Source organism: Dermacentor andersoni, chromosome 9 (genome assembly GCF_023375885.2).
Source record: "Dermacentor andersoni chromosome 9, qqDerAnde1_hic_scaffold, whole genome shotgun sequence".
Classification (NCBI taxonomy): domain Eukaryota; kingdom Metazoa; phylum Arthropoda; class Arachnida; order Ixodida; family Ixodidae; genus Dermacentor; species Dermacentor andersoni.
This window is the reverse complement of record NC_092822.1, coordinates 19,400,952-19,472,543: the sequence shown is the minus strand read 5'-3', so window position 1 is coordinate 19,472,543 and position 71,592 is coordinate 19,400,952. Positions and strand designations below refer to the sequence as shown.

Here is a 71,592-nt window from a genome sequence, read left to right as displayed (position 1 = left end):
TGCAAAGGTTGTGGAATACGTCCAGAAATTAGCGATAACAGTCTATACAGCGACTTAGGCCTTGTGCGGTCCTTTTCTCTCTTTTTTTTTTTTTCAGAAAATAAGTGTGCAAGAAAAGGACTGCGAATGTTTCTCCTTTTTTTTTTTTGTAAATGCACGTGACAACGAGTTCCAGCACCAGCAATAATAAGTGCTCTCAGACATAAACGTCGTCATCAGTGCACTGTGTGTATTACGAACCAGCAAACGTGGGCCGCGGTCTCGTAACCGTTCGCAAGGCGAACCGTTACAAGACGGTGGCCTCAGCAAAGTGAAGCGAACAATGCGTACATTGAGTCACACATACAACGTACAGAACAGTATACGTTTCAATAAACAAACAAGCCCAAAACAACAGTACGAACCACGTAATTGATGACAAGGCGCTCCTGATAACAATGCGATGAACGCAGCGCTCCTCGCATACGTTTCCCGGTAAATATTACTGTTCCGCACGGCGACGGCCGCCTACGACGTGGGGAGTAACATCTCTAGCTTTTAGTGTGCACTGTAACCAGCCAAGTAACTGATTTCAATGTTGTTGCAGCACCGCTATGGGCGGCGGCGTGATGTCAAAATTAGCATTACTCTAAATTACCATTACTGCCGTTGCTCTCAAGGAGCAGGACATAGCGCACCCTACCCTCAGCCGTTGCAGTGGTGGTTTTCAACAGCTTCGTTGGACATCCAGTTTCGTAGGGCCGAGATGGCAAATCAGTCTTTATCTTTTTTTTTTTCTAACGGACGCGGACACGACAAATGCCGACCACCGAGAGGATAACAGCTTCGCTGTACTAATATAACGAACGTTTAATAAAGGAAAGCACCGTATATAAGGAACTGTATATGACTATGTATGGCGCAGCACAAGGGTTCCGTTTGCCACGTCAGGTCATACTTGAACCTCTACATCGCTACCATCGACACTGTATCAGGTTTCATATACGTTCATATATGACCATATTTAGAACAGATACGCGGGCCACATATGGCCCGTATTTGAATTTTCTTTAAGGGGGGCTGCAGCGTCGAGAACTCACCAACAGAGCCCCTTCTTCTCTCTGTCCGACTTGTGCTTGTGGTCGACGCCGAACGCATGCTCCAGGGCGCTGAACTCCGACTTCTTTTTGCCGCAGGCGCCGCTAGAGTCCGCCAGCTTCTGAAAGCAGCTCAAGTACTTGATGAGGCCTGCGAACATCGTGGCAAGAATAAGGAATGTCGGCACTCCTCCAGGAAACTGTGTCCTCTGATCTTTAGGTAATGGACCGACCGACCGAATACATTAAAAAAAAGTTAAGTGGCGATTTGGCGGTACATGCGAGAGATAGGCGTGAGCATTACGTCCACGAGCCATGATTTAAACCGGGTTCAGCACATTGCAAAGTGTCGTTCAGGAGATCACTCGACATACATATCCTGCAATATCCCAGTGGTCCGATGAAGACTGCCGTCGGTCATATATATATATATATATATATATATATATATATATATATATATTTATATATATATTGCAAATGACCTATTCACACACTGTAAACGAAAATAAACCCACCTTGGAGTTCTTAACAGGTGATGTGCCCTAAAACCTCAACATCCTTGAATATTTACTCTGATGTATGGGGGCAATACAACGCCATTCCCTCGTTTCACTCCGTTGGCTATAGCTAGGGGAGGATTAAGGCGACATGACGCGATTTTACTCCGCTTCAAAATCTTGTTCTCCTGTGAAAACTCCGCACAGAGAGTTTTAGAAAACTCCCCCCGCCGAAACAGGTTGGTCACATGGCGGTTCCCATGAGCCTGTGCGTCGTGCCAGCGACCAGCCACGTTCGGCGGAGCCGGCAGTGCTCATGGCTGACGGTTTGTTTACATCGGTGATCGAGGTAGCATTCCGTGACAGCTTTACGACGATTTGTTTCACGTATTTCCTTCCAGAAAGTGTTATAGGCGTGCGTGAAGCTAACTATATCTCAGTTTCAAGTACGTTAGCTGCAGCCGCTTTGCTGACAACGATAAATGGAAGATGAACGTTTTCAAGTGCAGAAAAAGGTTTAGGTGTACCTCGAAGCTGTTCATTGACTCGTGATGTCGGCTCAGGTTCCTGACTGTGCTTTTGTGCTTCGCGACAGTGGCTTGTGTTCTTCAGTACGTAAAATGCGACATTTTTGTTCTTGTGAGTGCTGACAACATCCGGCCTAATAATGTTTGAAAGGACCGCGTAGCAATGGCGACAGCAGCCACTGTTCGAGCGACGACGTCCGTACTAGTCGCACATGAATGGCATATTCAAAGTTCGTTCCGTGCTGTGTTGCCAGTGAGAAAGACCGCAGTGCAAGCAACTGTTTTTATGTATGTGTGTACGGATATCCTCGCCCAGGAAAAACGGTAGGACTTAAGTATGCGTACTGTAAATGAAGCTTCTTACTGAGCGATGTGAATGGAATTGTTAACGCGAACTTCTGTTTTGTTCACGTCGTTGCTTCCGATAGTGCATTAACGTTATGCTCTATCTTAGACCACTGATTTAGAAGCATGCCCGCTGGCTCCGAGTGTGAGGATTCACTCGACTGATCAGCGATGTAGCTCCTTTTCACAACCGAGAAACATTGCTTGGACGCTGAGCAAGTAGTGCGGTATAAAAAATGTATGACTACGCACTTCTCGATCTTGCGTCAGCTGCTGCGGCTCATGCTCACACGTAATAAATTCTTGCTACGCTACCACTATTTCGCATTAATTTTGCCATGAAGCACACGCACTTCCATTTTTCTTGCTTACTGTAACTAACGCACTATTTTTTGATCGCGAACGCGGGCAGTGAGCGAAGTCGCTTCAGCACTCACAGCATGACATGCTAATTTTGAAAAATTATGTCATTAACTTTTTTTCTCACTATTCTGAATTAAGTTTTGTGTTAAGGTTTTCTGTTACTTTCAGAGAGGCAGGTCGCGTATGAGCGAGCGTGAGTCGTAATTCTGAAAACAGTACAGCTACTCACTAGGCGGCTTCGAGGCACACAGTATCATGGACTATACATACCGGCAGCGTTGCTTCTTGTGTGTCGCGTGTACGTTGGACGTTTTTCAAGGTTCTGCATTGAGCGCCTCTCAAACGTTTATCTATGTCATTATATATGTGGTTCCATTGACTTGTTTCGTTGAATGTGACGCGGTCTTGTGTGTATATCTAGAAATTTGACCAGCAGCCTCTGCATGTAAAAATCTTCGCGCAAACTGACGCGATGCCTCTTTTTATTTTCCGTTGCAGCTCGAAAAAAGTGCGCCCAGTGCAAAGTAAATAAATAAATAAATAAATAAAAAAGAACTCCCATGGTTCCAAGCAAAAATTCCGCTCGCACGGAGTAAAAGTTCTACTCCGATCATACGGAGCCTAATAAACTCCCAACCGGGGGGTCGCTGGAGGACAAGCGTTATACTCCCCCCTGGGAGTTATTTCCGTTTACAGTGCATATCAGTGGTATATTTGGGTGTCACGTATAAGACGTCAAATTTGTCTGCTTTAGATGCACTATCAGAGGCAATTGACAGATTTGCGATATCGTTTTCATTGCTGGGTTAGAGGGTTGTAAACTTTCTATATGTACTAAAATATTGACGGCCTAAATAAAGGGTCATCTTCCAGCAGTCACTAGATGTTAACTTTTTATTTTTATTGCAACAGGCAACTTTGGTGCAGTGGATGCGGAGAAAAACGATATCTCGTTTACCATGTACTTAGGTAGGAGCCCCCGAGCTAAAGCTTCCTCTCCTCTTACTGTCTCATTAAGCACAGCTGCCTTGCGTCAGCCCTCTCCATCCTACGTCTCCAAATTTACTATTTTCATCACACTGCCTAAGCCTCTGAAGTCCCTGACTGCGTTTGTTCTCTGTTCCAGCCCTTCGCCAGCTATTCGTACACGCCGTACAAGATACGTAATCATATAAAACCAAGCTAACCATCCAGGATGTCCTCGCGCATTTCTTTTTCTTTCTAAAGCTATATAGTTCCTCAACACAATCCGGAGCTTAAAACAATCAAGCACGGTGAGAATGTGTTGCTTCTCTCAGCTACTGTCTTTGTTAATAAACGCGACGAATGACGCCTGAAGCCGTCATTTAAAGGCTTGTCCATCCCTCTCCTTTTACAGTGTATACTGCTGTGACAAACCAAACAAACCACTTGTTCTTTTCTCTACGCATTACGTGATATGCCCTACTGCACACATTTATCTCAATGAAAACACCGTTTCTCCCCTCTCTCGTGTTTGTTTCCTATTCCACACTGCCTTCTTGCTGAACATTTCCCGCTTCTTTTTTTTCTTCGTCGTTCGCTGCGCGATTATTAGTTTCTTCTCCAGTTTCTGTGTTGACATCAAGCCATTTAGCTGACTGTTACAGCAGTCAGCTAAATTATGAAACATGGCTACACGGCTATCTGCTGCAGTGACTGCATTTTCTTTGGGGCTAGCTAGCTCGACATACGCTGCTCAACGGAAAGCTGCGGGCGTCAGCTCCATCACGCGCAAGGCTTTCTACTTCAGACGGAGCTGAAAGGGCAAAAAAGAAAGTCATGCACCCCGGAGCAGAACGAAGCTACAAACGAAAGCCATTTGTGTTTCGCAGAAAGAAGGCGTCGTCGCCGTTGGATTGGATTGGATTGGAACAAACTTTATTTGTGCCTGCAGTTGGGTGCTCGCGCGCCCCGACGAGGGCCTACGTCATCTACGAGATTGCCGTTAAGAAGAATTTGTTACGCACAATTTGTTGGTGGGCTATTGGTTCGACACGTTGAAGCAGCGTCGTGTAGAAGGAAAGTGACACAAGTACGCAAAACGAACGCTGCGAGCATTTGGCAGCTCTAACAAGAAAGAACAAAACGATTTTCAACTGCAAAGCATTCTTCCTGAAAAATCTGTCTGGGTTTCTCTTGTATATCGTCGGGTGAACGACTGTGTTTCCGTTTCATTAACTTTTCTAGGAACGGTTTGGCGATTCAGTTGAAGATGATTGAGATACTAAAGGAGCAAGATTACAACTACCAATAAAGTTACTACTAAGAACAGTAACAATAACAATAGAAAGACAAATTAAGTCCACATGAACAATTGTACCCATTGGTGCAAAGTTCCTGGGCCTTTGTATAGTCCGGAAGTGTTCTTACTGGGGGCTACTTTCTTGTGTCTTGCACTAAAGAAAATGATAACTTTCCGTGACTCTCAAAATGATATGTTTAATAAGCCCTCAAACTTACGACAGTTTCCGAAATTAGCCGAAAATCGCATGGGGAGACGCGGTGAACTCTCTCCTGCAATGCTAAGTTGCGTAATTGTACCTGATTTTGTTGGGAAACTTCAATGTCTTCAGCACAGTCGTTTGTTCAAATTAATTTCCTATGTTGACGGAAACTTTTGTAACCCACACCTGAGCCTTAATTAAAGCAGCCAATAAAATGTACCTTGTTATGAATTCAAAACTGTGCAAATCGGCCAAATGACTGCACTTTTCTGTGCTTCATGTGTGCCTGAACATCGGCATCGAGCCAGCTTCTTTATTCACGTTCACGTTTTGTCGCTTTAATGGAAAACCATCAAGAGCTCACGGCTTTGGTGGGCGAATTTTTTTCACCCTCTTGAGGGTTTTTTTCGTTATTTTTCTTTTTTCTTTTTCCAAATGGCTGCAGACAGGCGAATAGCGATTCGGCGTTTCATTTGACCAATATCATTTGTCCAAAAAAGCAAACACAGGAGAAACTATATCAAAGGAATGTTGACACCTACGAAAGTCGTAGAAACTCATATCGCGCGCTTCTTGCGCGTAATACAATGATCCACAGCAGGTATGGAGGTTGGGGAACAATTTTAAAGCATCTTAATTTGATAAACTGAAGTTGGTTTCAAAACGTCGCACATAGCATCATCGACATCATTGTGACGTAATTACACAGCAAAATACGCTGATGTTGCACATAAAAAGTATTAACGAAAGGGCCGCAAGCGCGTATTCTGACAGTTCTGGTGTGCGGAGCCGTAGCGCAAGCTACGCAAAAGTATCCACCTTCTGGTTACCGAAACCGAAACTGGCTCGTAGAAGCACGTATTATAGATAATCGTTCGGGGCGCTCCCACGCTTGCCAGTGTTATTTCCAGGATTTAGAGGGTTTGTACTACCTTCATGAAATGCGAAACAGAGAAAAAAAGAAAAGGCTGTCAAGAACGGTACATCCTGGCGTGCGTGATCACTGGCACCATGCATATTATATCCTATACGCCAGTTTATAGGAACGAATGTGTTTTAATTGGCGAAATGCTGTTTGTTGCCGAACCCGCGACCTTGGCGGCCGTGGTGCTCTGGCACCGTTCCCCGCATCGTAGTTACAAGGTCGTGCCAATGAAACAAAATGTTGTGAGCTAGCGCCGAGTGTGTTCTGGCACTTCTTCGCTTGTGCCCGTCCGTAACGCGCAACGTTTATTTATTGCTCCATGAGAAAGTAGCATGCAGGCAAATGCAGCGTTTGTTTTCGCAAGAACCACTGACGCACTGTACGCTATAAAGTGCTAACGTTCTTTAACCACTTCCGTTTCCAGTACTGCAACAATGACAATTATGTCATTCGTTGATTGGATGCAGTGACACCACGTTACTATCGCAGGCGATCGCGGGAAATACGACAATCCGATCACGAACGGTGACGTGAAGGCCGACTCAACACATGGGCGTGGCCTACAACGATGCAGCGCCAAAAAAAAAAAAAAAAAAAACGTAAAGGGACCTGGATGTGCTTGGTACTTACCACTGGAATCAGCTGCTGCGTCACGTGGGGCACACACCAACAACATGGCGGCGACCATAACGAGCGTCACAGCAGATACAACCATCGGTTTCGTAGCCATGGCTTCGCAACACGGGCAGGCGCTCGCACACGAGGACGACGACAGGAGACCGAGCACCACGGCCGCGAACGCCTAGAAATAGAATGCGTCCCGCAAACCTACACCGCTTGCCGCACCGGCTGGCAGACGACACACGCAGGCCCGGTGTCGGTAATGGCGGCGGCGGTGGGCAGCAACTTGCGGCGCGGAGCCCGAATGCCTGCACGTTTCACTGGGCGTTGACGCTCTTGGATTCCGTTTCGCAAGCACTGGAGTGGATTACCCGAGCGTCCTTGCTTGACTGGTCGGCGGTGACGCTTCTAACGACGGCTCGCTCGCGTGCTGCTGCTCGCACCGGGCAGTCTGATCTCGGCGGGCTCAGAAAATACGCCGCTGCGGAGAAGGCGCCAATGACGAAAGTCCTTGGAACCGTGAAGTCTCGTGGGCACGCGCTCCTTGTTGGGAAGCGACGGAGTGCCGGCGGCCGGAGTAGAGTAGGGCACCGGGTTGCGAAGAGAGGCGCGCTTCTTTCATTCTGCGAATCGGTGGGAAGGAAGAACCCTGCACACGGGGAGAGTGCGGTGAACGGAGCTGCCGCTCGGCGGTAGAGGTTTCCTCCGACGGCCGTGCAGAACGGTGGGAAGCTATCCAAGTTCACGCTCGGCGGTCTCTTCGATTAGAGTTATTTTGCTGTTATTTCGTACACCCTCACTGCTGCGCTGTCGGCGAGCTTTATCGGTGGAGAGGAGAGACGTTGCTCGCCGGTCCGCAACGGAAAAGCGTAGACCGCGTCCCACACGTGACCTGTTGGCGACGCTTGGCCCAGTTACCTGCTCGCCTACTTCATATTTTCGTTTTATTTCTTTTGCCTGCCGAGGCAGAAATGCATAGCAAGAGGAGAGCGGCGTGAAAATTAGGCTCGCGCAGAGATTTAGAGCGAGAAGTGCAGGGTTAAGTGCCTGTTTCTGTATGTGAATGCACGAAGTGACCATTAGTAACAAAAATGAAATAACATAAAGAAATAAGGAGCTCGGCAGAATGACATTTTAATCAGGTACCGCACTGGGCTGAGACGTGCAGCGATAATGTCCGACCACGGAGCAACAGTTTTCATATGCATGCACTATATGCTGTGCCTCTGCGGGCCTGATATCACACTCGATACAGAGAGTGTGCAATATAGTGAGTGTCGAGGTCGCCAGAGTTCTGTACAGTCAGCACGATGAAAAGTTGCACTTAAGCACTTTACCTCGAGGTCTTTATCCCCGGAGGTGCAATGGTAGCCCCATACATGACGTCACCTGAATGAGCCCTATAATATTGGTTACTGGCATGCTACAGCCAGTGCTGGCATATTTATATTGCGATTGATGTGAAGTGAGGGTTCCTTCAAAGAACGAATTGGAAAACACATAAAGTCGGTTTAAGAGGGACTGGTCACCTATAACCTAAATATTAACTCAGAGACCAGTTGTCACATCTTGCAGAATTAGACTGTATTTACTGCAATTGGTTGCAGCGTCAGAAGATGGTGAGCCATTGAAGCTGACATCGCTGTACTGCGTCAAGCTTGTTCTCGAAAGAAGCTTTCTCAAGTCAGATAAAGCGTAGGATAGATAGGTTCGGCTAAGTTATGCTTTTTTTTAAAATCCTGTTAGCGATGTTGCTACGAATTTTTTCTGTTGCCTTGTGTCAATTTGTTATCAAGCGCATAAATGTTCATGAATTCATTACCAGCGAGCATAGATAGACACACTGACCGTGCCATTCGCTTTCCGAAAGGCACTGCTAAAAGATCTTTTTTAGCGTTAAACGTTTTACGATTTGTTGTATTTGTAATTCAATATCCCTTGAATACTGTTATGTGACGAAGATTTCGCATTATTTTAACAAATTCTTTTTCTTGTTGTTGTTATTTTGCGCTGCGGTGCCTTTATTGGATCTAGATCAAGTACAAAATTTTGATTAAAGGGACACTAAAGTGAAAAATGATTTCTTCTGCATCAGTAAATTACCATTCGACAACACCGAAAACACCACTCTTACAACTATAAGACGTTTGGTAAGCCAGAAGAAGCGCAAGAACGAAATACGGTTGGCGACGCCTACTTTAGTTCCCGCACCTGGGGGCTGGGACGTCTTGGATTTTGATGGCATCTTCTAGGGCCTACTAATTATATATAGCGGTACAGATTGACTACATTGTATTCTAAAGGAACCAAATGTTAAACATGGCAACTTTCGGGAACCTTTATTCAGCCAAAGCGGCCCAAATGCGAAAACATACTTTGAAATCCCTGACGTCACGCTGACGTAACGGCGCTGGGGTTTCGGCGCGAAATTCAAATACTGATACTTGGACCTTCATTTTCTCATCTAATAATCAAACTATTTTTTTGAAATGACTGTCTGCAGGGTTCTCAAACAATGCTTCATTAGTCTAAACTGATTTATTGTTTCACTTTAGTGCCCCTTTAAGGAAGAAACAACACAACGGCACCAAAACTGTGCCCGGCATCCCAGAAAGCTGTGCTGCTAGCGACAGCAGTGGTAACTAGTTTAATCGCAACCCATTAAACGTTCTTGCGCAGCTCGGCTTAACGTTTTCCCGGGACGTTCAGACTGACCTGGTTCACCTACAACGCTGCGTATTATGGAGGCGTTTGATTTTAGGGATATCAGCTGTATGATGGGCACTTTGCAGCCGTTTATGGTGACGTGGTCACAGATCACAAATCGCCCCGTGATCTCCCTTAATATGAAAAAAAACACGTATGCAAAGACGTATGCAAAATGTCATGATGACCAGAGGATTAGAGCCCAGCCTTGAAAGGCAGGAAAGACAATGTCTCGGCCACAGAAATATTAGTACAGTAGGTCGGTAGTACATTTAATGGAGTAAGTGACGGCAGTACCTCGTGGTAGTTGTATTAGAGGTAATTTATAATATTTACACTGATGTTATTTTCATCATATCACTGATAGGGTATTCCTCAACAATATATGAGAATGCTGCAGCTTTGAAAAAAAGCCTGGAGAGGAACAAGAGAAGAACAAATTGGTTGCTATTCTGTGCGCTTGTCAAGTTCTGCCATCTTTGTGTCTTCATGCAATCCGCGAAAGCGCAGCTACCTTCTGAGCCAATCGGAGGCGACGAGATGGCGATTTGGACAATATGGTGGTGTTCGACACTGTCTCAAATAGCAGAAGTCCCGATGCACCTTTCATCCGCGCCTCTCGATGCACGAGGTGAAGCCGAGAAAGCACGATCGCAACTGGCCAATCTCCATACTTGCGCTGGAGGCTGTCGCCTGCCACTGCCTCTTGCACTTTGGACGAAACTGTTTACATTATTTCTTTTTAGACTTTTCAATATACAGTTCTTTTTTGCCCCCGCCCCCAGCCTCCTTACCCCCGACCCTCCATTCCCTCTTTATTTTTATTTTTTTGCGTTCTATTTCTTCGTTCTAGCAACGCTGAAAGCTCCGGAGTGTAGCTGGTTCCATTGAGAATCAGCATATATAACTTTTAATAACCATTTCTCCGTTTTTACCCAGCGTTACTACAAATAAACCAGGAGGGTTGCAACACACCAAAGAGCAAAAGCAGAGATGCAGAAGCCTCCTGCAACTGCTATTTCTAAACTCCCTGAGGTCTCAAAACAGTGCTCACGATGCCGTTGGAAATGAGCGCTTCAATTTCACCGGCGCCAGCGCACAGCCACTTTCGGATTTCCGTCACGAAGCCAAACAAGCCAGCGTTTGAGGCTATTCGATCGCCGCTGAGAGTAAAAGATCTTTATTAATAATATTTGAATGGCGAAAGCAGTGTGGGAGGAACCCTCAGTCCAGGGTCCCTAAGATGATTCCGGCGATGTTTCGAGCCCGTTGTATCACAGCTCGGAGGACCTCCGATAAGTTCCAAGCCAAACGAGCCCTCGCGGAGGAAGCAATACAAGATAGAGCCGAACAGGCCGAGTGATAGACGTTGTAGCTGAAGAAGAAAATGAGAGAGAGAGAGAGAGAGAGAGGGAGAGAGAGGGAGAGAGAGGCTAACGAAACGAAACCGCGCGAAGTCTGAGAGAGGGGATAAATCTGAGGGAAAGGAGCATGCGTTCGATGCGACGCATGCGCATTGACGTGCATTGTACTCTCCATTCCCAACCGCCCGCTTTTCGAGGTCACGGCCGCTCCGTCTGTCGTTTACAGACGGGCGCCATTTTCCGTCCTCCTCCTCCTCCTCCTCCTCCGCGAATTCCCTCGCCCATCGCTTCCTCCCTCTTCCACTTCCTCCGCCTTTCGCGTTCGTTTTGTTTTTGCGCGCCTATATTTCCGCTTCGTGTGGTCCCTTCCCTCTTTCGTTCTTTCTTTCTTCCGCTCTTATCTTTCAGTTCGTTTTATCCGTGGATTATGCCGCTCATGTTGGCTATTTCCTTTCGGCTTGAAGAAAAAAAAGAAAGACGTGCTATGGGGGGGATCGATTTCAAGCCGTTTATGGCTTCTTTCTTTCTATATGCGCTTCTTTTTATTTGTTTATTTCTTTCGCTGCTGTGCAACGCAGAGCCACGTGCTGCTCGCTGCATAATACGCGTTATAGAGTCGAGGTGTCTATTTATAGAACTTCGCGGCAGGCTTCTTTGCCCGCATTTGGACGGCTCTCAGTGGGCACTCCCGACGCAAGGAATCCGTAGACGTTAGGGATACTTTCAGCATGTTTGAAGTGCACCGATAGGAATATGTGCTCCTGCCACACGTTATTCAAATGACGTTTTAAGCGCGGAGATGTTCTATTTGGCCAGAACTGAACTGATATGAATGAAACTAGTTTTGTTGAATAGGCGTTCGATTACAGCCGCAGATAGTAAAGGAAGTAATAAATTAAGTTATATCGATCACTCGTGCTTTGAGAATACTGAAGAGGTTAACATTATAATGAGTATGTGAGTGGCACGGTGGAAAAAAAAGGAAAAAGAAAAGGACACACTTTTGATGACACCACATTAAAATTCAATCAAGAAAGATTATATTGTATCCAAGCTTTTATTGACTTATAAGGTGCCTTATCCCACGAAAATGTGAAATTCGCAATCTAATGTCAACGTTATTAACGCTGTAGTATGTAAGGCGCAATACTTGTTAAGCAATCAATCTGGCCCTTTTTACACCCGCCATGATAACGCTTCTCTGCCAAGTGAACGCAAGTAGAGTTTCGGGATATATTCTACCAGGCTATGGTGCTGGGCTGCTAAGCACGAGGTCGCGGGATCGAATCCCGGCCGCGGCGGGCGCACTTCGATGCGGGTGAAATGCGAAAACACCCGTCTATTTAGATTAATATGCACGTTAAAGGACCCCGTCAAATATTCAGAAGCCCCCCACTACGGCGTGCGTCATAATAAAATCGCGGTTTAGGCACTTAAAACGTCATCATTTAATCGATATATTCTACCAGTCTTCACGCCGTTACGCATGTTACCTGGACGCTGGTTAGATTCGCGGCCTCTAGAAGCGCATTCCGCTGACTACGGAAAGAGCAAATGGTCACGTGTGGTGAGCAAACGTTGTAACAATCAATTTTTAACCTTCCCTCTTTTCGTGATTTAATCTGACGCCGTCTCGATGTCGTTATTGCAGGCATCGTCCACTTGGTGCGAACGATGAAAACAAAAGTGGCGTGCAACTACTGATATAGGGTTTGACCTTAATAAAATACATCTCAACTCCTCCCGGCCGGTATAGTGAACTTCAAGTAGTACAGAAGCCCTCGACTGCAGCATATCTCACGTATTCTTTGTCAACACGTATCTATCTATCTATCTATCTATCTATCTATCTATCTATCTATCTATCTATCTATCTATCTATCTATCTATCTATCTATCTATCTATCTATCTATCTATCTATCTATCTATCTATCTATCTATCTATCTATCTATCTATCTATGTTCAACCAATCCATCCGCCACCTACCACCAAATTGATTTTGTACTTTTTCTTCTCTCTTTAATGTACCTCTTAGCATTACTAGATTTCTTCTTTTCTCAGAAACTGCAAGCAGAACACAAGAAAAGAAAACGCGCGAGAGAAAAAACAACCGTGTCGGAGCGATTGCCAGAAAAAAAAAAAATAATAGGAAGGAGAGAAAGTGATTCATGTCGGCTGCCCGACGGTTTCCGCGGCCACGCAACCGACACGGCATGTTTACTCAAACGCGCCCCGAAGAAGCAGCAGACGACGCCCGCTGGGTGAGGAGTGCAACGGCGCACCGGATGCCGGGTCGCTGTCGTCTGCTTCTTCAGCAGCCGGCACGCCTTTCGCATGGCGAGGAATTGCATTGGCTGCTGCCAGTCGCTACTGCAGCTTGTGGAGGACTACTGTGCATTCTTTTCGATCATGCGTTTAGACAGGCGCTTTTGTTGTTTCTACAGCGCAATCTCCACTCACTCGACGTCACCAATAATAATGATAAATAAATAAATTAATTAATCAATCAATTTATCAACGTTCCCAACAACCTGGTGGTCCATGTTTCGGAAATTAAAAGCGCAGGACAGACGAGGACGAAGGAAAACAAGAACACGACACTGGCGCTGTATAACTTGGCGGTCTTGGTACTGGCGCACTTGAGAATTGATATCAGATACATGCAGATATACACATGGTGTCGCAGCTATCATGCACCAAGATTTCAAAATATGCAAATGTGACGTAGCTAGACAGAACCAAGGTAATGTTGTTTGCCGTCGCTTGGAGATAATGAGATATTTTGCATTCCGCCTAATTACATAATTAGTCTTAATTAATTAATCAACTTCTCAAGTATTACAATTAGATGAAAAGCGCCAGTGACAAAATTGTAGAGCAACATGAAAAACTCCCGATACAGCTTTCTCTTGCTCAATACGTGCTACATAAAAGTATTTTTCCGAGCGCGAAAGAAGCCCGCGAATAGAGCAAATTGCCGCTCGCGGCAATGTTATCACCTAAACCCGATAATTTTTTTTAATTGCTAGACAGGCAAACAAAAACAAATAGGGAAACAGAAAACGACGAGGTGAACGTAAAAGGAAGATAATCATACAGCACTATCATCTACATACTATATACAAAACACGGGAAATATGAAATATGTCAACGCACGCAGAACTGTTAGATGCATTTTGAAGTCGAGCCACAGGACAGTCTCTAATGCAACAAGGCCGCTCAGAAAATGTGGAATGTTGCCTGGTGTACGCTTGCAGCACGAAAAATTGCACATGACCAAGAAGTTTTGGACAATGTACAATGCCCTGGACCACCTAACCAAGGAACAGAAGGTCGGACTTAATACGTCTTGATCTTAGAGGTGTGAGTTGAGGTACACTTGAGAGGGCTGGACTGTGTTAGCCCGAACACCAAAAGTTGCGTTTGAAAATCAATTTATTTTGGACGCGTTCAATGAGGTCACACTTAGATTTGCACGTTGCTTCCTAGCTATACAGACACATATGCTCTAGTAGTTGAAGGTACACAGTATCATACAATTTCAGAAAGGCAACAGAGGAGTGAAAGTCATGGGACATACGACAAACAATACCAAGAGTGTGACAGGCACGTTGTTTCGCATATTTAGCGTGTAAAGAGAAGCTTTGTTATTTTATTGAAGTACGCACCAAGACCTTTCATTTCATCGACCCTGGGAAATGGAGCGTCCCGAAGGGTGAACGGAAATTTCACGTGGTGTGTTTTCCGCGTATAACTTAATACCGGTGTTTTAAAAGCATTTAAGAGTAGGTTGTTGTCCCTGCACCAGTGTCTGCACCATGATAATAATATTAAAGGAACTACAGATATGTAACAGCAACCACCAGGAACTTATCACTATGGACGTGAATATCCACTGCTGCTTTTCTGCGTATATTTAGCTTCTCTCCCATCTCTCAGCTCATGTTCGCACGCACACGAATGTGCACACATGCTCGCACATGCATAGTTCCATGGGTGGTCCTGGGAGATTATGAAAGCGAAAGCATTACATGTCCCATGAGGCAGAACATCCGATTTAATCAAGCGATGGTTGGAAAAAACATGGCCCACGGCGCAAGTAGGGAAAACGCGTCAGAAAATTCTCGGGAGTGACATCACATTTCTCAGAGATGTTCCTGCAGGCAAGGTAAATTAATGGCTTTGAAAGGAAAATTTGGTACATTTGGGTCTTGGTGAAAATCGGACCCGGAGCACGCTTCCCCGACGCCACGTCGTGTTCACGGTTAAGACTGACTAAAATGTGTGTGCCTAGTGCTTGCGTCACTGCACACGTCACGTCACAGCCATCTGACTGCGACGTTAAAGTAAGGTGACTTAAGGTGGAGTAAAGCGAATTACAGTGAATTAAAGTGGATCAAGGTTGATTAAAGCATATTAAGCTTGGTACAAATTAGAGCAAGTCGGATTAAGGTGGATTAAGGTTGGTGCAAATTAGAGCAAGGTGGATTAAGGTAGAGTTGTGAAGAACGCGTGACAATGTATGACGTCACGTATCGTGGACGTAACCAATTAATTGGAGTAGTACAAATGCTCTCCTATTTTTCGCTTTTTTTTTGTCGCTGTAGGAACGAGGGCGCTGACAGATTTATGTAGCATGCTTGACTAGAATTGAGCACGAAGGATGAATTAACTGTTCAATCAGCGATAATGAAACCACGTGGTATGCACATGCACTACGATCACCACGCGGGTCTATTGCGAGAAAATTCTCATGCGTCACACGTCTATCATGTGCTCGGGATTGCGAGCTTTATACCAAAATTTAGATATTTTCACCACTGTTACTCTCTATTGCCCGTACAGTATTTATGTCGGTTTCAGCAGCAATACAGTCAGCGAGCAAGCGACCAATTAGGTTTGATACGTCTTAGTTCTTAACTGCCTTACGTAAATTGTCTCAGTAGAAAAGATGTGCGATGCCGGAGGTGCCATAGTGCAATTATTTTGCAGGGACAACAAACTGAAATCCGCGCAGTTCACTAGGTGAAGTACGAAATGCGTTACATTGAAATTAGCTCGTCCGACTACCCACAATCAAAACCGACATCCCTGTTTTGTGTTTTTGCCGTCTCAGTTTGTAAGCCAGGGAACACACAAACACACACACACTCACTCACTCACTCACTCACTCACTCACTCACTCACTCACTCACTCACTCACTCACTCACTCACTCACTCACTCACTCACTCACTCACTCACTCACTCACTCACTCACTCACTCACTCGCACGCACGCACATTTAATGAAGGTCAAAGTTGTTTTATTTGAATTTTCCGAAACCCCAGCGCCAGTATTATTTCGTATTTAGACCGTTGTCAGTCAGTAAACGTTCTTACAGCATGCTAATTTCAGCCTTTAGCTCGTTTAGAATGCAATGCGGTCGATCTTTACCAATAAAAAAAAAGGTTAACTAGGCCCGAGCGTGGATGCAGTCAAAGTCCATGACGTCATGGCATCGACGCGACGTCGCTACATCTCTTTCCCGAGCCTTTTATCCCGGTAAGAGTCGCTTTGCTGGTACTCTAGACATTTTGCTGGCACTGTATACAGACGGCAATATACTTAAGAGAGCTCAAATACACTTTCTTTATAGTGCCTCTTTAACCCTCACTTCAACCGGACTCATCTCTACACACGTAGAAGGAAATGCGAAGCGAATGCTTGAAGTCACGGACGCACGCAGAGGTCGTCTGGCTCAACGTCGAGGGAGCGTTACCCTGCAGCGAGCTTGCGCTGCAAAGCGCATCACGACAAATGCAGAACAACATCCCCGTTTGACGGGTAGGTGTGGCCCAATGGACGCTGACTGCGGTTCGTTCCGCGTTCATCGTTAAACAGAGCTAATCGCAAAAGCGTCGGAACGCGTTCGCCATATCCGTTCGGTGTCGTCTGCCGGGCGGACGCGGTAGGCTTAGCGGGGGGGGGCACGCGATACTCCACTCTGTCTGGAGCGTTGAACGAGAGTTTGGGGTCTACAGCGCGGAGGAGCGGCCGTTAAAAGGCGCCCGCGCGGAAGCCACGAATCAATGAAGATCTCCGCGGAGGCCTAATCACCGGCTCTAATGACAGATTATGCAGGGCGTAGAACGATGCACGCACGTCGTCTGCTAGGAAGGCACGCGAGATCGTGTATATACTACACACACAAGCGCGGCAGCACGCCTATGTAATTGACGGTCTCCGTTTCCGGTGCGGGACTTCTTGGTCAAGTACTCGTCGAATATGGCCCGGCCCTGGCGGCTAATATGAATGGCGAGCGTCTCGGGTGTATTGACAGAGTTGATGCACGGATGCACGTTCTGCAACAGCCTCCATGCCGTTCAGTGCGGCCGTGGTTGTCTGGCTGTGAGTTTTTTGGGGTGACGTCTGTCGTGTCGTCCTCCATTATGGAAAGCAAGTGGTTTTCATTGTATATTCATGCTCGCCTTTCGCCGATTTATTCCGATCCGATTGATCCAAGAAATAGAGAGGCTGATTTGTTTTTCTTTATTGGTGTTTCCTCTGCCTGTGTTGTACGTTTCTGTGCGTGGGTGCGTGCGTGCGTGCGTGGAGAACGTTTTCACCGGAGCCTGCAAGTTTATATTCCTTGATAAAGCGTACTTGAAAAGTTCATCACGTCTGTTAATCTTGTCTTCCAGAAATTTTCAACTTAATATGGTCTGTTTAACTATTATTATTATTATTATTATTATTATTATTATTATTATTATTAAGAATAATTGTTGGTTTGTTTGTTTTGTAAACAGATGCTGACGGCACCGCCGCAGCGTTTTCGTGACGTCACTTTTTTTAATGCTGTCTATATAGGACTAAGTTGGCACACTTCCAACTATGGTAAGAGTTCCTATATTTGTATTTCCGTTAAGCGCGCTTAATATCAGGCCTGAGCGACAAGTTCGCAGGCTAGGACGCTGAGATGACTTCGATTAAACGAAAACAAAGAAAACAGCCTGGTGTACGTAATTCGTCTAATAGGCATCTTTCATCCTACAATAAAGGAAATGACATACAGTAGGTCATCCATTACGCGCTCTTTATAACCTAGAAGCTTCTTGAGTATGGTCGTCTGTGCGTCTGTCCGTGCGTGCTTCTGCCCGTCTACGCTCGGACGTGTGTCCGAGAGGATGAGGGCGGCGGAAATAATACACGAGAGCAGAAAGAGCGCGCTTAAAATAAAAACTGGTCGTTTCGTCCCTCTCGGAGTTAACGGCCTGCTGTTCCGGTTGACGTGACGCGGTGGCTAGATGGGCGGGGCCTAATTGCTGGGGCATCCGTTCTCCGAGTGATTCGCCGCGACCGAAAAATGGTATGAAAGTAATGCGTCTCTGCCTCGACGAGATGGGGACTGAAAAGGGCCTTTTTCGGATGACCCCTCGTGTGCACTCTTTTATTATGGCGCCGCATGTTCCGTTTCAGTTGACGTCTGACCCACATCGCGCTGAGGTTTGCATTCGAAACCTCTTCCGTCGATACAAACATCGTAACAGACCAGAAAAGTATATGGCGGTTAGATGACACGCACATTCTGTTTTTCCTATTGTCTGTCTTACTGTATTGATAGCCGGAAGAAAAATTATACATATGTGGTCACTCAAAGGTAAGCGTTAAAGTCACCGATAACGGGGCAATTGGAACTCACTACGATGGTTAGTCACTACGACAATGGCGACTTCGCGATGACGATGACACCGGCAACGACACAAGCACAGTTCCTGCTCTATGCTTCCCAAATTTATGATTGGGGTTATTAACCCCACGTTAGGTTGTGTTGACGAGCAGAGGAGTATATATAGAATGCTCAATGTGGATAATCCACTTCGCCGGCATTTAGGCAGCTCCAACATAAAGCGTGCTTTGCCTCATAGCTTTATTGTACTGCGACGAAGCCATCAAGTAGTCTCGAAGGCAGAGTTGTGCGAGTGTTGATCGGGCTTCCCGACACACAACGACCCAGCTAGCCGATGCATTAAGTGGCGCACTAGTGCGGGTCTCGACCGCATCGGTGTCCAAGTCTCCCGCGTTTATGCGAAGGAAAAATAAGAACTCTAGTTACTGTATAACAAGCAATTATAAGACTACGTCCCCATTACCAGACTTAGTACGCTCTGTTTGGCTACAGCTGTTGCACACCTTGCGCTGTTATTTAGCAGTTAGTGCTGATTGTGCGAGAAAGGAAGCGAGCTTAACGCGGTATTAGCGTGGCCACAGAGTGGCTACCCTACTCTGGTGGAGGAGAAGAAAAGTATTGTAGAGGGCGACTTCAAGGAACGCTTCAGGCGCACTCACAACACAGCTAGGAGAGTTCGTGTGGAAGCCGAACTAACTGTGCACTTAAACTAAATCAGTCATCACTGGGATCAAAATTTGGAAGTTTGTTGCACGTCAACTTTTTACTTACTTTCCGAAGCACTTCACCAACAAGAATACCAAAAGAAAGAAGTACGATCCATTACAAAGTCCCAGGCAAATGCATGGTCAGACAAACTTTTTGCAGTGTATTCGTGTTTGTAGCTCGGAGCGAAGCTTCGTGACCCCGCAGACTAGTTTGTGGGCCTGGAGTGTTGCTAGGGGGTGGGGATGCAGGCGAGAGCACCTCAGCCCTCTCGTAGTTGACGATCATGTCTATGTCTGTAACCACTCCTATTCTATCCCCTGCTTTGTTCCACCAGTACCCTAAACATATCTTGCTTATCTCTACTGCTGAACAGTTAATGTTTGCATCCTCTTTGAATACCAGTGCTTCTTGAAAGTGGGCGTTCCCTACGAATCTTGCTGTGTGAATATCTTGGCAATGCGTTTCAACATGCCGAGCCGTTTCCTGATTTCATCGACTAGTGCGCTTCTGGCGGTTACCGAGGTCTAAGAGTGTCGGAATGATATGAAACACACTGTGGCGGTTTATAAGTTTAGATAATGATCAATTCTTAAAGCAAGACAAAATTCACGCAGAAATAAATGAGCAATCGCGTTTCCATCCCACATTTTTTTTTCTCTTTATTTCCCCTCATGTGAGCTGGCGGCGCGAAATGTGGCTGACAATAGCTGCTGGTTTTGGCTGCGCTTTTATCGCTTATCTCTGCTCGTCGGCTCGCCACACTCGATCGCCAGTTTCGTGGTACGACGGTATCGTGTATCTGTCTGGGCCTTGTCACTGATAAAAAAAAAAAGAAAAACACGAAGGTGCGAAAAACGTGAAACGGAGAAAGTTTACAACTGAGACGTCTGGGGGAAACGGAAGGCCGATATGCTGCATTGGACGAGTCCTAAGTCGGGCTGTCTCATTCCCTGTGCCATCGCTGTACTGCTACAATTCCGGACAAAGCAGTATGCCGCCATGTTCTTTCGGTTCCCCAAAGACGACAGGTAAGCAGATATTAGCAGTACGACGGCATAGCCATCGAGGCAACGTTGCAAGGGCAACCCATCTGGCATTTCACATTATAAGTTCCAGAATATCGCTTTCTGTACTATGTTCCTGGAGTTGCCCTTCTTACTGTTATCGGTACATATATATATAAGTGTTCGTGATATCGTTTGCACAAAGCGGGGTTAACTGCCTTACTGACTCATTTATGTCTGACGATACGCAAAACAACTCGATAGATATACGACATGGGCCGCAGTGCGGTGTTCTGTAATGATCACACTTATATCTGACATTATTTAAGGTCCGCTTAATCTATCTGCGCAAGCCATTTGCTTAGGTGATTCGTCTGCCTTTTGAACATCTGTGTACGACCATATGAGCACTTCGAAACGTTTTGCCGACAAAAAAGTCGCGATTTAACATTTTGAGGGTAAACGCAATGCTTGTTCAATGCTAAAGAAATGCCAAAATGGTGGCCCCACTTCCACATTCCTGAATTCTTTAATTGCACCGTGCACGACTTGTTGCTTGTGGTGCGCCGTTGAATCAAAACCATAGCCTGTCGTTCATCTTGCATTTTACCTAGACTGCGTAAATTCAGAAAACAACTGGTTCACTTATGAGCGGAGTTACAAACTCAATGCTGTTTGCATCTGCGTCTAAACATGCGATACTGGTAACATGCGATTCTTCTGCTAGTAAGGTTTTCACGTGTTGCACTTGACAAAGTCGCTGTTGCCTGCCGCGTGTCCCATATAGAAGGCAAACGAATAGCGCACTGTGCTTGCTGGTTGAAGCACTTCTGTATTCACATTATAGCGTTGTGTACTAATTATGCGCTGTTATAGAACAATGATTATGTATTTTCTTGGTTAATTGCGATCTGTGCTAATAAGAAAGCAGGCAGTTAACCTATTAATTGTGCCAAGTTTTGACTGATTCCATGATCACTGTCCATCTCTGCACTTAGTAAGGCTTTGCAGTTCATGGCTTTACGCGCCTGTGGTTATATTATTTAATAGACGCTAGCGCCTACGAGAGGGTCGGGTCGCACCCTTGAGTTTATGGCAGCAGTAAAAGCACGGATATAGTCCGGTGCAAAGCGGACGCTCTGCAGTCTAGCGTCACCGCGCGCAGCCAGCGTGACTGGCGCCATTGGGCACGCTTTGGCCTGGCTAGAACATCTCCTATAGTCGGATACAACTTGAGTCTGCAGTGAAGCTTCGCCAACGCCCTCATAACCATCAGCCACTGTTCCTCCGCGAGGCTGCAAATAGTTCGTACTTCAAACTTTTCCTGTTACGTAAATAAGGGGATAAGCACAAAAATTAAATTATTAGCGTATAATTTTATACGTTTTCAGTCGTACACTATAGTGGAACAGTGAAAGCTTAGTTCTTTATTGAAGTGGAATAAAACGCTTGGTTCGCTGCAGCTATTTATTGCCAAGTTTCACTTCAGTTGGCGGTGAAGTTTAATAAATAAAACGGGCTCAGCAATGAAATGAACTGTACCGCGGACTTTTGAAGAGTGATAGGCTCAGGCTCCGTATACTTTGTACATGTCTGTTGCACGCTTCATCGCTTCTTCCGATGAAAAGACTCTTCAAGAACAGCAGACGCTCTGGGGGTATCAAGTATACGACGCCATTTTGAAAATGCCGCTTGACGACGATTTATTTGCTTCTGTGATTGGCTGGCGGACTAACGCACCTCCCAGCGGTTTGTGTGCCTTGGTTGCCAACTGCTGTTCTTTTTTAAATTGTATCCTACTATAAACATGAACAAGCGGGAGTAGAACATTTCCTAGCTGCCTTGCGCCAGATCCGTTAGACCAGAATGCATCGCGCGCTAGCTTGGCTGGCCCGCCTACAGTTCGGGTGCAATGAAGAGATCGCTCCGAGTTTGTGCCTTTGCCCAAACGAAAATGCACTGGCTCGCCGTGCCCACGTGCGCATGCGCAGCTGCGTCAACATCTCATTACCGAGCTGTTCTGCGGGTCCCGTTGAACGCGCTGAACTGTGCAGGAGCCAAATTTTCAGCGATCCTATATAGCGTCACCGGCGTGACGTATCCGACTTAAGCCGGCCACTGCCTGGCACACCGGAAACGCCGGACTATACTCTCGCCTTAACGGACGCCACGGCGATATAAACGTAGCAGAATGCCGACAACATGGTTTATAACTGTGCACGTAATCAGTATTGACTATTAAATTGCGGGCGCGCTCGTGGCACGGCAATAATTAGCGTTCTTGTTTTCGTTCTGAACGCTGGAACCGTAAAAAAAAAATAATAAAGAGCACAACTACAAGAATGGGGACAGAGAGCTGTTTCACGGGAATAAATTTATAAACCAGCCGAGCACGTTTCTGAAGTCTCGTAACCTGAACGTATTAGCACAACGCGTACATTTCAAGAAAACACGTGCAGAAGAAAGAAAGAAAGAAAGAAAGAAAGAAAGAAAGAAAGAAAGAAAGAAAGAAAGAACGAAAGAAAGAAAGAAAGAAAGAAAGAAAGAAAGAAAGAAAGAAAGAAACGTAAAGAAAAGTAGAAGCGCATCAAAGCCGACGAAACGCGAGATCCAGTTTCAAATGCTGATCTGTCAACAGCGCTCCAGGGGAACTGCTGTTAGCGAGTTTAAATGAGACCTCGTGTGCCAGAGTGGTTTTCAGTGGTCGCTACCCGCATTCAGTCCGATTACTCGACCAAGATCAAAAGCAGCGAAGCGAACAAAACAAAACAAAAACGCATAAACATGGGAGCTAGGTTAATGGCAGCGTTACGGACAAGAAGCAGCTCTCGCCATCCGCTTCGGAAGCAGGGTTCTCTCTCTCTGCACGTGGCCGTGTGCAGAGCCGGTCATAAACCTTGCATGCGTTTCACCCTCACCCTTGTCCCTTTAAAACTCCCCTTCCTGAAAACTCTCTCATCTCTCCGAATCTCGTTGCCACCACCGGCATCAAGGTTGATGCATTTCCTATCTCTCCCCCACTTCCGCTTTCTCGCTCCATTGGCAGTGGTTTTCTCCTCTCCTGAGCGCGGGGTTTAAGCAAGGCAAGCTGGCGGGTGCCGAAGCATGCCTGTTTCATTCGCCTGGCGTTCAGCGAAGCCTCTCCGTCAACGGCAACATTCGCGAACCGAAGAAAAAAGAGAAAGGAAAGAAAGTGCTCACGCAACAACCCCCGCCCGTTCCATCGGCACACCGAGCTGCCATCAACGTCGCTTTAAGGCCGACTAGAGCACGGGTCCTGTCTCTTAACGAACGCTCGCACGACCGATATATCCTCCTCTGCAGCTCCAACGTCAGCAACAACAGCGAGAGGGGAAACAAAACGGAAACAAGTGAAGTGCGACGCGATGAAGCAAAAGCTACAAAAGAAAGCCCAATAAGGACTGGCAGCCCTGTAAATGTCGGAGCTATGAGGGAAAGGGAAAGGAGAGGAGAGAAGGGCGATTGAAAAGACGGCGCCATAAACATGAGCGTTATAAACGTAAGTCACACATACGCATAAGAACACGGTGGAGAGGCTTGCAGCGGCCGGCGTGAGGCATGCAGGGACGTGTTCGCTCCGTTTGCAGGGGTGCGATTTTGTAGCAATTCTATTACTTTTTCCATGCCTTTTGCCGCCATCACTGAGCAGCCATTGGTCGAAAATGACCGGGCCGCGCCCATTTTGTCTGTCAATCACGCGACGTCAGGAACCCGCAAAAACTGTAATCGTCATCGTGACGTTGAGGCACTCATTATGCGGAGCAAAAGGCACGGATTTTTGGAACGGCCTGAGGCAGGGTCGTTTCCGAAGGCATGAAAAAAATGGCCGCCCCTCTGATCGCTATGGCCGTGGCTCTTCGCCGTCGCCGGCGTGAACAGGGAGAGCCAGACGACGCGTTTGACATGCCGGATGACCATTTTCGACGGCGTTTTCGCCTCTCGAAGGGAACGGTGCGGTTGTTGTGCGAGGAACTGGCGGGGGAACTAGAAGCTGAGCGAGCGACGGGACTGTCGGTGGAGCGGAAAGTGTTGTGTGCGCTGCGCTTCTTTGCTACCGGGAGCTTCCAAGCGTCCGTTGGGAGCGAGGAGACGATCCGTGTGTCGCAGTCGACGGTGAGCGAGTGCGTGCGACGTGTGGCAGAGGCTGTCGTGAACGCAGGGGCCCGCAACAAGTGGGTCCATTTTCCAAAGACAGCCGAGGAAAAGGCAGCCGTGAAGGAGGGTTTCCTTCGGCGCGGCGTTATCCCCGGCGTCATCGGATGCGTAGACGGCAGCCTCATAGCCATCATCGCACCCAAGGGTGAGCGCAAGGCTGTGTTCATGTGCCGCAAGGGATACTACGCCCTCAACTGCATGTTCGTAAGTAAAACTCACGTTTTCTGCGATCCTTTTTGAAAGTTACGTTGCTCTTGCCAACGGGCACTTTCTCTGGTTTACGTTTTACCTCAGATCTGCGACGCGGACATGAAAATCTTGGCCTTGGACCCTATGCGACCGGGGTCGGACCACGACGCTTTTGTCTGGCGGACGACATGGTTGCGCCGGCGGTTCCAAGCGGGGCGCATCGTGAATGCCGGGGAATACCTCCTCGGTGAGAAAAAAACATTTTTTTTTGGCGCAGTCACGCTTCAGCAGCGCAGAACGCCGTGTCCGCTCCAACCCAAACTTTTAACCAAACCACAAGAACATCAGTAATTCCGGAGTAAAAAAAGAAAATTAAGACATTGACTGCCACCATTGGCAATGTTCGAAGTGTTAAGTTACAAGCACATTATGTGTCTGCGAGGAGCTGACGAAAGCAACACGTATTAGTGCTTTCTGCACCCAGTGACTGCCAGAAGCAGAAGAAATGAACACACATTACTGCTACTACTGTCATTGATAGCACCAACAAGTGTTGATTTCTTGTTTGTGGCAGGCACCGCGTACACTTGTAAATTGGTTAAGAGTTTGTGACGGGTATGGACATGCTCAACTCATGCTTTTACTTGGGACTTGCAACCCTGAAGTCTACCTTTGTTGAATGATGCTGTAGCTTTCCTCAGTTGACAACTTGCCTCTCGTCAGCGGAGTACTCAATGTACTATTTCCATCTTTGTGCAGGTGACAGTGGCTACCCCTTGGAGCCGTGGCTCCTGACCCCGGTTCCTGGCCATCCTCCAGTGCACACAGCCGAGGGGCAGTACAACACAGCACATGCCGCCATGCGTTCCGTAGTGGAGAGGTGCATTGGGCTCTTAAAGAGCCGTTTCCGCTGTCTTCAGCGATATCGCACCCTCCTCTACGAGCCGGAACGTGCAGCCAACATTGTCGCGGCATGTGCTGTGTTCCACAACCTTCGCCTTTCTGAAGGCGACGAGTCAGGCGATGACAGTGATGACGACAGCAGCAGCAGCAGTAGTAGTAGTGAGCTTGACAATAACGGCGACCCCACGCCACACAGTCTGCCCCGTAACACGGGCTCTAGAATGCACTACTTGAGAGGGCGGGCTGTTCGCGACAATGTCATTGGCATGTTTGGCACAACCCGTGCGCAGCACATGCGTTATTTGAGGAGCGTGCGGCGGCAGCTGCGACGTCAACAGCAGCGTCAGCATCGTTAGGTGCATGCACACAGTTTTAAGTAATTGCATTGTGCATTTCATGCTGTGAAATTGCAGATACATTTCCCGTGCTAAGTTGTAGTTGATGTCTGCGTAATGCAAAGCATTCATGATTTGTTGAGAAATGTAAAAGTTGTTAAAAAAATTAAATTATGGGGTTTTACGTGCCAAAACCACTTTCCGATTATGAGGCACGCCGTAGTGGAGGGCTCCGGAAATTTCGACCACCTGGGGTTCTTTGACGTGCACCTAAATCTAAGTACACGGGTGTTTTCGAAATGCGGCCGGGATTCAATCCCTCGTGCTCAGCAGCCTAACACCATAGCCACTGAGCAACCACGGTGGGTACATAAAAGTTGTGTAGTGAAGGGTTATGTAAAGCCTGCACTTATAGTAAGTAAAACAGTATCGTTAGAGGTGACACATGAGATTGAAAGCAAGCTAAAAATAAGTGCATATTCAAAGTGTCTGCCACAATTTGCTTGTTGCTGCTGTCGTCATCTAGATGCATGTAGCCTGATTCTTACTCGTATCCCCTTACGCATTGATGGACATAAGCGCCTGTCTCCTCACTTTCTACTAGCACAGAGAAGCTCACAGAAGCCAAGATGTACAGTGCACGTCACACCTTCCGCTCCATGGAACGTGCTGTTGCACGCGCAGCTTCTAGGTCCTCCACCATTTTGTCTCGCAACAACGGCAAAGTTCCTTTCGAGTGACGAAAATGCCGTCCAACTGGTCATCCGACATGTCAAACGCTGTGGCTCCCGCGAAGTGTGTGCACGCACGAGCAGTTGACAGATTTCAACAAAGTGACCTCACTTGTATATAGCAGAACTCAGCAATGTTAAACAGTAATATTTGTACAGTGCAAGCTAGCACTAGAAATGTGGTTGCGATGTGTAAATAAAAGCACTAGAGGAAAACTGCACCTTTCTGTATTTCAGCCTTCAACATACACTTGTTTATGTACACATCACATGCGACAGTCTCTACATTGAAGAAGTGTGAGAATCATGAGTACTCAGTAGTAGAGACATTATGCAACATATCACAGACATGTTGGAATAAATATCGGATCACATTGTTCTTGCATCATAATATATCACAGGTAACGGCATGCATCGTTTAAGAAAACTGTTGTACACTGCACAAGTACACAGTAATAACAACTGGCTTAAACTGCACCAGCAACAGAAATGAGCAGGTGCTTAAATCACATGCCAACCGAATATTTATCACAGCGAAATGTATAGGTACATCACTACATGTGAAAGGAACATGCTGTTGTGGTGCTCAAAGTGAAAGAGCCATAGCACCATATTATGATATTCAGTAAGACAAACTGCATAAATATTACACACAAATTGCACCACAAGGGCTAAAATACAATGTATCACAACCTGAAAGATTACTGAATGACAACAAATTGTTTGATAATGAGACAGATGTGCAAGAAAAGAGACATTCCAGCTCAGTACGTAGTGACACAAACAAATATGCATATGCAACAAACAAAAAATAAACATTACAAATGAAAAGAAGGAGCATAGGCAAGGAATTTTCATAACTTTTTTCTTTTTTACTGTGTATATTGACAGGTTGCTTTCGACATTATAGTAAGGCCTGAAAATTTCACCATTCGATGACAAGGATTAAATTGTAGAACACTTGCAGTGTGGCGTCGTGCTTAAATTGACATGACAATAACTAGGCACCTCAAAATTGCAGTGCCACAGTCGGAATGCCCACACACACCAGGCCTACAGGCACTTTTGCAGGTGAGCCTGATGGTGTGCACGCTCTTATGGCTGAAGTAAACCTTGAAGAAAAAATTCATGCTGCAACGGCTATGCTACTTATGGTTGCATTAAAGGGTGACTTCAGCAATTATTTATTTGCAAACTAGCAATATTTGCCCTTCATATCATTAATACATCAGCAAATTTTAAGATAAGTTACAAATTCCTTGCCTATGCTACCTTTAATTATGTGGGGCCTGAGAGGGGGGAGGGGCTTGGCTGCCACCATGCCCCAGTGCAGCCAGCAGCAGCTGAAGCAGGCGCTCGTTGGTCTCGTGCGACCGACGCGCCACTTCGAGGCGTTGCCGCTGCACTTCGAGGCGCTGAGACTCCACTTCCCGCATTGCCGCCACCTCCTCCCCGAGGTGCCGCAGGCTCTCCATGTGGGCCTCGTGGTGCTGCCGCAGGCTCTGCAGGTGGGCCTCGTGGTGCTGTTAGCAAAGATGTGTAATTAGTTTAATTACAGAAGCTCAGTAACAGGGCCTTTGTGTGTTGCATTCATCCCCATTTGCAGGCTATTGTCTTGTCATTGTATATTCAAACACTGGAAATATCTTTCTGGCCCATCAAACTTGTGCCGTCGCATTCCATTAAGAAGTGTTACATTGCTATACCTGCTTCCTTGAATTCAACGCCACTTTTTTCTTTTTGCCACATAATTGCGTAGATATTTACACATGTTATATCACGCGAATGTGTACAAGATATCACCACAGGACTACACGTATACATTATGCTTGTTCACTGATTAATATAATTTTTAGAGAGGTCATATGCTCATCAATTTCATACGCAGAAAAATATACATCTGTGGCCTTGCACATACCTGCCGGTTTTGTTCCAGCAGTTGTTGGCGGAAGCGAGTGTCCTCTTGAACTCTGGCTTCCTCCAACTGGCTCTGGCGAACGTATGCGGCAGTAGCCGTCATCACAGCACCATCAAGTTCCTGCTGCCTGGGCTGTCTACGGGGTGCCCGTGGCTCTCGAGGGGTAGGCTGCGGCACCTGGGGGGTAGGCTGTGGCACCTGCGGGGTTGGCTGCGGCACCTGCGGGGTTGGCTGCGGCACCTGCGGGGTTGGCTGCGGCACCTGCGGGGTTGGCTGCGGCACCTGCGGGGTTGGCTGCGGCACCTGGGTGGTAGGCCGCGGCACCTGGGTGGTAGGCCGCAGCACCTGGGGGGTAGGCTGCAGCACCTGGGGCGTAGGCCGCAGCACCTGGGGCGTAGCCGGTGGCTCTTCATGCAAGGCAAAAGCAAAGACTGCTCATTCACTGTTATCCGACCTACACAGATTGATTGTCCTAACCAGTCACTTTGAAATGTCATTATAGCTGCATAGCTACAATAATGATACACAAAACAGGTAGTTAGAGCAAAAGATGCCACAGAAAGTTGCTGGTAGCAGTAACCCATAAGAAGCACAAGGAATCTCTATTACAACATCAAGTCATTTGTAGTCTTGCATTTCTCCTTCATGAATGAGAGCTGGATGTTGGACACAAAGGTAATAACAGCAGAGTGACGTACTTTACTTCATAGCAAGATCATACAGCAACTGCAAACAACAATGCTACTACAAAAGCTAGGTCACTGCCTTACGTGTAAGGCCACTTGGCCCAGCAACAGCTGCAGGGCCCGACACCACGAAAGCAGTTGTCGCTGGTAGATTTCTGCGGGAACCGCTGGGCCCTGCAGCTTCCTCTGAACTTGCCTCGTCCTGCAATCAGAGTAGTGTTCAGACATTGCGAGCAGTGTGTGCAATGCGCATCATGTACACAAGTTGCTGCTCAGAGTACATAACCTATATTGTCACTTGCACAAAAAAAAGGGCTTAAAAATTTTGCAATATTGTGTTCCAATGTAATGCTGAAAATTTGTGAGGTCACAGCAGGTCACACAAACAACACTTTTTTAAATCCAATGTACGCACCTCGCTATCGGGGAAGTACTCAGGGGGGGAAACAAGGACCCCTCCTGTCCTCATAAGGACGTCGAGGACGCGGCCGTCCACGCCACCCACTTTGCCACCTCCAGTAGCCCTGCAAACACGGCAACAACGACAACGTGGAACTACGTTACTGTCAGCATCATTAGAAGCTCACCTCTTCTCGCTCGCGGCCCTGGCCGCTTCTTTTTTCGCTTTATGGGCCATCTTGGCCCAATGGTTCCGCCAACGGCTGGTGGCCTTTACGGCTGGCCCCTGTGCGTTAAGCACCGCCGCCACCTCCTCCCACAGTTCGTTTTTTCGAGCAGCAGTCATACGTGGCGAGAACTCTGTAGAAGCTCTCGCCAGGTATGGGTGCTGCTCGATGAACTGCACGAGAATAGCCGCCTGCTCTTTGGACACCCGCGGCCCTTTTGCTGCCATTTTCTCTTTGTCAAATTGGGAATTTCAGCCGGCCCGCAGCACAGTAAGAAATTTAGAGGCAAACATTCTGTCTAAGCTAAGCGCCTGCATAAAGTGCTCACTACGACTTATTTCTGCCTTTTTATACCACTAATGTAAAAAAAGGTGAAGTCACTACTCACATTTAATGTTGTAGCAGCTTCTTTCTCGGAGCGTATCAGTGCAGGAAGTATTACCGATGCAGCGATAACTTTAAGGAAGCTATCGTTATGTCATGGCGGTGCCCTATGGAAAATGCCTTGACAGTTCTCGATCCACTATGTTGCAAAGTTTCACCTCGGGGGCTACGGATAATTCTTCTTGGCTCTTCCTAAAGAAGAAATTATCACACGTCAGACATGCAGCGAAAACCACACGACAATGCAAGCACTACACGAGCAATAATTACTCACCTCAATCAGTATCTGACGGGGGCGGGGCCGCAATTACGGGCACGCAAGGGGCTGTCAGCTGTTCAGACAGACACGCTAGGGGCTGTCAGCTGTTCACAGGTAAACAAAGGCTGCCATTTTGCTTGCGCTCAACGGCATGGATTGGATGCACATCCGACTACTATGTGGCTACGACTTCAAAAATAGAGCACTTGCGTTTGCATTTCTTTGGACTGCGGCAGCTTTTGCGTTGTACTGTAACAAAATGAATTTGCTTTACGCAGCATGGAAGTCCGCTTTTATTAAGTGCCGTTTTACAAAACAAATTTGCTATACAGTCCCGGAAAAAGAGAAGAGAATACGAAAGAAACATCCGGCCAATGAAGGGAGCTTCTGATTGGACGATCCAAGAAAACGTCGTGCCTACGTACACACAATTTCCAAAATCGGTGACGTCACGCGAGAAGGCATTGGCATGAAAAAAGTCATTTCTACAAAATCGCACCCCTGAAGGCTGTTTTGCACGACAGCAGACGACGCAGACGAAGAGGCGTTTGGGGAGGCAGAGCGAAGATGCGGGGCACCAGGATTGAAGGCTCGGAGGGCAGGCGTAATGCGGACGAAGTTTAAATGCATGCAGCGTTCCGAAATCTGCGCGGCCGAGTAGTTCGGCTGGTTGACAAACTCTAGTTCTTAAATACGCGTTGAGCTTTTGAAAGACAGAAAGTCTGAGAAAGCCTTTGAAATTTCGTTATCTTGATCAGGGGCTTCGAACTTGGCAATTCAAAGTTTGGCTAGCAGTATTGCGGATCGTTCATAAACGTATTATAAACTACACTACAGCAATAGAGTTATTTATCTCTGCATAACTTCCTCGAGGCAACAGTTGATTAAAATGGTTCTAACACTCCTTAGACTTATAACCTTATTGCAGTAGAGCGGAAAGTAGGACAAGTCGGTGGATGTTCACCTTGTAAAAAGGGGGGTAATTCGCTAAAAACACAAGGACAACAGAAGTAGAAACCAATGCACACTCTGTGTTCTCGACTAGCGTCCACAAATATTGCCTGTAGGTAGTCCACGCGTCTTATAAAGGTCAATAAACTCTCTACGAGCCTGCAAAATATTTTTGGAAGTGATAGCATGTATAAAAGCCAACTTGTTTGTGACGCTCAAAACTTGACATCCAGTCGCGGAAGCGAGCTCTGGCCTTCATTTGGTGAGTTTTAAACGCTCCTTGATTATCTGGCTTCGTCCACCCCGATGCTGAATTCGCAGAGCTGGCCGCGCTGAAGGCACAGACAACGTGGGATATTTTAGGGAGCTTCGTCCCAAGGGAAACGTAATTCCGTTTGGTGTGCGAAATTCTATGGACTGATGAAATATGGAAATTTCTTGTTACTTGGTGCCTTCGATACGCGAAAGAACGGAATAGTTTGAATTCTCTTGGAGTGATTTTTCTTTGTCCATTAGTGGTCTTAATTAGGCTGATAATGATGATGAGAACGAGGTTCGCGATTCGCTCTTACCTGAAATAATAAGGCCGTACAGTTCGCGATCTTCAGTGGGCAGCGAACAGCTGCATGTTAGTAAAGAAAGACATTTAGACCGTCCATCTGCACTCTCCGTAGACATCGTGTTGATTCGTTAGAACTTCTATCGAATTTTTTTTAGGTGATCCATGAAGGTGATCCATGAAGGTGATCCATGAAGAATGTATTTGCAATATTTCACCAAAATCACACGGCCACAAGTCCATACAGACAGCATACTGACCTGTGACATCATATATATTCAGCACATATATACACAGTAACTATAGGACTGAGACTATGGACAATCAGAATTAAGAGTCTGGACTTTCCAGATTAATGCTTACTCTCCCTAGATTAATGCTTACTTTCCCTAGATTAATGCTTACGCTCTCCAGATGGGGCAATCAATTCTGGCACAGGCAGAGCAGTAGTAAGTCCAGAACCCGTTATTGCACTCAGCGAATTCATGTGTATTCAGCTGCTTGCCCGTAGCGGCTCCACACAGCTCTCGCTTGCAGAGCGTTGCATAGATTTAGTGCGACGTTCCCGTACACAGGCAACACGAGAGCAGGGGGGCAATGGCGCCGCAGACGTTGTTCAAGGCGCGCACGAAGACGCGGTGGCGCTATCGAGGTTGGCTGGCGCGCTGGTGAAGGGGGGAGGGGGGCAATGTGGATGGGGCTTTAATCCGGCGGCAACGGCGCGGCAGGCCGCTCCGACACCGGAGACAGGAGCGTTGTTCGAGAAGAACGGCTCGGCGCCGACGCGCACAGCCGAACCCCCCCGCTGCGAACCGGGAGGGTATCGAATATGCTTGCTGCTGCCCTGGTTGGAGAGCTGCTGCCACTGCTGCTCCTGCGGCGATGGCAGCAGAGGCGTGACGTCACCACGTTCCCTACTGCTGCTGCTACTTCTGCTGCTGCTGTTGCTGTCGTCTGCCTCGAGCCGACGACTGCTTCCTCCCAGCGCGTTTGGAAGTATGAGTCCATCCAGTATGAAAGAGAACTGACTTTAATTTCTACGCTCTTGAGATGCGTACATGGGTGCGTGCGTGCGTGTGTGTATATATGCACAAAGCACGCACGTATATACAACATTGTTTTTAGGAAAGGATAAAATCGTCATCGTCCAGAACGCAGCGCGAAGCTACAGAAACAAAGATGCTGCCTGGCTATATGACAGTTTTCCACTGTCATGAAAACCTCCTCAGCCTTGTGGATTTCCATGGAACTGGTGTGACGTCACTGTTACAAGTGTCAGAATCTGCCTTTATTCTACCAAGGTTGTTGAAGGACCCCCGGGAAAGAGGTACAGTAAGTAGATCGACTGGGTTTGAGGCGCTCGAGTACATCATATGGCACATGTCAGCTGGGGAGCAATTATAAGAAACCCACACGATTCCAATAAATAATGAAATGAACATGGAGACGTAGAAACACTGGTGAAATAATACATTGCATAAGATGCTCCGACAGAAGTCCTAAACATTGAAGAAATATAAACAGACATGTACAATTTTCAGCCGTCAAAACTCCAAAATACGAGCAGTAAGCAAATAGAGCAAAGAGCAAATATACACGCCTACAGGTTATATGTTCTTGAAAGCCGAGCGTTATCGTCTGCTACAACCGTCTCCCCCTACCCTAACCCACAGACACACACGTATCCTTTCGTTACGAATGCAAGGGATGTACACAAAGGGGGGGGGGGGGGGGGGGCGTAGATGTGCAATGTACTACCTCATATCTACCTTCCGGCTATGGCTGACTTAGCCACTGGTCAGCGAAAAAAGCCTTGTGAGCGAGGGCTTCAGTGCAGTGACTCTGCAGCCTCGAAAACGCATAACTGACGCATCTGTGAGGGGTGTGCGGCAAGGCGTCCTCCGCTGGGTAAGCAGGGTGCGATTCAGCAGAGTTGAAGTTCCCGTCGGGGAGATGTCCCCCTGTTTGCCGTCAAGACCCGGTTCAGCCTTTTCCCCATTCCTTTCATTGTGACGCCAGATGGCGCCGCCTGACATGAAAAGCGGATGGTGGCGTGACGTCGAAGTGAAACGGGAAGCCCTGCGAACGTTACAACGTCCTTCCTGCCTTTCATATCCTTTGAACTTCCTCTTCCTCCTTTTTTTTCCTTCGCTCCTGCTCGGAACGAGGGCGAAAGTCTGCGAACATGCTGGAAAATGAGATTACGCAACCGGCCCTGCTGCTCTGTTTGTCCGAGAGGAATGCATTATAGAAGTGGAGGGTGTGCGTGTGTGTGACCTACAGGGAGCGAGATGGTGTAGGCGCATTGTAGTGCGTGTGTATTCGCGTACGCGCGCGCGTGTGTGCGTGCGTGTATGTGTGTCTGTGAAAGGTTAGCTGACAATGAGAGGGGGGGGGGGCAGAGGGGTTATAGTTAGGGTGCGGGTACAGTGGGAGGGACAGGGGATGATGCGGGTTGTAGCTGGAATTGCGCTTGCCTTGTCATTCAGCGCGGTGGTGATGGGCGTCCATGTTTGACCAGTTTCCTGTACGTGGGCGTATCTGTGCGCTTTGACCCCTCGGATTGAGTTATAGATGCGCCAACGGAAGAACGACGCTATCGCCGGCGTTGAATGCAGGCAGAATCAGTTTCACGGCCGTGAGTATCCCAAGGGAAATTGGGACGGCACAATGCACGACTAAGTGGTGACGCGGCCTCTACCAGAAGATATCGCAGGGAGACTATCGGCACGGTTTTGATTGTGCTTGCTTTGTCCTTCGACGTTGCAACAAGCAAACTAGGCGGGTGTGCTATCAGTGTATACTGGTAACGGTCGAGCGGCCGCTTTCTGCTTCTGTTGTCTTTCTTTTTGTATGTATGTGTGTGTGTTGCCACCAGAAGTGACGCAGCCCCAATTACTACCGTCGGATAAGATTTACATGCACGTTAAAGAACCCCAAGTTGTCGAAATTATTCCGAATGGGCGTTCCAAACAAAGCTATGTCACGCGTAATTCAAGCAAGGAAAAAGAGCGAACGTGGATAAATATGTCCCTTAACTCTTTCCTCACACCACGGGGAAAAAAGGGTCTTCTTTGCAGGTTACGCCAGATTTTTCTTTTTCTGAGGAAACTACTGCACTAAATAGTTTCTCTAATACATAAACAAAAAGCAGAATGAATGCAGTTTTAACGCATAAAAGTTTTATTAACGAGATATATGTCATAAAAAATATAAATTGTCAGAATCAAGATTGTGGGATAAAGTTGAACAAAGTTATAGATGCACGCTTGTATCGACTCAGAAACATACGTAATGAAAATGATGAGATATACAAAATGTATTACCGTCTAATAGGCGCTATCTCCGAAAATTTTACAATGAACAGGTATTCCACTACAAAAATTTAAGTGCAAGCACTACAGTTTGGCGTGCCGGCATGTGGCCGCTGATGTTCCGGGCTGGCTTGTGTCGTCGTCGCTCTCAGAGCCCGACGAAAAGGCAGCAGTCTCAGACTCGCTGCTTCTCGATACATCGATAAGATCAGCCGCAGACGCAACGGAATCGCGAGATCAGCGATCTTTCGAAGCGCGCGCGCTGCTCCCGGAGGCGGCGATTTTTTGCTTTCTACTTTGACAATCGCGAAACTTCGGAGTGCGTTAAAAAATGACCGCGTGTGGAGAAGGGGGGGGGGGGGGGGGAAGCGAACGGCTCAGCAAACAAAAATTTAGTTCTCCTCCATCACGTCCGATAGTGCAGCGAGTCCGTGAGCGGCGCGTAAAGTCTCGGAAGCGGCGTTTCACACCATCGTTAGTGGGCTGACGATGCCCATTGGGCACGGTACGGAAAGAGTTAATCCGTTTCCTTTTTCTACGAGTTCAGTGACATCTGAGAAAGATCGTGCTCGGAGGCGGTTTTTAATTTTCTTTTTTCGAAAATATAGTTTCGCAACAGAGAAATATAGGGAAAGTAGTTACTCCAGCAAGCAGCTGTTGCAAGATCTCTGTACTTAGATTGTGCCGTTGTCCCGCATAAGTTAAATGCAAATATATTTGAAAGAGACAACCCTAGAACATCATCTCGCTGGTCTATCTATGATGCACACAAACGCTCAAGAGCGGCACTGCAGTCCCTTAACTCGCCACACATGCAGGAACAACTCGTCACGGAAATCAGACGTATATGCATCAAAGCCTGCGAACTGCATCACAGCGTTGTCCTGCTGTGGTTAACAGCTAACTGCGGTGTACAAGGCAAAGTCCAGGCTGACTGTGCTGCTAAAACTGGATACGAAACTTCCGAGAGAAACGGTCCACATACTTGTCTCGAGGACAGACGCAGCGACACTGGTACCATGCGCGTGCTTGACGTTTACAGCGATCCCTCTGGACAGATGCGATCGAGCCATCACTACGGAACCCTGCGTGTAAATCGATCCATCTTGTGACTTTTGTATGCCGAGAGGCCTCAATAGGCAAAACCAAACATGGCTCCACCGCATCGGACTCAGCGTGGCCTACACGAGTTATCACAGACCTGCCGCGATTGCTTAGTGGCCTTGGCGTTGCGCTGCGAAGCGCAAGGTCGCCTGATGGAATCCCGGTCGGGGCGGCCGCATTGCAGTGGGAGCGAAATGTGAAAACGCGTCCGTGTACTGTGCGTTGGGTCCACGTTAAAGAACCCCAGGCGGTCTAAATTAATCCGGGGCCTCCCCACTATGGTGTGCCTCATAATGTGATCGTAGTTTTGGCACGTGGTAAAAGGCCGATTTCTGGTGTAGAAAGTAAAATCGAAAGTCGCTCGTTTTCTTAAATTTCGCGCTCGAATCGCAATGATCGTGCATGAGCGTAACGTCACGGATTTAAAAGACAGTTATGGTATATTAGAGTCGTTATGTCACGTTCGAGTGCGGAATATGTTCCCAAAACTTGCTATGCAATGAGACTTTCATTCGTTTCTTTTGCGAGGTAATGTTTGTTAATCGATAAGCAATTAACTAGTACATGCCAGAGGCTGTAAAAGTCAATAACGTCGCTGGAAACTTAATAACGACGTCACCACCCGCGTTCTACTTTTGAGTCTTTCCTTGCTTACGAATCCTTCATTCACGGCCAGTGTGCCGTTATTAGTTTTTCACATCAGCCTACATAACAAGCATTATAAGTGGTATCCTTACGTTGTCTACTTTTAACTTAGGAAAGCCCGTAAGCACACGTTAAAATGGTTAGGAGAACCAAAGGCTCATAAAACAGACACCTACTTCTACATACCGAATTACCGTCTGCTAATAAACTGGAAGCATCCGATGAATATCCCGATAGCAGACGTACACCCGCAGTGCAAAAGTATACAGACCACAGGGTCGCCGAAGAAACAGAATTTCATCCTAATTAACACGCATAAACGGAAACTGACAAGTTCACTAGACAATTCGTAATGCCAAGTTCAGACTGCAGTCTTTAATTTCAAGTCGCATTCGCAGACAGAGGAGAAATTGAGTTTTATCGCGCAATCCCTGGTCCGTATACTTTTGCTCACGGGTGTACATCGTGAATTGAGTTTGGCAGAACGTGTCGTGCTCGCAGAAGCGAACTTGCATGTTGGACCATTCTTATCGTTGGTATATATACGGCATTTGCCCTTGCGCTGTGAAAGGCCGTACATACGGGTCCCACAGGGAAGGTCGCGGTGCTTGCAGACGATATCCACGCCCCGGCGGACTCTCTCGAATGCAGGTTTCCTAACGATGATGGCAAAAAAAAAAAAAAAAAAAAAGGTGGTCGATATTGCGCTTGCCTCTGTTTGCCAAATGGGTGCGATAAGAGACTCGGCAAGGCTCCTGATGCCGCGCAGCGCCGGTTCGTTTCTGTTCTACGTTATCAGCACGACCTTTCCCGTCAATCGTCAACTTCGATTCGCTGCAGCCTGAGGTTGACGTGATTTGTTTTTACCGCTGGATTTCCGCGTTGCGAAAAAGGTCGTAGCATCATTGATTATCAGTCGCAGAGAAGACAGTCCTTGAGTAACATCCCGGGTTCATTTCTTATGGAGCCATTATAATAATAAAGGGAAAATGGGACATCCACCCGTTCGTAGCAATTGCTACAAAGGAAACCCATACGGGTTCCTCGAAAGAAAAGCCTGGCAGTTGAAGAAAAATTCGTCCTGGTCCGGGACGAATTTTTCTTCAACTGCGAGGCTCTTATTTCGAGGAATCCGTATGGGTTTCCTTTGTAGCCATTGATACGAACGAGTGAATGTCTGATTTTCCCTTTATTAATTACTTCTCTCCGCATTGCGGGTTTCCGCAGAACTATTACGTCGAGCCATTATATCTTCGAATTTTGCTTTTCGGGAAGAATATCGGCTTCCATTGTTGTCAGCATCGAAACAGCACCGTGCCAAGCAATGCTGGTTTCTTTAGGCATTGAACCAACCTTTCTCCGAAACTGCGGTTGCAAATTTCTTCGAGAATCGGGGGCATTCCCAGAAACTGCGTTGAGATAAATGTGCTTCTTTTTCTGTCTCAAGCAAATGTCCTTTTAAGCTCACGTCTCCAATGAGACGTTCTGGAAGCACTTCAACAGAACATTCGCATGTATGCTGCAAAATTCCCCTTCTGTGATGAATTTAGGTTATTTTAAATCTGGGACTTCACGCGCCAAAACCGCGATATATGGTTATGAGGAACGCCACATACTAAAGTGGGGGTGGGGACTCCGGATTAATTCTGACCACCTCGGATTCTTTAACGTGCAACCCAATGCACGCCACGCGTGCGGTAATTCCATTTCGCCCGCCCCCTTCGAAGTGCGGCCGGGATTCGATGCCGCGACCTCACGCTTAGCAGCGCTACGTCCATAGCCGCTAAGCCACCGCGCTATTCCTTAGGCTTCGCAAGCCGCGGCTCCCCTCCCCTCCCTCTATCTCATCTTTCTATTCACACTTTCCAGTTCCCCAGAGTAGGGTAACCAACCAGACGCATTTCTCGTTAGCATTCCTGCCTTCCCTCTTTATTTCCTACACGTCCTCCTACAACGTTCTGTCACAGTGTATCTCAAGGTAACCATCGTAACACTTATTCCCTGTTATTTTCTCGAATCGGTGCACGTAATCAATGGCACGTAATAATGCAAATGGGTTCTATCGTTTCGCGCTTTTAATATTCATCGATTTTATTTGAACTCTTCGTGCATGACTGACCGTCAGCCTGCTGTTTTGCCAACTGTAACGGGGTCGGGACCTCGTCAAGCTGCTCAAGCTTTTAGTCCCGTACTCTTCCTATCCAAACAAACTAAAATTGATTGATTGATTGATTGATTGATTGATTGATTGATTGATTGATTGATTGATTGATTGATTGATTGATTGATAATCAAAGTGCTGTTGTAACTCCTGTGGATGCTGTCCGTCCGTTTGCGCAGTGCATCGAGCTCGCTGACCGGAGCGTAGCTGGGTAAGACCAGGGATAACTTCCGTAGCCGAACGCTTAAGCAAAAGGCCAAGTCATTTTAGATCCAGTGCTCGAAGTATGAATTCAAAACTATATTCCCTTTAATATCGCGGTAAGAGCTTGATTACTGAGAAACTTACAAACGAAAGCTGCCGTTAGTCTTTCTTTTAATTTTGCACCGTAACCGCAGCTCACGCGTCAGTGTGACGTCATCAATTTCAAAATATTTGATTGTATTTGGGCCGTTGTAGCGAAGTAAATTTCTCCCAAAAAATTTGCGAAGTTCAGTATCTGGATTCTTTAGAACAGACTGCAGTGCATCCTCGTGCAGAAAAAGAAGTAACAGCGTGGATGTGAGAAGATGTGGTCAAGATGGGTGACGTCATGTTGAGCTGTTGCGCGAACTTCAAGGCGGCTTCTCCACAGGTCGTTAGCTATACACCGTCTTTTCGTGGTAAGAGGGTTAATGTCTTTTTTTAAAATTTCATTCTCTCTGTTGTAGGACGGTAATTTACTTACACAGTTGCACTTATACATCTCTTGAGTGTCCCTCTTAAGCAACCAGATTTACTTTCGCGGGCAAACATTCATCAAGCTCAGTCAGCCTCGTCCCGCGTTTCAGCTTTAACGACCTTTTCGAATTCCGTGACGCCGAAGGCCGTGCCTGCGCAGCTCTCGCATTGAGGCGACAAACGAGCGACCACTTCTGCTCGCCGAGCTGCGACCGCGACAGAAACGGGCGGAAAAGCCGTGGAAAAAAATATGGTCGGTGCTCGGCGGTTTGGTTCGCGCGCGGCCGAATTCGTTCCGAACAATTTTCGCCGCCTCCTAGTGAGAGTTCAACGACCTCGCGCGAGGCGATGCGATGTCGGCGGCGTCAGCGGCATCTACTCGCGCCTGTCAACGAGGGCCGCACCACGAAAGACAAACGTCCCACTCGCCAACTTTCACATCCCCCTCCCCCCCACTTCTCTTCCCCAAAAGCACATCTCCCCACGCACTACTGTCTACCGTCCCTCTGAGACGTACAAATTCTGCTCGGTTACTCTGTATGCCTCCCTGTTGCCCGTTGGTACAACGTGAATTTTTATCTCGCTGCCCGACTGCTTTGCACGCAAGGGCCTAACGTACTGAATAAACCTTGGTCTGATTTGATACCCGTCGTCCTGGGAGCCGCTGGTCACAAAGTCACGGGTTCCATTCGGTGCTTGAAATCTAACCCGCTATGTCGACTTGGTGCCGGAGATAAATATGGTTCTGCCTGACATGACACAAAAGCCTACGCGTCGCATCACGCTGAGGCATGCTGTATCTTCGGAGACTGCTGCCTAATTCATATCACTTACTTTTCATGGCTTGAAAATTAGCCTTCAAATATATTTGTGCTCATATTTCATGTCGCTATGGTTGCGAATTGATAAGTCCGAGAACCACATGCTACGCAACACCTTCCGCTGTTGGCCGTAGATTCAATTCAGTGCTTTATTTATCTTTCCGCGAAGGCAAGGAGCATTCACAAAAAGCTAGTACAGCGAACAGCTTGACGAGGTGGCTGCCAGCCTTAAATGTCAGCAACGGGCAGTTCGCAGAACAAGAGTACACGGAGAAGATATTGCAAGTAAGGCTGAAATATTTAAACGGCCGAACTGAGAGGTAACCTTTACCTCTAACAAGTAACTTTAGGGGAATAAACGAAATTCTACAGAAATAGACAACGCAGATTTAGGTGCACGTTAAAGAACTCCAGGTGGTCGAAATTTCCGGAGTCCTCCACTACGGCGTGCCTCATAATCAGAAAGTGGTTTTGGCACGTAAAACCCCATAATTTTTTTTTTTTAAATAGACAACGCGACAAAGTAATATTGTTACGGGGATGTTGCGAGTATAGAAATACTATATTTACAATATATATACAGGATGAGTCAGAGTAGTTAAGATGGCTGACCACCAACAACATGCAGCAGCCAGCGTCTCCGATCTCCTTCTTCCTCTCTCGTCTTTCATTCTTCCGTAACAATATATTAACATATCAAACAGTTCAACAACAAAAACAGAAATCCTTCTGTTTATTGGCAAAAACGTCGGTGGGATCTTGTTTATTCTTCACCGTCTTCTGCAGTTCAGGTGCACATAATACATTTTCAGTTTATTGGGAAAAAAATCATTCGTCCCAGTAAGTTTTAGGAAGGAAGAAATAAAGAGAGAAAGAAATCGAATAGTGGAGGTCAGCTGCCTGTCGCGTGTGGGCATAAGGACACCACGTGTCACTGGTAGGGGCTGGTTTGTGCCACGGTGCGTCAGCTTAACTGCCGAAAATGTCAACGACCTGCGCGTGAGTCACCGTGGCGAGTGTCTGCGGACAATTCGCGTCGCTTGAGGTGTCGGACGCGCACTCCGCCAGGCAACAAATCACCTCCATTAGTTTCGCCACTTCCCTGGAACGCCGGAGATGCCGTAGTTTTTCGCGGCCGCATTTCTGTGACACGTACTGTCGAAGCTTTGACGACACGAGCGAGGCGCCGAATGCGCAGATAAGCAGATGTGTACCGAAAAAAAAAAAGAAGGTATTGTTTCTACAGTTTCAGTCTGATCATTTAACTTTGACGGCAGGCCCAACATAAATTAAGTCAGCCTCTGCTCAGACGACATAACGCAATGCATAAAGAAATAAGACATCGGATTTGTGTTCCAGTGAGTCAAAAGGGCCCAACGCATGACTCACGAAATCGCTCAAGAACGTTGAAAACCTCGAAAGGACACGCTCAGGGCCTGCAGGCAACGAGGCCGCGAGCGTGTCATCCGAAGCCTGACATTCAGGAGAGCCGGGGTTGTTGAACTTCCGAAATGAAAACAAGCGAATGTTTTCTATTCCGTCTGACGTTGTATGCGAAATGTTTCTCCTGCTAAACCAGAGCAGCCAACGATGAGAAGACGAAGAATATGGTAAATTTTATTCTAGAGTTTCACGAGCGACAAACAACAATCTGATTATGAGACATGCAGTAGAGGGGGGCTCCGAATTGATTTCGCAAGCCGCGGTGTCCTTTAACTCGCAGACAACGAGACGAGCGTTTTTTTTTGTTGTTGTTGTTTTTTCTTTGCACTCCATCGCCATTGAAATGCGGCTGCCGCGGGCCGGATCGAACCGGCGGACCTCGTGCTCAGCAGTGCCGAAGTACATGCTGTGATTCGAATCACAACCTCGCACGAAATGTGCTGGTACCCTGCAAAGTTTATTCGTGCGGGACTAAACAGACATACCACAATATAAAAGACAGGCGATCCTATCGATACCGGTATCCCGCCTGAGATTGTGCTGGACCTTTCTCTTTGTTACTTGAACAGATTATTAGCGAAACTTGCATAACTAATATATATATATATATATATATATATATATATTAGTTATGCAAGTTGGCACACTGCTGATGGCTATGTGTGCCTTTCCTGCATCGCGAAGGCCGATTGTGACCGTTTGCGGTGTGACGCAGGATGGGGCGGTGACACTGTGTAACATAGGAAAGCCTTCGCAGACTGCGTGACAGTACCCACAGAAACATTGCGTGTATGTGTGTGAGGGCTTTTTTTTTTCTCATTTTATTTATTCCTTTTCTCTCTCACACACATATCTCCTCCCTTTGCCCAAGCGTCGGTACAGGGCATCCAACCTGAGATAACTTCTGGTTAACCACCCTGCCCCCCTCCCCCCATTTTTCTCTCTCTCTCTCTCTGTATCGTCCCCTTACTTTATGCCCCACTTGGGCTCTCTAAGGTAGTAAGAGAAGTTCTTGCGGTGCAAGTTGGCCCCGTTGTGCTCTCTTGTGTGCTGTATGTTGTTTTGGCGCCTTAAAAATCGGTATAATAATGCCTCTAAGGTATGTTTAAATAAATGTAATAAATAAAGATAATGTAAATAAATTGTTAGCTCATAATTAAATTATTATTATCATCCTTTCTCTCATTGCGGGAGTTAAGGAGAGGAGAATTACGAAAGCGTGGCCTCCGTTGTCGCCGACACACTCTCTCTACGAGCCTCCAGCGATCTCGGAGGCCGGTCGAAACTCGAGAAAGGCTGGAACGAACGAGAGGAGGAGGTTAACGGCCGGGCAATCGACCTCCCGCCGCGACCCTGTGAGCCGGACGAGTCAACGTGTTTTGTTTACAAGCGCGGCTCTTGAACTCCCCCCGCGCACTGTCTATCTGTCAAGGTGACTCAGCGAAACAAACACACCTGTCCGTGCGGTGGACGGAAATGCCTCACCTGTTCGTGGAACGCATCTCTAAAAAGAGGAAACGATTCTCTCTCTTGCCGTATTTGTCTGCGCGACGTTGTTCGACGTTTTATGGCTTCAGCGGGATCTCCCCCTACCTTTTGTGTTTCTGATTCCTTTGAATTGTGCTCTCAAATTCTGGGGATGACCGTATATGTTTAATGAAGTGCATTTTATGGCGTTTTTCTTTTCTATTTTTAGTTCAAACAATTTTACCGTTTTTTTAGTCGCCTGGAGCATTAGCTCAGGTTATATCTGAACAGGTGAACGACACTTGCACGACAAATAGCAACGTCCAGATAGATATTATTAAAACAGATTAATTAACTTTCAAGTTTTTCACTTTAAGGGCCATGCGGTAATTGCGATATGTTTGTGTGCGTGTTTTCCTTCTTTTCAGTAATCTTCCTCTCGTTCTATGTATGCGCATTTTTCTTTATTTTTATGTCTCCCCTTACACCTTCCGCAGTGTAGTGTAGCAAACTGGATATCTACCTTCCGGTGGACCTCATTACCTTTCGTATCTCATTTATCTCTCTCTCGAAGCGCAGCAGTCGTGAAGTACTATTTGCTTACCAGGAATCCCGAGACCAGCGCCACTATCCATGTATCCGTCCATTGCCTCGATGTAGGTACGCAGTGTTGCACAACACTTACTCTTGTGTTTTCTTAGGGGAAAGATCAGTTCAACATTTAGCCGAATGCCACGGCACGAGTCACTACCAAAAAAGAATGTTGAAGGAATAATAAAGCTAAAGGAGAACTGACGAAACATGTGTGCGCCAAATTCCACAACAACATTAGCGTACAGGGACCCGGAAAACCCTGCATCAAACGAGGCCTAATCACCGCGTCCAGGGAAGAGCCACCCTCCCTTCTCCCGAAACTTTTCCCTAACAAGTTCATCGCCCTTCGGCCAGTGGCACAGCTCCGAGCTTCGATCGGTGATGCGAGGAAGAGCGCTAATTTTCATGGCCGCCCCTCCCCCCCCCCCCCCCCACCTCCACCCCCGCCGCTGCTGCCGCCCGGTGCAAAAACACACGTCACAGCTTACCTCAACAGGCGACAGAGGGCGCGCAGTGGTGCTGGGGCGCCCTCCATCGGCTAAACGCTGCGACGATCTCTGCAGAGTGCCGAGAATGCCGTACTGGGTGTACACGCAGTTGCATGGCGGACCCGCTCCATATCGACCACCACCTGTGCACGCATCGAACGACACACAAAAGTTCGCTAACTTCCAAGCGCAACGCTTCGCGGCGTAGACTGATGACAGTTCCTTGACCCTGACGGGGGCGCCGGCCCTAGAATTATCCGCGCCGGAGATGGTGATGAATTTTTTATTTTCAGAGATTGGCTCTTTAATCAGTTGCTCGTTCAAAGCGCTCTGTTCTTTCTTTCCTTTTTCTTTCTTTTTTTTTTAATCGGAACGCGACGCACAACAGTGGTCGCCGTTTGTGTATCTCAGTTCTGATCGAAGACCGATTTTCAGGATCCCCGCAACGACCAGTCCAAACGAAGCGGTTCGGCATAGCCAGTATAGATTACAGCGCGGATGGCGAGAAATAAATAATGCATGCGGAACCCCGGCTTGCGAGTTGAACCGGACTTTTAGTGAAGTTGCATGAAAAGTACGCATGACCGGAAATTGCAAACGAACGATATAAAACAAATGAATGATATTTCCGCATCGGTGCAACATTGCTTTTCCTTTTTTAACTAGAAGTATATATATATGTATATATGTAATATTATGCGCTACTCGATACTTAAACAACTCCTGGCGCAGCAAATCCTACGTCGCTTTTGGGCGAGTAAACCCAATTGAACTAAGAATTAATTAAATTATGGGTTCTTACGTGCGAAAACCACAATCTGATTATGATGCACGCCGCAGTGGGGGACTCCGGAGATTTGGACCACCTGGGGTTTTTGAACGTGCACCTAAATCTAAGTATACACGGGTCTTTTCGCCCCTATGGAAATGTGGCAACCGTGGCCGGGATTCGATGCCGCGACCTCGTGCTTAGCAGCCCAACACCGTAGCCGCTAAGCAACCGTGGCGGGTAATTTGAGCTAACTTAAATAAAACAGAATGATATGTATAGACATAAAACAGTCCGTTGATGACGCGACTTCCTTTCGATAAACTACTGAAAGCGACGTCGCACCTCAAGCTCGCATGGAGAATGCATAAAAATACACGTGACCCTGTCTCACGTGGTTCCATAGAACAAATTTGTTCAGTGTGGACCGAAAACTTGGCGCAAATCTATACAACCAGTTCACGGTGATGTCGCTTGCCAGCGTTTACTTGGTTTAACGAATCCAAGTATCTCTTGATTTAGTTAGTTTGCACTGATAAAGAATAATAATGACAGGGAAGAGCAAGAGAGCCAGCTGGCAACCGACCACCAGGAGGGGCAGAACGCATGCCGAACCTATAAGAGAGAAGGTACGTAGAAAGAGAATTGTGAGTGAACAACAGTAGAGATATGAAGAGGGAGGAGAGGGCAAACGGTCCACAAATCCGCACATGAGATATTGAGCAAAATGCCAGACTATAATCGTGAGTCTAGATTTTGTCGCATGTGTAATGCAACGGCCATGATATATAGAGATATAGATAAGTCACAAGGGAAAGGTATGGAGGTTAACCATACGGAGCCCGGTAGGCTACCCTGCACTGAGGAAGAGCGAAAGGGGATTGAAAGAGGAGAAGGAAGAAGTATATAGTTTGCACTGTTACAAACACAAGCGTTCATCACTGAGTCAGTCACAGATGGTCATACAGGCTGGTGCATTTAAAGAAACGCACCAGCGCCTGTGTGGCCTTGCACATAGCAGACGTACGCACGAGACCACAGGCGCAAGATCTCCTCTATGAGAGGACGGTTGTCTAAGTGCTCCAAAGCTGTACGAAGGGCGCTCCTCTCGTCTTCGTACGTAGGGCAGTCACACAGGATATGTTTGGTCGTTTCTTCTACACCACAGAGAAACACGCCCAGTAGTGTTATACATAAAAGAAAGTTATTTCACTAAAATGGATGCGAAGTTTATTTGATCGAAGTGTGCATCCGCATATCTCGGAGGCTACATGTGAGAAAGGCAGGGGTCGTCGTCCGTTGAGCAGCTTTGTCTCTGGCCTACATGTACACTAAGTATACGGAAGTGCTGGAGAATGGGAAAGCAGAAGACTTATGCAAATCCAACGCACATGTTGGAATCTATGTTCAGCGAAGCTTTCGGGTAGCAGTTATTTAGAGCCGTACAACTAAGTCCGATCGCGCACATTTGTCTTTATTTTCATCACTACGCGTTACCCGTGTTATCCCATTCAAGGTTTATACGCCACGGAGATAAACCATAGAACCATTTAACCTCATAGAAGGTTTATGTTCACACCGCAAACCATTCACAAACAGCGCCTAAATGAAAACAGCAGTTCCTGCGAACGAACTCCGTGTCACGTCGTCGCCGCAGCGACGTCACGTGGACCAGGGTGACCTCCGATGCCAGTCGGCAATGAAAGCTAACCGAGGAACGCAGATGACGGCGACAGTGTACACAGCGAACTACGTAACTCGTTCCGTGTGCCCCGCATGTCCCGTACGCAGTGCGCCTCGCATGCGGCCCCGGGCCCTGCCCCTTCATTACCGAGACCGCTAACGTCCCAATAGCCGGGGGCCGATTTAGAACTGCCTCGCACGTGCGCGCTCGGAAACGCCAGCTGCGCGCGCTTCCGGAGAACGAAAATCTGAAACTCTCCTCGGGGCGGCAAGTGTGACAACAACCTCCCCCGTCGCCGCCGAGTGCGTAGACCCCTCTCGTTCCGCGTTCGCATCGCGGCGGGTGAAAAACTCGAGCACCGACCGCGCCGCGTCTCGTCGCTACTGCGCAGCGGGGTTTTTTTGCGCCGCGGTACGCGTCCTCCCCGCGTAGTCACGTGCGTAGCGAGCGCGCGCAATGGAGGGACGACGTGTCGTTCGTTGATCTCGCCGCGCCGTTCGGTCTGCTGTCGACGAGCGAGCGGGCGGCGCATGTGGCACGTCGCATTGCGCTGAGCGCCGGGCAGAGACTCGGGCGCGTATGCGGTAGTAGTAGGCGTCGAAGTTCGCGCGCCAGGCACAAACGACACACGGGGCAGACACGGCAGACGCAAGGTCACCGCAGACACACGGACGCGCATGGGTCCGTGTGTCTGCGGTGACCACACATGACATAATGCAGCCAGGTGACACATGCAGCCAGGCAACACACGGACGCGGGAATAGACGCGCACGCACCACAAGCACAACGCATACGCAAGCACGCAGGCACGCAGATGCGCATGCGCGCTTAAACACAAGTAGGCCCACAGACGCACACACGCCGGTGCACACACACACTTGCAACAGCAGCCGTCGCTTCGGAAATAATGAAAACCAACAAACACAGACCCATGATGGGCCAGGTACCGAGAAGGAAACGTAGGAGGCTGTTTGTTCCTTTTGCTGCGCAGTTTATCGTTCCGTCGGTATTTATGCTTACGGCCTTTGTTTCTTTATTACCCGATTTAGGAGTGAAGGGCAACGCGTTGGCGTCTCCCGGGCTCTTCTTCCGCGTGTGTTGCGCGCTTCAGTACTTTATATATTGTTATGTACGCGCTGTTGTCGTCGTATACAAGCACAGCCGGACGCGGAATGTCGGATTTCGGAGAAGCAAAACGAGGAAACAGAAAGGAAAGAAAAAAGGTTTAATGGCCTCCAACTCCTCTTCTGGTTGCGTAGTGCAACGCTGTGACGTAAAACTGCGCATACTGGGCAATCCGGCCAGGTCCCGGTTATTGCGCGAAATATTTTCCTCCGATTCGATTCAGTTCCCAACATCGGTTGCGACGATAGCTCGATATCGCAGCGTTAGTCTAGAAAGGGAGAGGGTTGCTCCGTGTGAGCCAGTGAGGAAGCGCAGAAAGAGAGGGGGGAATGAAAACAGTCGTTACAAATTATGTTGCCTCATCTACATTTCTATTTTCCCGCTGAGCTCGACTGTGAGTGCTATTGTTAATACTGCGTCTAAGGAAAAAAGAAACTTTGTGGGGGAAGCAATACGAAACTATGGGTCAGGAGTCAAGAAGCATTGACTTGGTTGCGGAATGCGACTCGTCCATTTCCGAGAAGAGGTCGCCACAATCGAACTGCGTGGAAGTCGGGCTCTGATGTAGTGGCCTAACATTCAATGTTCTTGCTGTTGCGTTCAGCGGTTATATACGGTACCGATCTCAGGGCCAGGTGGCTCGGTTGTTACGTCGCAGAATCTGTGGCGCAACTATTACAAGTGGCGCACGTTCTCCTTTGTTTTTGTTTTTTTCGCTCTTTCTCTCTTTCTCACGGAGTGCGTGTTCGCTGCAGACGTGGCCCTGGTGGCTGGGCTGTGCACCGCTTTGGCCTGTACGCTCAATGATCACAGCGAAGTATTGTGTGTGTATATGTATATATATGAAATAGAAGAAAAGGAACCGAGAAGTGCTATTTTTAGTAATCGTATCAATGAAGCTAACAAATGCACCAAGGACAATTACATAGGGGAAATTACTTGCACTTACTAATTGAATTAAAGAAATCATAAATTAATGGAAAATGAGAATGAATGAAAAAACAACTGACCGCGGGAGCCATCCCCCGTCTTTGTATTACGCGTGCGATATATATATATATATATATATATATATATATATATATATATTATGGCAGCTGCAGCTGATCGGTTGGTCAAACGCAGGCGCGTTATTACGGGGGATGCTATTTGGAGTGAAACGTCATGTGAACATTGCCCCCCTTTGCAATCCCATTCGAGCCGGTCAGCTTTGCGAATCTGGGTGCTGCTCCGAGCCTGTTACGTTTTCTGTTTCTCTTTGAAGAACAACTACGGCGATAATTCCACGTCTGCTGGCCTTAACAAAACTTCGAATATACGTTCTCGTTTACACTCTGATTATCTGTGTGAAATGCTATGTGTGCAATTCGTTTAGTTTTCTTGAAAACGAATTTTAAAGATTGGTTGCGTGTATACCGACTCATGCGCACAAATGTGTTATTTTTTGCTGGTCGCCCTGCGTTTGTGACGCAGAGTCTACACCGCCACTTCGCTACAGTGAGCGAACTTCGCACAGAAGCGACGAAGCTGGCTCTTTTTTTCTACGAGACGGCAACCGACAATCATCCTTTTTGATAGACGTGATAACCGGCGCTCCTCTTCGTCTTACCGTAGCGCAATACGTTGAGCTTCCAGCGCGTCAGCTGCCTCGCTGGGCAGCGGCGGCGGTCCAAAAGCAAACGACGATCCTTCAGTGCTCATATCGTCGCTAAAATATTAGCTGAAATTGCCGCTGTCTAGTTCGAAAGAGGTGGAAAAGTTCCCCGTGTCTTCAAAAGACACCGGCAGGTTCGCTTTTTTTCTTGTTTTTTTGCATTATAGGATCACGTGTACTCCGTGTTTAGCACGCGTTCTGCGTGTTTACATTACGGTAGTATAGGATCTGACGTCAGACGAAGCAGGTATACCCGTTCCGGTTTTGGCACCTCGTTTATTGATTATTTAAAATTATTGATGAGTTTCTCAACAAATCGAACCATCCTAGCGGTGACAGGACTTTTGAATGCCATTTGAATATGACGATGTCCTAATACGGTATAAAATATATTGCAGTTGCCCTTTAAAGGGACTGTCCAACGCTCGGAATGTGTCTTTGGATTGCGGTGGGAATGAGAATATCATGAGAATGATATCCATGAGAATGAGAATAGCACGGAAAGTATCCTGCTTGCATCCCATGAAGAGGAATTTTATCTTTAACTTGGCCTTCAAAGTGGTGCGAAACTGACGTGTGGCGCCGCTCGACGGTGAAACAGTGCAACCAATCCGTGTATCGTCACGTAGCTAAAACGTCGCGTAGAGAGAGTTATATTCTGCTTGCGTACAGTAATGTATTGCCTGATTTTGTGTCTCATGAGCTTCCGCTAACTTTTCTTCACCCGAGAGCGCAATTCATTTCTCACTTCCGGTAAGCGCTTGCTGGAAAGTTGCGCTGCGTTCGCGCAGACGGACGGAGTGGTGTACCGATGGGTCCTCAAGTGTACACCTCCAGTGGCGTTGTGGGGGCCATGCAAAGGGAGCTCTGTATCTTTCGGGATGTCGAGCGTATTCCTGCAATGACCGGCCCAACTGCGCGCGACCTGTACTGTGTGTGTGTTCTGCTTTATTCTTTGAGATTTGTAATCTTGCTCTTTCTGTCGCCCCCTCCTTCCTATCTTCCGTTTCCATGTTTCTGTATCCTCCCCCTTTCTCAAGAGTGGGCAGGCGTTGTGCCCCTTCCGGTGGCAGTTGCCAGCCTGCTCCTCGCTTTCCCTTTCCTGTCAAGTCTATATATGCTTTCAAATCAAATAATAGTGATGCACTGCGCTTCTAATGCGTACCGGCGTCGTCAGAACACCAGTGTAGACGCTCCTTGCCCCTTTGTGCCTGCTTGACCATCGCACAAAAGGCTTGGATTGACTACACAGAGTGCGACTGTAGGAAACAAGTGAGATTATATATAGCTGACCGCCCCATAACCCCCCCCCCCCCCCCTGGAAAAAAATATAAGTGATAAGAAAGAAAGAAAGAAAGAAAGAAAGAAAGAAAGAAAGAAAACTTGTGACTCATGCAGCGATTTACGTGCTGATGGCGGGCACCATAATTTCAATGTCTTACACAGAGTAACTATTCATGCAGAAACCAGATGCTCTTCCAGTTTCTCACTTTTGCCGGCATGGAATTGCCATCGCGTCCAGTAATCAGTGTTGCGGGCGTCCGCACACGGTTTTAAGAGGAGTGTGCGCAGATCGAGCAATCGTTTAAATATGTTCCGCTCACTTCCCAGGGTAAAACACCGCCCTTTTATACACTTCGAAACTTCGAATGGTGCAGGCTTTCTATTGCGCTACAAAATGAGGAGGTCATTTACTAGACGTCACTTTGATAAACACCGGCACTAGTGATTTGGTGATTTCCTTTTCTTTTTTTCATTCCCGGACGCGAAGTTGCGCTGCGTAGTTCGCCTTACAGAAGTCATCCATGATATTCCATCCCCTCTATTCAGAAATGTAATGAGACCATGAAATCTCACTTTTAACACGCCAGAATCTCTATACATGCTTTTGTACGTGTCTATAAACCACATACGCACACACAAGATGCGATGTACAAGCGCGAGCACTTAAGATCGGCGCCCTGCTTCGGCGATGAAGCGAACAAACACATACAAACACGTGGTGTTCTCGCGTGTTTGCGTCTCGAAGCCCATAGCCCAGAGGCAGTCGTTCATTCCTCGCTCACCGTGAGCGGAGTATTTGGTAAGTCGCGGAAAACAAAGACGCATATGCGAAAGCTGGACTTGGCGCTGCCGAGCTAGCTTCTTGTGACGTGATGAGATTTGCACAGAGACTGCTTGGGATTAGGTAACAGGTTGCGAATAAACAGAGATTATTCATTACGTTGTAAACGAATCAATGACAAAACGCTAGTAAGTTTTGAAAGCTCCTTCTTAAAAAAAAAAAAAAAGAACTACAAGTCCAGTCCATGCGAAAATACTTTAATTGAAATCTGTGACGTCATACAAATGCGATGGCACTGCGCTTTGTGAGCGCATTTCAAAGAGGGAACAACCCTACTCTTAATTTTTCCCGCTACCGATTAACCAACCCTTTCCCGCCAATAAATAGAAGGCTTATCTTTAAATAATACTTTACAGTTTATCGCTAGCGTCATTTAAAGGTCCCTCTTTAACGGAACTTCACTCTGATTAAGGAGGTTGTAGCTAACTAACATATGTACCATCTAACTGAATCTGCAGGCCGTGCTGATCATTGTCTAGTTTTCTCATTAAGAGCCATTACATACCGTCTTTGCAGATAACGCGTTCAGCTGGTGGTTAGCAGATGCAGAAGCAAATCTCAGCAGGACGGCTCCCAGAGGCCGCGGGCACCGCACGATCTCCGAGTTCCATGGCGGCGCTGGTTCTCAACTTGCTAAATTCTGCGTCATATCCGGTGAGAAGTTATGGCGGCTGTCTTTCTTATTTTCTCATTTTTTCTTCTTATTTAGTTTTGCTTGTTTGTTTCAGGAACGTTCATTTTCTTTTTTTTTTCTTTTTGCGAGCTTTTAGGGGCGAATCCATCAGCATCTCAAGCAAAAACTTTGCACCCGAGGCTGCTACGCATATACACTACCTGAACCTAGAACGTGGTCCAAAATGTCGCTGCAGTTGACCTTTAACAGCACGGGTGATCTTAGATTAAAAAAAAAAAAAACGTTTCCGTGGAATTGACGTGCCAACTCCTTGTTCTTCCTTTCTCTGTTTGGTATGGGCTTCACAGCGGAGTCTCATGTGACGCCATATAAGAAGTCGATTTTCATGATTTGGTATCCCTTTGGGGAAAAGAAAAAAAAGAAATGAAATAAAGAAAAACGACGAACCGAGCAAAGAACGGGACATGCATACTGAGGCAGACGAAGCGCTGTCTCAGTCTTCACGTCCCGCTCTTTTCGCTGTCGCTCTTTTTTTTTTTTTTTCAGACATGTACCAACTGACCTAAGTTAGCGCCTTATTAGTATTACTCGGCTGGAAGAGACGTATACTAAAGCAACACTAAAGAGAAACACTCAATCAGTTACGACTGATGAAATATTCTTTGGAAGTTTTAGTTACGTTAATTTCGCCGTAATAGGGTCATTAGTAGACAACGCGTGCAAGAGGACCGTGGTTCGAATCCCTGTGCCGCGCACTTTTCCGCCGGATTAAAATAAAGAAAAAAAATCGGCGTGTTGATAAAATTGCATAAACAGGCCTGCAGTGCAGCCTGATCGCGGCGAACAGAACCGGTAACGCACTTCCTCACCAGAGCAGGATCGGCCGCCCTGGTGCAGTACTTGGCCACAACCTCCTATGTGAATACAACAATAGACAACAAAAGTATTGTAAACTTCTATTTAAGATCGCTCCTCATAACCACAGCGCGAGCACGTCAGTACGACGCACACAGGTTTCGAAGCATCTTTTTCTTATTTCGGCCGCTGTGTCTCAGTCAATCTTCTTGAACCTTGCTATGTTCAGTCTTTGGTTCTTTTAAAATCAAGTGTAGTCCACGGTTACCTGTAAAAAAAAAGACAAAGAACTAGTCCCGAGCAGACGTCGTCAAAGCCTCGGGGAGCTGATGCAGGAACCTCAAAGCGGCGTTGACATCTGTTCGTCGTTTCTTGCGTCTTTCCTGGATTATCAAGCTGCTTATAAAGCTAGGAGCTACTTTTCTTGTTTTTTTGTACATGGATAACCTACTAATACAGCTGAAAATATTTTTCTCTTCAGTTTCATTATAATGCTCCCAATAGATATTGTTGCATTGGTACATTTTAACTAGAAAAAAAAAAGGGTATCTGGCTTTTTCTTTGATCAATAAAGTTGAGTTACACGTCCAGCTTTCCTCCCATCGACTCCTTATCGATATCTTCGCTTCGTCTTCAGCGCTAGCTCCTTATTCCGATCGTTTCTATGTTTTCTTCGTCAGTGTCGTGTGGACATGGCGCAATTATAACAAAAATGAAAGATCAGTGAAAGAAGATTCGAATAGTCATGCTATACCATAGATCATGTTTTCCCTTCCCCTTCCTTTCGTCATTCAGCTCCCCTGCACCAGAGTCCTCCACCGGAACGTTACTATAGAAATACTGATAAGAATCAGGCGACACGCGGACAAAATACGTACAAGCAAGAGAGAAACGCAGACAGAAAAAGATACGAAATCACCAATGGTACCTGAAACAGATAAACAGCTTTAGAGGAGGACAGTTTCATTCTGGACGAAGCGCTCAACCACAGCTTCCTTGCAACCATGGCCCCACCATCACCCACTCGGCACCCCCAAAGAGCCTCCTCTCGTACGCCCAGCCCATGCCAGTTCCCGAGCTATGCTACGGTTACCCGGAGTAAACCCCCTTCTACTCCGTCACGAACGCCCGGTTCGGCAGAGCCCCTTCGACAAAGCACGCTAAGCTCCGCTATAGTGTCCTTTTAAAAAGGGGGCCCGCAGAAGGTCATCGCTTGGAACCCCCTTTCAAAAGAAAGAAAAGGAATAAGGAAATAATCCCCAAAAGCAGCTCTTCCCCACCGGCTTTCCTTACATTCAGACAGGCCCAGTCTCCCCTCCCCCCGTTCTATTGCCTCGCAAGCAAGCGCTCGCATGGCCGTTTCTGTGCTTCTGGACGCCGCCGGCTGAGCTGAAAATGGCGACCGGAGAGGTCTCCGTGTACTACCCGCACACCAGCCCTCCCCTTTTCCATTCGGCTCCTCTCTTACTTCTTTTCCCCAGGCTCGAGGGAAAGGAGGAGCGCCGGTAATGGAAGCCCGAGGTGGGTGAGCGCGCGCGCACGTTGTTCGAAAGCAAACGTGCGGCGAGCGAGGCGAGGGCCAAGCCGAGCCCAGCGCTGAACAAGAGGAAGGGAAGCGGTGGAAAGCGCGTTTCGCCTTTGCTCGCGGGCCTTTCCCTCACTTTCCCGTCGGTCCTTTAATCTTCGCTGCTTCCGCCTCGCCCGTGTATTTTTATTTTCCATTCTTACCCGCAGCTTCTCCCGCAAGTTGCACAGAGAACTTGTACACGTTCAGGAACTGCCTACGTGGACTCGACTGTTGTGAACGGTTTTCCCATTTTTCTTTCACTTTTGCTTTCTTTTTATTTCTTGTCGAAGTTGAGCCGAGTGCACTACGGCAGAAGGTATTCTCGGTTGCAACTGGGAAGGCTCCGAACGACTCGCAGGTTACTCTTCCCGCTGGAAACAGGTTCCTTCGCTGCCCATTTTCGTCGTCTCCCCGGCATTCATCCCCCCCCCCCCTCATCTTCACTGTGTCCTCGCTTCCTCCGAAACGCCGCATGTGGTCACACGGTGCGTTTGCCTTTTTCTCCCTGTCACCCGCCTTCAGCCGTTTCGAGGAGATTGAAGATGGTGACGATGGTGATAATGACTGCGTGCTTTTGGCAGGTCTAGGCATGGGGGGTGTCGGATAAGGCACCTTGAAGTTTAGACGAGGTCCCCGTGCATCTTCGCGCAATGAGCGTGACCTGTATTATCTCGACCGACGACGACGACGTGTAGAGTTGGCGCACTTGCTGGCGAGTTAACAGTACACATCTTCAGTCACTTCGCTGGAGCCTCGGGTAAAGCAAACGAGCCGCAGATGCAGGCACAGCGATTGCGCCGAAGAAAGGTGGGACTGATAGCAAGCGGCACGTGTGTCGGAAGGCTTATCGTTCCGTCGTTGTGGTTGGTCTCGCCTGGAAGGAGCGGCAAGGAGCGCTTCACAGTGGTGAGCGACTCGTAGGGCGTGAACCTGCGATACGTAAGTTTACAGGTGATAACCCTTCTCTGTTATTTGACTTGTAGTGTCGTGGTCGCTCTCTTCCTTCTTCATAAAGTTCTGTTAGGAAATAAAATGTTTTATTGCGGGGCTGCTGGGAAAGCGTAACTTGAATGATTCAGGAGCCAGCAAACGATCCGAAATATATATACATATATATATATATATATATATATATATATATATATATATATATATATATATATATATATATATATATATATATATAGGGAATGTAGGCAAACGCAGTAACACAGTAACAGGCATTTTACGGACACAGTAAGAATTTCGGTCTCGACATGCTTTAATCGATAACAGATATAGTGGAATTAAGGCAATTAGCACAATGTGCTTATAGATGTACAATGTAAGAAGAACTTAACTATAAGCACCGGAACATAAAAGCAGAAGCTCAGCAAAATTGGATTTCACTGACACAGACCATCAATCAGATCGCAAGACTTTGGCAGCGCTTCCTGTCGCTTCGCTTGCTTGCCTGCGTCCTTCCAAGTGGGCGCTAGTCTACCGAAAGAAGACCTTCATTCATTTATTTCAAGCGTATCTATCTGTCTGCGTCATGTGTTCTATGTGGAACGTTAGCTACATGGAGGTTCATCTGGCAGCGAGCACGGCTAAGTACACAGCAGCCACGATTGCGGTATCACACAGCGCTGGCTGTCACCCTCTCCGTATTACCGCGCTGGCTTAGTCGTCGTCGGGAGAGAGAAACAAAACAAGAACCTGTCGTGCAAAGAGGCCATTTGCGTCTGACTGATCTTCGTTCAGGGTGTGTTTCGGAACTCTGGGTTGTCGGCATCGCCGGGTACAGCGACTTCGGGAATTCCCCCGACGACGGGTCACCGATCGCCGTGACTGACGTCGATGACACGAACCTAAAGCCAACGCGACGAGAGTAGACGAGCCGGGAAATGCGTACGAAATAAAGTTACGAAAAATAACCGGCCACGCTGGCGTCAAGCAAGGAGCCCGCGACGGTCCGCTAAAACGCTGCAGTGTGTTGCACCATATGTGTTACAGGCAGATTGCGAGCCATCTTCAATGCATTCGCACCAGGAAAGATCCCTAACGTCCGGAAATTAGCAGCACGGCTTTGCCGCGTTGCTTCTGAACGCCGTTGCACTGAGATTGAGTGCAGTTAGTTTAGAGCATGCGGAGAAACCAGATACTCGATTATGCAAAAAAGGTGAGGCGTGCAGACAGGACACGGGAGAAGTGGACAACAGGAACGCCGACTATCAACTTTTTTGCATAATGAATCCTTACCAACCAGCTCAGCTTTCTGTCGTTCCAGATACTCGAGAACACTTTCTGGCACGTGATTACTGGTTTCTAACAAACTGAGCCTTTTTTCCGGGGACGCAAATGGCGTTTGAGCGAAGCTTCTTGCGCGGAGGAAGCGCTCGCCTGACGCGGAGAACTAACACTGCCAAAGGCTGTATGCACCTGCTCCAAGTGGTGGATAACGAAACTGACGTCTTATCCCATCTTCTTCCGGCATTTGCCAGCACTGACATTAACTGTCTCACTTGGAAAAGTTTATTGTGTCCGACTGAACGCAGTGTGTATAAAAGAAAGACCTGAATGTTGATTAGCGTTCTGACGAATTCACGGTGACATTCGTTCCAGGGACACGCGGTGGCGGGAGTTGTCGTGAGAGTCTAGCTGATTCTCTCTTGTGTTTTACGCCTTGAAACTCGGTCGACAGCAGTAGCTTCCGCTTACCGGATCTGTAACGTTCCGAGACTATGTACACTCAACAAAAAATGCATTGAGGGTTGGAAGCACGAATACAAGTTATGGCAACGCCGATACCGCAGTACATGGGTCGTATATTGTAAGATTTCGAATGTATGCAGCTGCAAGCGAAAGATACTCTCGAAGAACAGCGAAACAGTGTGATTAGCATTTTTTACTTCGTTCTTCCATGCCAAACGACCTCAATGTCTACTATACCCATAGCTATCTGTATAACTACGTTATAACCTTTTTTATTTCTGTATGATCACCGATGCCCAGGAAGCTTAATGAAACGCAGGAGGACATAAAACAAAACGCATTGCCAGAGTATGTGAAGGTCGAGTGTATGAAGTGAGGCCACTGGGCAAGTGAGCCACGAGGGACTGCCTGGAGTTACACATCCGAATACTCCGCAATGCTTTACTACTGCAGCACCAATGGCAGCAGCCCGGGGGCTTCTTTACGGAGGCAGAACCAGGCATGGGATGCCTGAGAGAGGGGGAAAGAAAAAAAAGCAGTGCCCAGCTGCTCCCGCTGTTGTTGCTGATGCCTGCTGGCTGGCCTGGTCCCCCCCGCTGGCTGCCTTCTCGTCTGACGCTACAGAGCGTGCAGCCACGGCAGCATAAAGGGGGGGGGGGGGGTGCAAGGCGTAGATTCTAGGAAAAGAGGAACACATACACCCCCTATTTTACTCTCTCTCGCATCCGCTGTGTAGCTTTCACCCTCCCTCTCTCCTCGTACACACTCCCTTTCTCGAAGCAACTCCCACTGTGCCTCGCGAGCATGGTGGCACCTTTTGTGTTTGGTTCTCGGTTGGGGCCTCGTAGTTGCAGACGTCGTTCATCTTTCTGTGCTTTATTTCGCTCTCTCTCTATCTCTCCGTCTCTCTATCCAGGCGCTCTTTCAGGCGCGGTTCTATTGCTGCTTCCTCTCCTTCATCCGTACTTTTGCCGCTCACTGCCTTTGCCGAGTCCCGGAGCTGCTGCTGCTGCCTTGCCGTGAAGGTTTTGTCGCTTCGGCCATCTACGAACACCCTCCTTCCCACTTCCTTCATCTCCCTCATCCGAACAGCCCTGTAAGCCGTCCCTCTCTGCCTTTCCCCCTCGTAACGTCCTTTGAAAAGGAGCCCATCCCAGAAATACAGTGCTGCCTTGAATGTAGGCTTCTTTTGCGCCCCCCCAGTTTCATCGTCGGTCCGTCGGGCCTTCCTCTGAGAGAGCCGAGTTGCCTTGACCTCCAATGTGGCCCGGGCTCCCCCCCCCCCCCCCCCCCTTCTCTGTTTTTTTGAGGAACGCGAGGTACTAGTGTTGCGCGCGAGGGGGTTTGGGGGGAATGGGGGGTGTCGTTCAGAGGCTGATGAGCGGGTACAGCGGTAGAGAGCGAGGAGATGGCCGGAACCTGCGACCTTCTCTGCCCTTGAAGCTTTTCTGTCGCTTTGCTTTCCCTCTATGTTTTGTTGATTTGCTTTATCTTTGCATGTTTTTTTTTTTTTCGCCCGAATATGCGAGGGACCCTTCAAACGGTTGCTCCGCTGCCATTTCGAGCACGACTAGCCCGCCGCTGTTGATGTTGTACCATCGGATCTGCGAGACACAGGCGCGTTGTGCATTTTGTTAGTATATATAAGCAAAGAAATATGAAGAAAATTGCGGAACGGTCCGAATGCTCCTCTGTGTTCGGTCCGTGTCGTCGTCACGGCCTGTGAGCTGTGTGAGACATTTCGACACTCTCTCTCTCTCTTTAGAATACCATGGTATTATGGAAGATGTGGGCGCCTTAATGTGGCACTGGCTACTTCGAGTTCTATGGCAAACAAAATGAAATATCTAAAACCACCGAAAGACCACAGAATACGGTCAAAAGAGCACGAAAACGTACAAAGTTCTGCACAGGAGTCAAGAAGGCCCGAGAAGATAGTACAGTACCACTCTCGGAGTGGAATGAATGCAATATGTGTAATATGCGCTAGAAGAAGAAGAAGAGAGAGAATAAACTTTTATCCTGAGCAAGCGCATTCTTCGCCCTAGGTGGGCGGCCTCCTTATTCAGGTAGCTGAGGGCTGTGGCAATCTCCCGGGCCCGTTCGACGAGGCTGCAACCCGCCGTGGTTGCTCAGTGGCTATGGTGTTAGGCTGCTGAGCACGAGGTCGCGGAATCGAATCCCGGCCACGGCGGCCGCATTTCGATGGGGGCGAAATGCGAAAATACCCGTGTACTTATATTTAGGTGCACGTTAAAGAACCCCAGGTGGTCGAAACTTCCGGAGTCCCCTACTACGGCGTGCCTCATAATCGGAAAGTGGTTGTGGCACGTAAAGCCCCATAATTTAATTTTTTTAAGAGGCTGCACTGTCTCTTCGCTAGAAGAAAAAAAAAAATGTGGCTTCATAATCGCAAGTCAACTCACGGCCCATGGACTATACTCCAATCCCACGGCAGCTTCTGATTGATTTTAATAAACGCGCCAGGAGAACGCTACACGAAATGTTTTTTTCTTCTTTCTTTTCGAATTGCCACCCACATAGAGGTGCAGCTGCCGTGATCGGGAGTCGAACTTGCGACATTGTGCTCACGAGCAGACCGAACGCGGGTTCGCTGGAGGCACGAGCGTGGCAATGACGGAAAGCGTCGCCTGCAGGTTTCCCGAGAAGAGTTCTGACTGCCGAATGAATTTAGGCAGTGGGTCTTAGCTGATCATGTACCACCTCGCCCAGCACTTGGCCTTGTCTGCTAATGAACTGCGTTGAAAAGGCGGCGTTCTGAATGCGCCGTCGAAGCGTGCTTGACGACCGAAACGGCCGTTTCGACACCCGAGTCCTATATAATGTCCCAAGCCAGAGAACGCGTATAGGGCTGGTCGGAAGCACGGACAGTTCGAAGCCAGCGGCCGCTGCAGCGTCAGCGTTAGGCTGGTAGATGAACGACTCTTGCAAAACCCTTTCGCAACCTGCATACAGTATATTGGAAGTGACGACACGCCCAAGTTAACTGCTTATTGACACATTGCGCCGCGGATCGTATTTTTTTCATTTTCTTTTTTTTTTGGTCCCAGCTCTAGCAGTGCTGCGAGTTACGCATATTTCGTCCTCTTGTCTTTTTTTCCGTTCTTTTTTTTGTTTCTATAAGTTTTCGACTATCGCTTTCAAGTGTTGCAACAAATGGCAAGACGACCTACTAAGACGATTGTGCGTGCCGTTGCAATGTGACGTCATTGCAGGTCGACACTCTGTGACCGCTTCTCTTTATTTTTTCTCAAGATTAGCGCCCCCGTTGAGCACCGGCTGCGATCTAATCATCCATCTCCAATCACCCACTCAGCCAACGCAGGCAGATCTGCCCGTAATGCATCAGCTACCGCCCATGTCCACCTTGAGACCTAGACAAGAAAAAAAAAAGAACGGGTTGACAGTCACTTAAGTATCCTTACGTACTTTCAATGCGAAAGCATTGTGACCTTTCCAATTAATTGGTTACCTCCATGATACATGACGTCATACATTGTTACGTGTACTTCACAACTCTACCTTAATACACCTTGCTCTAATTTGCACCTACCTTAATCCACTTCATTTCACCTTCACTCACTTTACTCCACCTTAAGTCGCCGTAATCTAGCCTGTTCTAACTTTACTTCACTCTAATTCACCTGAATTCACTTTAATTGGCATTTCTTGCCCATAATAGCTGATAATTAACGTTGTCGTATGCCATTCACTATCTTTTGCGTTACTACTGACGTCATAAAAGACGCTGATGACGTCACATTGACTTATGGTACCACTCGTTGCAGAATACAACGCCGGCTTTCCTGCCTCGTAGGACATACAATGCTTCTGCACTAATAAAGAAGTGCGGCTTGACGCAGGCGTCACATAGTGTGTCGCGCAGGGTCATAGTCTCGTATATGTAGTACCGAGCTCGGCTTGACGCAGTAGAGACTGTTTCGACAATGACGTAATGAGCGCACCGAAGGCCAGTGCATGAACAATAGTGTCAACGTTGCCTCGTCATTGAACGAGCTTTCCAAAAGCGTTTTTTCACACCCGTAGGCACTTAGTATCTCGCCGACCCGGTTGTGTGCGTACTGGCACATTAACTTATTTTCACATTGCCCTTTTTTTTGTGTGTTTTTCTGCATGTACACGGGCAGCCTTGAAGACCTGTGAAACACGTGCTTAGTTCCTTGTCTAAATGACCGGTGCAACACTTAAAATGAAAGTGAAAACGCGTTCAAACGTCACCAATGGAGCCAAGTGACGGCATGCCCCGACGAACGGCGCAGCGAAATTAGTTTCAGAGGGTTTTTTTGCGCGTCCCGTCAAGGGTCTTTTGGCCGAATGTTGGTCGGATGGTGACACCGAGGCCCCCATCGGTTTCGTTACTGCCTTTTCAACCGCAAGCGTGACAAAGACTCTGACGTCACGAACGGCCCGGGGTTAATTTGCGAAGGCCAATTTCGAAACGAAATGACAGTGCGCCGCCGATGAGCGCGTCTTGGGACAGCAGTCGTTCCGATTTCGAAATGCTCGGCTCTCCTGCTCCATGGCAGGCGCATTGTGGGGCCACGAAGGTTTACGCGACAAGAGATTTCCAGAAAAGAATGAATCCCCGCGGAGCCATGGCTTCAAAGTTTCGATTTGTAGCAGTTCTTGCTATCTACGCAGAGCCCCGTTATACATTACAAGAGCGCTATGGCTTAACAGAGCAGAAATTCGCGTTCGTCGTGGAACCCGGATCCCGTAAACTCTTGTTGCTGACTGCGCATGCCACAAGTAGCGAAGAGTATTTTTTTCAAAGCCTATCACGGAGGCCTGCTGGTATCTGGCAGGCAAGCTTGGTTCTGTCGGTCCTGATCCTTTTATCATCGATACAGACAAAAAAAAAAAAGTTAAGCCACGCAAATTGAAGTGGCTCGACGAGAAATCGCGAAAAGGGCTTATTTCATTCTTTTGCCCATTCTCCTGCGCGGTAGCGCCGTCATACATTTCTTGTTTACAAAAACGAAGCTTGTCTGTAGTGCAGAGGATGTGTGTGTGTGTGAAGTGATTTTAGAAAAGGAAACGGAAGAGATGAGTGCAGCGCCGTAACTGTCTTTCACAGGAGGACACCTCAACAGCACTGCACGGGGAAGGGGGGAATGGGAAGCCATCAAGCGCTGCTATACACGCACGGTGATCTGACGGTAGAGGCAACACTGAATTACTTAATTAAGCACTTCAGCAGGTGAATAGACAAAGCGTTGTAGAGAATGAGGATAATTGCATTAGAATAACATTAAATAATACCAAAATAACATTAAGTTATACCAAAGCTGTCACAATGAGTGCATTCCGCAACAGCCATGAGGACATCCCTAATACAATAGTGGATGTATAGAGAAAGTACACAGACAGCAAATATATTTTGATGATAGCTCGAGGCCTAACTGGGGAAGTGCACGGGTAAGGGGGATGGCGCTAAGCTTGACTCACAATCGAAGCTTCACATGCCTGCGAAGCTCCATAACGAGTTAAGCGTCTCTTCAACGTCAGCCCGTGGTCGGGACTGGCCCTCGACCAACAACAGTTAATGCCTACAGCAGTAACTGTGATGAAACAGCCTGCCTCTGAAACAGGGGTTGAGCATTGCCCAATCAAATAAGCAGACACCCCCTAAAGCGTATATATACGGTAATTAGCAAGGCGAGTGGCCGCACAGGCTTGCTGCAAGTTAGTTTTTCACCCGGCGCTCGTGTAATGTGATGCATACAGGGAAAGTTAGGACGTCAAATGAGTGGCATTTGTACTCTTTCTAAAGAGCACAAATGCTGAGTGCAATGCCTCCTTACTCAATGCTCCCCATGTGGCCTGTATGTTATCTTGAAACACACACACACACGCACGCACACACACACACACACACACACACACACACACACACGCACACGCACACGCACACACGCACACGCACGCACGCACGCACACAGAGAAGAAAAGATGATGGTATTAATTAACCACGAGAGCTCAGCTGTCCCAGCGCCGAGCGACAGACCAAATCTAACAAAACATCGTGAAATCCTACCTGCATGCACATGCATGTGCAAGGAGTAATCTTTTGTGTGGCATCGACTGAGCCAATAATTAATTACTTCATCGCGTTTGAAAGAAAAAAAAAAGAGGCAAAATATACCTTCTGTTTGGAGGAGATTTCTGGTTGTCTTTTGCCACTTTAACATATATACTGCCGGGAATAAGAAGGATTAAGAAGCCTAAAGCATCTGTATCTTCGTAACTACTGTCACCTGTATTTCCTAGGAGATTTCAAGAGGAAAGAAAATAACTTATACGCTACTCTCAGATATACACGAATTAATAAGTAGGACTTTTGCAAACGTGGAGTTGTTTACGTCAGCTTTACAGAAGTGCTACGCATTAATTAGGGTATTGTTTATGCGATAACATTATGTAAACTGTAATTAATACATTCTATAAGTATACTGTCAAGTTTAGACGGTCTTAACCGTAAAATGTGCACATTTTCTTGTTCATTTGACAATTTCCTGCAATCACGGTAAAAAAAAAAAAAAGCCTGAAGCCCTAAATTCAACTCCTCTTTCCAATAGCCGGTAGAATTTAGCTTTCTCTAACCAATCGCATTAAAATAGGCTCAACGTTGTTCTAATGAAAGCGCTTGTGTACGTTTCACGTGTATTTGAACATTTAAATGAAAGTTGGTCCCTGAAAACAACTTCCCCTTAATTGAAGCTGGTAATGCCATTAGCCTGACGCTGTGGTACGCTAGAAGCTGCTTGAACGATGCTTGCAGTCATTTAGAAGGTTATCCAAAGCAGAAAGAAAGAAAGGAAGAAAGAAAGAAAGAAATATTTGCGCGCGATACATACAGACACATGTACTGTCGCGCGACAATGCCCTGAAGCTTTCGGGGGAGCTCTTTATCCTTCTCAGAATTTGCTCATGCTAACACGCTTTGCGCAAGCGGCTCTGTATCACAACTGACATTAATTCCACCTTGACCACGCAGGGCAACTCGGCTTCTTCGTCGAGTGTTAAACGATGAATGGAAAGCAGCATATGTTTCAGTTAGCCTTTAACTAGCACTCAGTCTTACGTAGTAAACCTTAATATTGCAAAACCGGGGCAACGACTAAAACTATAGCATCCAGCCAGCAACCCGAGACGCTCTATATGCCCTTAGTAACAACTTACAGCCTGCGCTGTCGCAAAGACGCGAACAACTTCAGCGATTAACGCCATAAATTCGCGCCTTTGCACCAACAACGCGTGCGTTTGCCGGTACTAGCGAATTGCGTCCTTGACTAGACGCAGTAAACGTGAACTTTAGCGAGAGCAAGTAGAAAAAAAATAAAGAGAAAAGGGCTGCCAGCGACTTTCACTGGTCCGAGTACGGGGCTTCGTCGAAGCCAGTGTAATAAAGGAAAGATAAAAGAAACAAACGAAAAATACAAAGAAAAAACAACAACAACAACGAAGATAACAGAAGAGAACGGAAGCCATACGGATCAGTGCTGGAGAAACCATAACACAACAACCCGCACGGAGCCACGAAAACACACAATGCAAGGCTGCAGCGGCGAAGGCATCAGCGCGAAAAAGTGAAGGCTGGTGGAAAGACGAAAATATAAAAGAAGAGAGGACCGAGAAACGAAGAAACGAGGATGGAAGGAAAGAATAGCAGGCGCTCGGCAAAGGCGATTAGGGCGAGAAAGTGGAACCGGTAAGGCATGGGAACTGGAGAAGTGGTTCAGGGTGCCAATTACGTCGGCAAGTGAGAGAGAGGGGGGGAAACGGACAGAAAAATGGCGAGGGTGCGAGGGGGAAGAGAACGTGAGCGGATAGCTGGAACGGCTCTATCTGGGACTCGCCGAAGCGCTGCGGTCCTCCGGCACTTCCACGCCTGGCGTACGGCACGAGAAGATGAGAGAAGCCACGTCATGGTCTGACGAAAACAAGAAAATATGATATACACGGGAAAAGAAGAAGCCTGTAATCTGCACCAGAGAAAGCAACAAAAGTGCTCTTTCGAATCGCTCTCGTTTCGAATCGGATATCTCTCCTATTCTTCACGGACCGCCGTGCATCGTCCATGGCTGGTGAATAGCTTTGCGTGTTTAAGTGGCTTCGATAGCTTGTCTTGTGACTCGTTTGCCCGTTCTGACATTTAGCCTTATGAGCTGTCCTTTCTTGTTTCCGGTCGGGTTGTGCAGGTCTCGATGCAGGGGCAAGTGACACAGTCGGCTTCATCGTAGACTGGCTGTAGGTCTTTGACTCTGCTCAAGTATCAGACGCACCATCACTGTCGCCTCTTATCGGATAACTTTGGGTTATATTGTAGTAGTAATAGTAGTAGTAGTAATAGCTGTGCTAGTGGTAGTAGTAGGAGCAGCAGCGGCAGTAGTAGTAGTAGTAGTAGTAGTAGTAGTAGTAGTAGTAGTAGTAGTAGTAGTAGTAGTAGTAGTAGTAGTAGTAGTAGTAGTAGTAGGAGCACCATCAGTAGAAGTAGTTGCATGGCAGGAGTAGTAGTTGTAGTACAGTAGTAGAAGTTCGTTGCAGTAGTAGCAGATCGTATCTGCTTCGGCATTTTCTCACAATTTAAAAGCCACCATCCCTCTTGCAAACAACGTATTGTATAGCATAAATATGGTAGCTGGAAGTTAGTATATAATGGAAGTTCCAGCTCGAACAACGGCGAGAACTTAGATCAAGAGGTAGCGCACTGGACAAGCGTTGGACAAGATGAAGCTAAGAAGCTCGCCGTCCATGCCATAATTTTGTTTATTCCTCCTTTTTGCCAAACCAGGGGTAAGGGGAGATTTACGAGAGGTGTCTTCGCCCTGCAGTGGACGTAAAGCAGAGTGATGATGATATTTTTCGCTATTTAGCTGTACTATAGCAATATTATACCCGCCAGCTTCCTCGCCAAAGCACACGCACGCACACATGCACGCGCACACTCACAGGCTCTGAGCTCTTACCCTCCGGCAAGAAAAGGAACACAAAAATCTAATCTCCTTCTCGCCTCGTGAGAGCGGAGGAAGCGGGCTGGTACGTGGCTTGAACGTGATTACAAGGAGACGACAAGAGTTGCTCGGAAGAAGAGGGGGGGGGCTCGAACGTGCGCCGCCCATCGGCCGATTCGTGCAGCACTGGAGTGACCGGGAGGCACCGAACGGGGGTAGACGGACGAAGCAGATCGCTCGGGTAGATAAAGCGGCGGCGTTGTCGCCGGCTCCGCTGAAAAAGCGAAAGTGCTATTTAGCCAACGTGCACACGTCCACGCGGCGGCGCTGTGTAATCAGCCGTCACCTCATCATCGCCTGCTGGCTCTTTGAGCAACGATGCGAAGCGAGATCGGGCCCATTACGAGGGGCAGCACGCCACCGGCAAACATTGAAGAGAGATTCTGATAGGTGTTAAGCTTATTTGTGTTTATTTGCACTGTCTTGGTGATTGCTTACGAAAGGACGCGTGCTTTTAGCCATTGTCAATGTTTGTCGTCATTTCCAGTGCTGTAGATATATTGAGAATGCACGTGCTATAATTCTAACCTTGTCGGGAACAGATAAAAGTTGTTTTGGTTGGCGTTTTACATCGCAAAGATGCACAGTCGTCTCAGGTTGACGGCGAATTGCATAGTGATGCTGACTGATATCGACCACTACGGGGGCTCTTGCATTCTGCCCCCAATACAGCTGAGTGCCGCAACCACCGCGCCTGTTTTTGACAAACGAGGCTCGTGGAACGCAAAGGAAGCTGCGTAAAAAAGTTCCTCTGTGGCGTACTGGTGAATAAGCAACTCCGTGATGAGTCGTTTATTTATAATGTGCTTACGCCCCACTAAGAAAACACCTGCGCAGTAAAACGACTCAATCATCCGCCGCGCGCTGACAAAGCACATATGGTTTTCTGCTGCCCCATAAGGCTTGATAAAGCAAGCAAGCAAGCAAGCAAGCAAGCAAGCAAGCAAGCAAGAAAGCAAGAAAGAAAGAAAGAAAGGAAGAAAAGTTATACTTCATCCAGTTTGCTATGCTACAGATGAGGAGTGAGATCGCGGAGTGAAACCGAACTCCGGCTTGAATCCTGATCACGCTGAAAGAAAGTTGTGTAAGATATCAGTGTACTTCGCGCAGCCCAGTTCGTCAGAATTAAGTTGGATCTGCTCGGTTCCTCAAATGTACCTTTGTAACGTTATCACGTATAAAAGACATACGAGCGTTCTTTTTTTTTTCTTTTTTAGCCAGTCGCGTGTATGCTTAACGTGGGCTCGAAATACATATGTGACAAGTATGAAGTGAAATGTGGGACTCGTCCGTGTAGTATAAGCACAGAAGGTCGGTCGGTCGTCCGTAAGAGGTGGCGAGCCAGTTGTCAACCTTGAAGTCTTTGTCACATTTGCTGCATCAGCAACAGACTCTCGCATCACGGACCACAGATCACCAATCATGAATATTTTCCGATATCTCAGTCGTTGGCGCGTCCGGCATCCAACTGCGCATTTCTGCAGCGGCATGTTTTCGACCCCCAGTGGCGATGGTGGAAAAGTGTTTTTGCTTCGCCAGAGGGTGAAGCACCTGACGACGACGGCGTAAAAATGACAGGCGAACGTACACATGTAGCCTCCGTCACGGCTGTCTAGAGTGCTGTAGCCTTTTGCTGTAAAGAAGAGAAAGCGTACATTGTACAGCGTTCTCCAAGTACAGTACTAGATTCGGTGTTGCTTTCCTTGAACTCTGTTATACGCTGTCTCTCAAACCCAAAGTCTTACCTCAAATATGCGTTTCTTCGTTCAGCACTCCGTCGCTCGAGGCCGAAATTACTGGAGCTGTACACAGCAACGTCGGTTTTAAACACTGAACTGTTGGCGGGGTAAAAATCAGCAGGCGACGTAAAGGAGCACGTTAAGTCCCACCAAGGCCGCTCTCCAATACATTATGTCGCCATTCCGTCATGTACCCAATGAACAATTAGTCGCTGACATAACACTTCTTCATCACCACGCAATGGAGACAGACGTTCCGATGAGGCAGCCCGATCTGCTCATGATGGACTCCACTGTGTAGCTGCCGCGTTATCCAGAACAGACGCAGCTACAGGACTTCGTTTGCTCGCGCGTGAATGTACCAACACTCTTCTCCCCAACTTGGATTCGAATCTACAGCTATACGTCTTCCGTCCGGACTATCTAGAGCTGAGGAGACGCTTCTCTGCCGCTTGTAGATTGGCGTGGCCTTCACGAATGCTTACTCACTTCGGATCGGAATGGCAAAACCGCCCTACATGCGATAACTGTAGCTGCGAGGAAACAAACACCCACCTTCTCTGTGTGTGTCCCCGTCTTTGTGCGCTTTTGTAGTTTCAAGATGGCCCCTTTCAGTGCGCCTAGGAAAGAACTTTAAAGAGTGTTAGTCTTGACAAACGCCCTTTGTCGGAGTAAAGGGTCCTGGTACACTGGCCGAAGCCATCCTCAGCACAGAAGGCTTTGAAAGCGTTGTTGCGCTTCTTGCGGAGATATTGTTTTAGAGACAGACTTTAAGCAGTGCCGTATTATCCTTTCCCTTTTCTCTATTTCTTTTTGCTCTTCTTTGCTTTTCTATAATACCTCTTTCCTATTATATTTTACTCTCCTTGCCCCCTTGCCCCAGGACAGGGTAGCCAGCCGGTCTGAGAACTGGCTAACCTCCCTGTCTTTCCGTCTATTCCTTCCTTCCTTCCTTCCTTCCTTCCTTCCCTAAGTCCCACCGTAAGCAGCGGTAGCTTGGACGTTGAAGACCACAGTGACGGTGACAATAACGGCTACGACCACGACGACAGCGTGGACCCTGTGTCGAATCCTGCTTAGAGGCCGGATTCAATGGGGCGTTGTTCTGAGAATGCGGCTTATACTCTCAGCATGTAGCCGATTGTAGCCAGCACTTGCATTCTACGAATATTATCTGAAGCCGCACAGTGGATGGGGCACATCATTACCGTTGCCGACGTGAAAAAATGCATTCTTTGCGATGGCTCATGTTATACGGCAATTCCAGGAGAGAGAGAGCATGCCCGTTTTGTGAACCGTAGCGCCGACAGCTGCTCTGAGCGCCTGCCTGCCTGTCCGGGTATTGCACAACCTATTTGTGACAGCTATGTACAGAGGTCGTGCGAGGATTTCTTCGAACAGATAAGGACTGAGAGCAGCTGTGAAAACTAGAGTGCAATGCGGCGCACTCGTCCTCCGTAACGAGAGATGATAACTGTTTGATTAATCATTCATGCTTTTGCCTGTTCGAGCCGCAGTTAGGCATAACGTTTGTGTAAACCTGCTGTATCCCGTTCTGTCTTTTTTTTCTGGCCGTCGTTGCGGGTTGCTACAGGATTCGTGCGCTCATCGAGGCAGCGGGTGCACCCACCTCGCGGTGGCGCTGTGGCAGCGGCGTCGTTGTGCTGTCGGGAACGAGGTTGCGGGTTCGATCCCCGGAAGCACCGGCCGCATTTCGATGGAGGAAGGATGTAAGAACGCTCGTCTACGCCTGACATGCTTTAGGCGCGCGTGAAAGAGGGGGTTAAAATTTTATCCCGAGCATTCTACGACGGGGGTCTCTCGTATACAAACAACTGTGCACTGTGAAATAATTTCCACCCTTTAAAACGAACAAGGGTGCCAAAACCAGTCTGTAACTCACACATTTTTACACCCTTTCTGGGCATAGCGCCTGGAGTTATATACCGATTTTACACCCTTATTCGCTTTTAAAGATGCAAGTTATTTTACAGTGTGAGTGTGAGCAGCTTCGGGACGTCGAACCCCACAATTTAATTAATTTTCTTCTGGACAGAGAGAGCGCTTAGGTTTTGCCGCTAAATTTTCAGCACTGACACATCAAGATTTCTTTTTTCGTACTTGAGGGTAATTTTGAGTAGTCAAAGAACGAATCGCTATAGGGTTCTTGATAATAATGCCTTCGTATGCATTGCAACGAAGTTCTCGTGCTGCTGTTTACGTGCTCTAGGGCTCAGGAAGGCTGAGGCGGATTTGTGGTCTCCATAGGGGCATTGTAATTCTGTGGAATTGAAATTGAACTGACTTAAGGTAGCTGCAGCACCGTAGAGTTTAAGATGAGACAACACAGCGTACGAGACAAAATTCGATTTATGGACGACGTAGTCTGAACCACGTGTTCTTAAGTCACGTAATAAATAAATAAATAAATAAATAAATAAATAAATAAATAAATAAATAAATAGCAACAAGCGCGATCAGCAGGCTTAATGCATGACCAGTTGTATATAATACACAACCGATTGCGTACGCTTCAAAATTTCGACGTTCTTTGCTTGGGTGAAGGGGTTCATTAAGATTCTACACAAGGGTTAAGGCTTGCATGCTGTTTGCTAAGCAGGCTGTGCTAATTGCTGTTTTCATGAAGAGTTGCGAGCAGAAGTTGCGAACGCCCTATTTTATTTACAAGGTAACTAAACATCCTCCCCCCGCGCACCCCCCCCTCAATCACACAAAAGAAAAGGGAATACCTACAACAGTAGAACAGACGTTTCTTTCGTATAATTCCTTTCCGTATACTTCATTTCCCTATCGTTCCTTTCCGTATCTTTCCGTATCTTTCGTTTTCCTATGTTTTCTTTCCCTATATTTCCTTTCCGAATCTTTCCTTTCCGTATCTTTCCTTTCCGTATCTTTCCTTTCCGTATCTTTCCTTTTCC

The 71,592-nt window shown here is 47.4% G+C and overlaps 3 protein-coding genes across 3 annotated transcripts in view; 1 reads left to right on the top strand and 2 right to left on the bottom strand.

Moving 5' to 3' along the window:
- LOC126527169 (uncharacterized) overlaps positions 1-7,462 on the bottom strand; it is a 12,054-nt gene extending 4,592 nt beyond the window's left edge. The window contains exons 1-2 of the mRNA XM_050174921.3: positions 6,832-7,462; positions 1,080-1,227 (exon numbers count right to left, since the gene is read on the bottom strand). Of these exons, the coding sequence (XP_050030878.1) occupies positions 1,080-1,227; positions 6,832-6,931 (248 nt within the window). The 5' untranslated portion in view covers positions 6,932-7,462. The remainder of the gene's footprint in view (positions 1-1,079; positions 1,228-6,831) is intronic.
- A 16,424-nt stretch (positions 7,463-23,886) lies between these two features.
- On the top strand, positions 23,887-26,827 carry LOC126527483 (putative nuclease HARBI1). The gene is made up of 3 exons (XM_055068600.2): positions 23,887-24,657; positions 24,748-24,889; positions 25,402-26,827. The coding sequence occupies exons 1-3, from the start codon at positions 24,112-24,114 to the stop codon at positions 25,899-25,901; spliced, it is 1,188 nt and encodes a 395-aa protein (XP_054924575.1). The 5' UTR covers positions 23,887-24,111; the 3' UTR covers positions 25,902-26,827.
- On the bottom strand, positions 26,823-30,219 carry LOC129383779 (uncharacterized). Its single transcript, XM_055068601.2, has 5 exons — positions 29,803-30,219; positions 29,631-29,739; positions 29,300-29,417; positions 28,530-28,936; positions 26,823-28,134 (listed from the first exon to the last, which is right to left on the bottom strand). Exons 1-5 carry the CDS (start codon positions 30,066-30,068, stop codon positions 27,886-27,888), a joined length of 1,149 nt encoding a protein of 382 aa, XP_054924576.1. The 5' UTR covers positions 30,069-30,219; the 3' UTR covers positions 26,823-27,885.
- Between the last annotated feature and the right edge of the window lie 41,373 nt (positions 30,220-71,592).

Bases quoted from the DNA above. Each gene is read 5' to 3' on its own strand.
- LOC126527483 (XM_055068600.2), top strand. From the start codon at position 24,112: ATGAAAAAAATGGCCGCCCCTCTGATCGCTATGGCCGTGGCTCTTCGC. The intron at 24,658-24,747 runs GTAAGTAAAACT...GTTTTACCTCAG, and splicing joins ACGCCCTCAACTGCATGTTC to ATCTGCGACGCGGACATGAA. The intron at 24,890-25,401 runs GTGAGAAAAAAA...ATCTTTGTGCAG, and splicing joins TGCCGGGGAATACCTCCTCG to GTGACAGTGGCTACCCCTTG.
- LOC129383779 (XM_055068601.2), bottom strand. From the start codon at position 30,068: ATGGCAGCAAAAGGGCCGCGGGTGTCCAAAGAGCAGGCGGCTATTCTC. The intron at 29,418-29,630 runs GTGCGTACATTG...CTCTGATTGCAG, and splicing joins AGTACTTCCCCGATAGCGAG to GACGAGGCAAGTTCAGAGGA. The intron at 28,937-29,299 runs GTAAGGCAGTGA...CCTTGCATGAAG, and splicing joins TGGGCCAAGTGGCCTTACAC to AGCCACCGGCTACGCCCCAG.